Source organism: Mixophyes fleayi, chromosome 11 (assembly GCF_038048845.1).
Source record: "Mixophyes fleayi isolate aMixFle1 chromosome 11, aMixFle1.hap1, whole genome shotgun sequence".
Taxonomy (NCBI): domain Eukaryota; kingdom Metazoa; phylum Chordata; class Amphibia; order Anura; family Limnodynastidae; genus Mixophyes; species Mixophyes fleayi.
In genome coordinates, this window is record NC_134412.1 from 22,898,626 (window position 1) to 22,970,714 (window position 72,089).

A 72,089-nucleotide genomic window follows, 5' to 3' on the forward strand; every position below is an offset into this window, starting at 1 on the left:
GCACTGCTGAGCATAATGTGTATGTGGGCACTGCTGGACAGAGTGTATATGTGTGGTTTTCGGCACAGGGTGTACGGGTGATGCTGGACACAGTGTGTAATGAGTATGTGACCACTGCTGGTTACTGTGGCGAGAGCAGGGTCATTATAAAAATAAAGGTCAAGTCTGCTTGGGATGTACTATCGCCTATGCCGTTATTGCATTGCTGTATTGTATATGGTGTGCCCTGTATTTTCATGTTAGATTACGCAATTATTAAATATCATCTGGTAGGCCCTCTCTGCACCGTGTGGTAGATTAACATGTTATCATGGTTATCAAAGTCCCAGCCAACTGGAGGCAAGCGAGGCGCTGCGCCAACCGCTGGCATAGGACTTTGTAGGCCAGAGCTGGCCGGCTATGTTTCCTTAGAAAGACTGCATAGGGACAGACCAGGGATGTCCAGGGAGTAAATATTACTTATGTTTCCTTTGATGACTGTGAAGGCACTGTGTGCACATCTTCCTGTCCAGCTAGACTGCCTGAAGCCACTTACCGGAGGGTGCCCACCGTTACCTGAGAGCTGGGCAAAGGCTGTGGGTCAGCCCATCTGATAAGCAGGCACTAATCTCATGCCGGAGAGATACCTAAGACTTGTCTCACTGAAGCAACGTCACCATGAAAACTAAGATGGGCATAACAGACAGCATCTCCCCACCAGTGGTGTCTCTTGCTTTGACAGCTCTGAGTTTACAGCTCCTGTTGGATTGGTTGGTGGATCATGCACACTACTGGATCTTGTAAGCACTCTGTGGATGCTATTTCTTTGTGGGCCTGCCAAAAGCAGAATGACATTGGATTGGATCCCTACCATGCTAGCAGAGGAATGAAAGAAGGTGGCTCAGGAGTCAGGAACGCGCCTTTGGTAAGCAGTGATTGTAGTTCCTTCTGGGCAGGGTTGTGTGTTAGATTTGGTGACGTGACCTACTGGCAGTTATTCCTGGAAATTGCTGTGTTGTTTTGTACAACAAAGGTGTCGAAATCAGCTAATTGGATATGATCATCTGAATTAACTTGATTGTCTTTGTCTGAAATTACAGAGTGGAGGAGCGTAATCAACCGCAACACGTTACAAACACTTCTGCACACATTTCCACGAACACACACAACTGTAATTAGCTCATATTAAAAGTAGTTGCAACACATAGTTATTTGTACTGAAATGTAGCAGTTTATGGTTAAATATAATAATGTTATATACACGTTAGTGAGATCTAAGGTTCAGGTCACAGGAAACATATCATGTTTGGTATCATTCTAATCCCCTATTTATTCGCAGGCGTCCAGTTTAATCGCCAAACGGATTGCATGTTGCGTATGCTAATAACGGATTGTAGGGAATAAATGATTAGAATGATATTGTCTGTGTAATGCAAATAGACCAGTTTAAACTAGTTCTTGGCGGGAAGATTAAGTATGCATCTTCTGGAGAGCTGAACCCACCCCTAGATGGCATCCTTTGAACTGGCCAATGACCTGCATTACACTGGACCTTTCGGGAGCCTGAACCTATGGAAGCAAGCCATATCATCTGTATTGTTTTCACTGTATCACTGACTGTATATAAGTGGGAGCTCTGGAACCAGTGTACAGTCTACTTGACCACAGCCTTCAGACCTGAATGACTGTACACTGGATCCAGGGCGCCTGCTAAAAGTAACGGCTGTACTTATTTTATTCTGACTTGTTATTCTGCAACTTTTGGCTATTAAATCACATTGTGCTTTGGAACCACATTACGGCAATTGGACAATCGTTATTGGATAGCAACTAGACGTGCATAACAAAGGGTATTTGCTTTTCACAGTAATTGCATAGGTCTGAACCCAGATAAGAGCTAAAAGGGTGGCCAGGCTGATGCATAAGGCTGCTTTCGGGCAAACAAGTCAGATGGGAGGCACACAATTACCCTTAGTACCTTCACATGTACAATAAGTATGTGAACACTGCTGGGCACAGCCTGCATGCACAGCGGTAAGAGGAGATGTTTTAGGGGGGGATTATACAAATGCTGAAAGTGTCTCTTTAACAAAAAGAGACATGGGGCTAGATTTACTAAACTGCGGGTTTGAAAAAGTGGAGATGTTGCCTATAGCAGCCAATCAGATCCTAGTTACCATTTATTTAGTACATTCAACAATATGACGGTTAGAATCTGGTTGCTATAGGCAACATCTCCACTTTTTAAAACCCACAGTTTAGTAAATTTAGCCCATGGGGTGTTGACATTCTGTTTCAGAGAGCAACAGAAAGATCTTCATAACACGTGTGTGTAGTCAATGATAAGCCGGCAGGTGATTGAGTCATGTGAATGAGTGACAGGCATGATAAGAGGAGCTGTTTCTATGCATTGAGAATTACTTAGAAACATAGACATTTCCTGTGGGTTATTTTCCATTCTACATTGTAAATGATTAGACTGTGTTTGCAGCAAGGAGATTGTAGCCAGAGTCACCTCCCCTGCCCACTTTGCCATTCTCATGTGTCAATCCGCACCTCTACTGCTCTAAAATAGAAACTAGTTTATTTACAGAACATCCATACAACCTTTCCTATACACTCTGTGCCCGAGTCATTACGGTACGTTGCTGAGCGCAGCATGTGTTTGTTTTAAACCGCACGTAACTCGACTCTACATACTGCAGAAGTCAACAAGATACGTATTTCAAGATACTTGCCGCGATGACTACGGGTGTAGGTATACCTATGTGGAATATAAAACCTCAAAGAACGCATGGAAATATATATTCAATTAATGTTACACGTCAATATTATAGTCATGTATGATTACACATGGAAATTTAGCAGTACTGTAACGAGAAGTGACTCACATCAGTCCTTCCCCAATAGAGCTTACAGTCTAAATTCCCTAACATACACACAGACAGACTAAGGTCAAATTAATAGCAGCTAAGTAACCTAATAGTATGTTTTTGGAGTGTGGGAGGAAACCAGAGAACCCGGAGGAAACCCACGCAAACACGGGAAGAACATACATACTTCACACAAATTATGCCATGATTGGGAATCGAACTTATGACCCCAGTGCTATGAGGCAGAAATGCTAACCACCAAGCCACCGTGCTGCCTAAATCTGCCCATTCCCTGCCCCATTCACTCCCCTAAATCGTAGGCTGTAGTAAGTGTCATTTGCACTCAAAGCTGACTTGGTAGTGGCTGCATTCTGTTGCGTGTCATCCGATGCTGAGCATGCGCAGAGTGATTTTGCGGACGATATGCACAAAACCGGCAGATACGTTCCTTAATGATTCTGGCCCTCTGCTGCTACTGTGTGTTGAAGGAATTATATATAACAAAAATTAGAAGAGGTTCTGAAAAATGTAAATTATATGGATAGTAGAAGTCACCTTGGAATTCTCAGAACTCTTAGCTGTCGGAGTGCTTTATATAGGGCACAGAAATCCAAGGTGACGCCTAATATCAGTAATATTATTCCATATTATACACAAGTCTTCATAATAAACGCTAAAGCTATGACATCAGTACTAGTTTATACAGATACTATTTACAAGACATTATACATATGTTAATATAATTTGTGTCATACAAGTACAATTTACCCATTTTACATCTCATCTTAATGGATAGATGTCTCTTGAAATATACATTTTTCATTTCATGCTGTTTAGGACTATGAGAGCCTTCTAAAGATCTTATTTCCAGTTATACTGTAGAGCCAGCTTAAAACTCTTGTGCCTAGGAGTGACTTCCTTTTACTCACTCCATTATACATTCCACTGAGGAATAAAAACAAAAAACAACATTACATTTTTGCGTATCCTAAACTTCCTTCCGTCTATGCCTGAAGAGGATCAAGGTCAGGCAAGGGCAAGTTACTTACAGTACATCACTGGGCAGGGCTGCCATCAGAAAATATGGGGCCCACTATAAATAAAACAGACAAGGGATAAACCCCACCATGATTCATGTCAAAAACAATGATAATTAGCAATGGAGCTCTCAAAAATGTCACTGTAGATTTTGTTGAACAATGCTACCCCCTCTTCTTTCTATTCTATCTAGCTTGCTGCCCAACTGCTCTACAGACTGTGCTACCCCTTCTGCGTCACTCTGTGAAATGGCGCCAGATCGCCGTGGAGGGCGGTACTTATAGAGTTCAAAACTCGCGAGATCCGATGACGTAACAATGATGTTTTGTCTCATTTTCAATTCCGAAAAAGCGCGATAGGCTCGGTACTCTCGGATATGCTAAGTTCGGATGTGTTCGGTTCTCGGGGGACCGAGCCTGAGCATCTCTAATTAGAACTAGATTTGACTGGCCCAAAGGACAAACACTTGTTGCTCATTTTCACTTCTTGTGCGGTTAGTTATGAGGACATATATCTCCTCTTGCGAACAGGAAAGTTTCAACACAGTGATATTTTACGGATGGTATCAGAATGTAGCCCTTGGCACAGGAAACAATGTGTTGCTCAAAATTGCAATTTAAATGCAAACTGCAATATTCTGTGATTCACAAATAACTGCATTAGCCTACACAAGTTGAGAAAAAACATTAATGTTAAAATCATTTTTTTAAAATGAAACATTTTTTTCAACTTTATTTATTTTTTTCCTCCATTCATGGAACGAAAGGCCCACATCTTAACCTTAAATTTCTCTCTACATGTGCAAACTGATTCACATTGGGCAGCATGGTGGCTAAGTGATTAGCACTTCTGCCTCACGGCGCTGGGGTCATGAGTTCAATTCCCAACCATGGCCTTATCTCTGTGGAGTTTGTATGTTCTCCCCGTGTTTGCCTGGGTTTGCTCCAGGAGCTCCAGTTTCCTCCCACATTCCAAAAACATACTGGTAGGTTAATTGGCTGCTATCAAAATTGACCCTAGTCTGTCTCTGTGTGTGTATGTTAGAGAATTTAGACTGTAAACTCCAATGGGGCAGGGACTGATGTGAATGAGTTCTCTGTACAGCGCTGCGGAATCAGTGGTGCTATATAAATAAATGATGATGATGATGATATGCACATCCGCAAAGACTGCAGCAGGCTAGCTATATAACGCTCAGCTGCCCCTGTGATATTTTTCAATAAACATGGTGATAAATCATCGTAGATCTGACAATAAATAGACCTCGAAAAATGGAAGCATTCCATTCGCAGATACTCTCATGTAGAATTAGTTTAAGGTTACCTTTTGTCCTAACAATTAAGACGTAATTTTTTTGTAGATCTTTTATAGCCAGTGGCTACCTTGGGCTGGGTCACAGAGCTATCTGCATTTGTATCCCTTAAAAATATTCCTAATAGACTGCTGAGTCCAGTCTTGCCCCCAGGCTTAAATTTGCCAGCCCTCCCCGCTTTAGAGCAGGCCTGTGACTCTTATTAGCAAACTGTGAAATTCCATTATCTAGGCATTTATTTTGTTTTCCAGTTTCAGAGAAATTCCTCTTTCCCAAAGAAATGCAGAGCATGTCATTCATAAATATTTTAAGTAACAGAACTCCTCCTGCTACAAAAGTCATCATAATGTAGTGCATTACCCCTTATGACCTTATTAAGGAGCAAGCGTGCACGGCTCATTTCCTCCTTAGACGGAACATGTAAAATAGAGCTTTCAGCCAACTTACAGCATAAACACGGAACAAGGTAAGCAAAAAGTCATATGAAATGCTATCATAGTAAAGACTTAATGTACACAGAGTTTGTGGTTAAAGCATAAGATAAGTGAAACCTGGTATCTGAAATTCTGAAACTTTGCTGTTAAGTCAAGTATAAACATGTTAGATACCATCATCACAACTGTGTAGAATTATTTGTATTTAAATGAATGTTTTTAATGCTGTTATCCCTACATTAGCCCACTGCAGTTGCTCTAGCTGTAATGTATTCCTTTTATTTTAATATCTTGTCACTTTGCTGCAGAACAATAGGTAGCTGTAGTAAAACTTTCCAGCTGATGTTGTTTAACAGTAAAACCAAGTGAGAAGATCTTACTTGATGTATTTAATGGTTATCAGTTGATTACAGAACACTTCCCCATGTTTAAGAACAGAAATGCCTTTAAAGAGGATCTGTCATGTTTCAGTTAAAGATAATTTTACCTAGTGTCTTGCACATTATATACACTATATGGACAAAAGTATTCGGACGCTTGACCATTGCACCAACAGGGACTGTAATGGCATTGTACATATACAAATACATATACTTTAATATGGAGCTGGTCCCCCTTTTGCAGCTAACAGCTTCCACTCTTCTTGGAAGTCTTTCCACAGATGTTTGAGTGTTTCTGTGGGAATTTGTGCCCATTCATTCTGTAGAGTATTTATGAGGTCAGGCACTGATATTGGACGAGAAGGCCTGGCTCGCCATCTCCGTTTCAGTTCATCACAAAGGTGTTTTATGGGGTTGATGTCAGGGCTCCGTACGAGCCAGTCAAGTTCTTCCACACCAAACTCATCAAACCATGTCTTTGTAGTCCTTGCTTTGGGGCACAGTCATGTTGGAATACAAAAGGGCCTTCCCCAAACTGTTGCCACAAAGTTGGAAGGATAGTATTTTCCAAAATTACTTGGTATACTGAAGCATTAAGATTGCCCTTCACGGAGAAAAGGGGCCTAGCCCAAACCCTTAAAAACAGCCCCATCCCTCCTCCACCACACTTCATATTTGGCATAATGCAGCCAGGCAGTTAACGTTCTCCCAGAATCTGCAAAACCCAGACTCGCCCATCTGACTGCCAAACAGAGAAGCTTGATTTGTCACTCAACAGAACACGTTTCCACTGCTCCACAGTCCAGTGTCGATGAGCTTTACACCACTCCATACAACGCTTGGCATTGGTCTTGGTGATGAGGCTTGTATGCAACTGCTCGGCCATGGAAACCCATTCCATCAAGCTCCCGATGCACAGGTTTTGCGCTTACATTAATGCCAGTGGAAGTTAGGAACTCTTGAGCTATGGAATCAGGGGAGCATTGTTGACTTTTACGCACCATGCAACTTAGCAGTCGCTGAAGCCCGTTCTGTGATTTTACGTGGTCTTCTGCTTCGTGGCTGAGTTGCTGTTATTCCTAAACTCTTCCGCTTTATAATAATATCACTTATAGCTGTGGAATATCCAGCAGGGATGAAATTTCACGAACCGTCATATTGCAAAGGTGGCATTTTATCACAGTACCACGCTTGAAGTCACTGAGCTCTTCAATATGACCCATTTTGATCACAATTGTTTGCAAATGGAGACTGCACGGCTAGGTGCTTGATTTTATACACCTCTTGCAACAGGTCTTATTGAAACACCTCAATTCAATAATTAACATGTGTGGCCAAATACTTTTGTCTATTAAGTGTATATCCAAAAAATACGTCAATGATGCTATATCTGCTATATCCAAATGAGGTGAGGAACTCAAGCTCATTCTCCAAATGGCTTACTCCTACATCAGAGACACCTGTCTTGCGAGCGTAGAGCGGAAGAGAGTAGTGGGAGGAACCTGACTGGAAGCATTTGAGAACTTCTCCGCAGTCGTCATTCAGCACTTCCAGAAGGATTTGAGAACCTTGCTTATGTATAACTGTTCTAGGTATCAATTACCAACCTGCCCGTACACAGTAGTATCCTGCAGTTGAAGGAATTCTGGAAGGGTAACATTATCTCATGGGGGGGGGTCTTAAACTGAATTATTAAATAAAAGGCCCTGACTCAGCCTCCCATTGACAATACCGTTCTGAAAATGGTGTCGGCACGGATGACCACTCAAGCCCTAATAAAATATCCTCTATAATCCCCTCCAGAAACCAAGTAATAACATATTGTGACTGTAGTCAATTTTTTGTGGTCCTTTATTAAACATCATATAACTTTAAAGCTGTGATGTATTACGCAGTTTAACTTGACATATGATAGTTGTTTTAGGGCTAGGGGTGGCCAGTCACCGCACTTGTTTTAATAAATAGACCCCATAGTATCTACTTTTTGTGCAGGCTGCAAGGTGATCTACCTTATTTCTTAAGAACTTAATAAAACACATGTAAATACGCAGTTAACGCATATTTTCTCAACTACACAGCTAACATATGTTACACCCCTTTTCCCTTTTGTGTGTGGGAAGCAAGGTGTGTACTTTACTTTTACAAAATATCAATCTTCACCTTAATATCTTCTGCTTACTGCCTCCACCTTAATCAGGATTCAGTAGTATTTCTGGTAATAGCACTTTTGGTTATCTCGTCCTAATAAAACAATAGATCTCTTCTGAAGATTCTATGAGCAACATGTCTGTCACATAAGAACAATCCAATATGGATGCAGAAGTACATGTAATAAATGCTGGCTGTCCCCACATTTTAACTATAATGCTGGAACTCACTGTGTCCTCCGGTTTAACCTGTGTCACAATCAGGGGCAAGCTGGGCTTGGGGGCAGGAGGGCATTTGCGCCTTGGTCCGGACCCATAGTGGGCTACCTTGGGCTGGATCACTGAGCCACCTGTATTTTTTTTCTTTAAAATGTTTCTAATAGGCTGCCGAGTCAAGTCTTGCCCCCTGGGCTAAAATTTGACAGCCCTCTCTTGGTCAAAATTCACACTTATAAAGTTCCCACTGGAATTAATTTGCTTTTAGTGATTTTATAACTCTTTCTGTTTAGTGTCTCAGTCCCAAAGTTCGTATCTATCTCTCCCTGCACTACACCCTTTATACTAAAGCATAGTCCTGCAAAAGGGTTTTCACACATAAATCTTCATGTCTCCCCACCAGTTCCCTGTCTAACTTTTTCTCCTCCTCTCTCTGTCTCCTGTCTTCGTGCCCATCTCACACTTGATCCACTCTCTGGTTGCAAGCTCTGACCTTTCTTCTGTTATACCCATGGGACCCAGTCAGGATTTACGCAGACTTTCTCTAGGGTGTGAAGTCTAATGAACCCCCAGATCTTCACCATGCCATGAACCGCCACAAGGTGGTGTGGACTTTGCTACAAGAGATTCGCAACTCGTGGTCTTTAAGGGAGCCCCCTGAAGTGAGAGGAGATAAGGTGGAGAGGTGGAGGAAACAGAGCCAGAGGACGGAGCACAACAGGTAATGCAGCTCAGAGGTAGGATCCAAGCCAATGACAGGATAGCAGGGCTTTGGTACACAATCGGGCTGCACAGTAAAAGGGAAAATGGAGAATGGAAAATGGAGTCTGGAGAGTAGTCTAGGTCAAATGCCAAAATGCACAGAATACACGGTACCGAAGGGAATTCCAAAAACGAATTCAGGAAGCCTGGTCATACACTGGAGGGCTGAAGCACAGGATACACAAGGAGTAGACTGAACGCTGGGACCAGAGAGCTAAGTAAGACACTGACAGGAACCGTTACTCTGACACAGATCCTGTGTCAGTGCTGCGCTAAATAGGGATTTGAATTCCCCTCTTTGCCAGTCATATAATCGCACTGCTGAGAGCCGATACCCGGAAGTCTAGTAGCGCAATTGGCAGCAGAATGGGAGCAGGAACGGGGAACAGGTAAGTCTCTTACATTAACCCATTCCCTAGTGGTGACCACTTGGCACCCTAAATGGTTTACTAGGAAATCTTTTCTGAAAACATTTAAGAAGGACGGACACATGGATATCCTTGGCAGGAATCCAAGAGTGTTCTTCTGGACCATAGTCTTTTCAGTCAACCAGAAATTGAAGAGTACCTCTCGAACACGAGAGTCCAGGATCTCGTTGACTTTATACTGTGTTTGATCTTGTACAGGGAGTGCAGGAGGAATCTTCTTATGGAAGGAAAACTTGTTGCTAACAAGCAGTTTTAACAGAGAAACATGGAAGACATTGGGAATCTTGAAGGTAGGAGGTAACTTTAACCTAAATGCCACAGGGTTAATAACCTCAAAATCTCAAAGGTCCAACAAAGCGTGGTGCAAATTTCCTGGAGGGAACTTGAAGACGAAAATTCTGTGCAGATAACCACACTCTGTCCCCATGGGAAAGTACCGGGGTGGGATGTCTTTTCCTGTCAAAAAAAATTTGTGCTTAGCGTACAAACCCAACCTCTGTTTAACTTGGGCCCAGCACGAAGAACAATCTTGAAGAAGAGAATCTTCGGGAGGAACTCCTAAAGAGTCGGATAAAGGGGGAAGTTTGGGATGGAACAGTTGGAGAGCGAAAAAGGGCGAAGTAGCAGTAGACTCATGAGACTGATTATTATTCCGCCCATGGTAATAAATCCACTCATTTGTCATGCTTGACAGAAAAATAACATCTGAGGAACTTCTACAGTTTTTGGTTAGTTCTCTCCATTAGATCGTTGGTCTGCGGGTAGTAGGAAGACAAAAAATTAAGTTTAATTTTACAGACATGTCAAAAATTACTCCAAAATTTTGATACAATCTGGATACCATGGTTGGAGTCTATCACACTGGGCAAATGTGTAATCAAAATAACTCTTTAATAAAAAAGTGAGCCATGGTGGAAGCTGAAGGTAGATCTTTTAAAGGTATAAAATGGGCTGCCCAGGAGAGACGAGTAACCCTTGGAGGATGTAAATCTATAATAAAATCCATAGAGAGGTGGCTTCATGGACGATCAGGACCAGGAAGAGGATTTAAGGGCCCATAGGGTACTTGCCTAGGGACTTTATTTCTGGCACAAACGGAACAAGAAGAAACAGAACCCTCCACATCAGAGTGTAAGTAGGGCTACCAGTAAGCTCGAGAAATTAATTCTTTGGTCCTCTCTTGATTCCTGCATACCCAGCAAAACGAGAGGCGTGAGCCCATCTGAGGAGTTTGACACTTGGTGAGTAGAAATTAAAGTTTTCCAGTTTGGAATTCTCAAATCGGGTGTGATTTTCGCCACAATACAATTAGTATACAATATGAATCTCTCCTTTAGCAGAGGTTCCTGTTCAGCAGAATCAAGAGAGAATCTGCTTTTTTATCCCTGGAGCCCGGTCTAAAAGTGATGACAAAGCTGGAGAAAAACAAGGGCCATCTAGCCTGTTGCGGATTCAAACAGGAGGCAGATTGTACATATAAGAGATTCTTGTGGTCAGTGTAGATGGTCTCAGTGAATTGAGCCTCCTCTAATAAATGTCTCCATTCCTCCAGAATTAATTTGATGGTGAGAAGCTCTTTGCCCCCGATGCCATAGTTATTTTCTGCTGGAGAAAGCTTCCGAGAGAAAAAAACACAAGGACAAAGTTTACCAGCGGAAGAGCTCAGGGACAGAACAGCACCCCCCTCGCAAAAGATGAAGCGTTCACTTTTAGGAAGAAGGGAAGTATTGGGTTGCCGAAGAATGGGGGCAGAGGTAACTGCCCTTATGAGTTGCTTGAAGGCGCCAAGTGCTTTGGTACGCTAAAGCTTGGGATTATCCGATTTGCTAGTTAAAGCAGAAATGGGAGCCACGAGGGAAGAAAAGCCCCTGATGAATTACTGGTAATAATTGGCAACGCCTAAGAATCGTTGTACCGCTTTAAGTCCAACTAGTTAGGGCCAATCTAATATGGTCTTAAGCTTCCCTGGATTCATCTGGAGCCTGGAACTGGAGATCACATACCCTAGAAAGGGAAGCTGGTTCTTCTCACAAAGGCAGTTTTCCAATTTACAACATAACTGATGCTTGCGAAGCCGATCAAATACTGTAGAGCCATGTTGTTGATGAGAGGACAGGATGTGGGAGAATATAAGGATATCATCCAAATAGATAAATACAAACTGATATAGGATGTAAGGGAAAATGTCATTCGTGAAGTTTTGAAAAATGTCGGGGGCATTAAAAAGCGCATGACTAAATATTCATAGTGCCCATCTCGAGTATTAAAGGCTGTTTTCCATTAATCACCCTTCTTGATTCGGATTAAATTATACGCTCCTCAGAAAAAGTCAAATAATTCTGATATTAAGGGTAGTCTGTTTTTTACCATAATGACATCAAGACCCCGATAGTCTATGCATGGGCGGAGGCCACCATTTTTTATTTTTACAAAAAAGAACCCAGTGCCAACTTTCTAATGAACCTACGTTGTAAATTATTCTCAATATAAGAAGCCATGGCCTAAGTCTTCGGTAGAGATAAAGGGTAGACACATCCCCGATGTGACACCTTACCAAAAAGCAACTGAATGCCCCAGGCTCGATGAAGTGGTAATTTAGAAGCCTGTTGTTCAACCACAGTGACACCGGGTAATCTAGTAGAAATCAGATCATTATGGTGCATATTGGTAAATGATGAATGTTAATGGCCTTGGTGTTCATCCATCTTCCAGCTACATGCCCCAGAAATGCTGGAAGTGATGTAGACACTTGGCCCAAGGGGCCAAAGAGCTTGATTGCTTCACTTTTGGCCACCTAGGCTTGTGACCAAGTTGAACACCTCTCCTCGCTCCAGGATTGGCCCATAGGTAGTCAACGTTACAAAATATTAGAATTGCTTCTTTACTTTATAGAAATTTTGCAAATGATCAAGGCCACTTTTAAGTTCATGTAGGTAGTAGGCTTGACACGACAAAGTTGAGTCCTCTTTGATGTTTATTTACATGAAAGTAGTTCCAAATAATCCAATGACAACCAGAAATTATCTAATGTTTAATTAAGTTAATGATTTTAATAGTGAGTCACTTGACTTCAATCTTCTTTACTTAAATCAGAGATCAACATTTTGTGTTCAGTTGTGACTGTGCTGGTGTTTTAATGGCTAAGGCAGATTATTGTGTTATGTAAGATACAACTGAACTATATAGTTAATTTCACTAGATAAACTTCAACATTTTTAAAAGGAGATTCCACCTTATAAGACAGCTGCAAAAGTCCCCTTCTTCCCAGGCTAGTACATAGATCGTCACGATTCCATCCAAATTTGAGCAATGCAACAACCCCTGGTGCCCACCTACACAGGAAATCTATGCTGGAGAGCTGCAGAAGAGGAGAATACCACCCACTGACTGAAAATGCAGCCAGCTCAGGATTGGACGAGAGCCACATCCATGTAATCAGAAGGTAGATCTCATTCCTACCAATGCATCAGAGCCTTGAACTATCAGACAGCAATGCTCAAGTTTTTCTTTTTTTACCAGGCAACACAGACTTCAGCTGGACAGTCAACCCACTGTATCAAAATGAATGTTGATACCTGATGGGAAAGATGGGTTGGCTATTAAGTCTATTATATCAGTTAGTCAGTGGGAGAGAGTTTGTGTAAACCCCTCCACAGGTGGACATCCCCTTTAAGCCACTGACTAAGCATTTTTGGTTTAGTGTTGCCAGTTCTGGTTGCCCCCTTAACTTTCTATCCTTAGAGTGATCCTGCCCACCCAGACCACGCTGTTGCAGAGCGCAGGACACCAAGAGTGGACCTACTCACCCCGGGGTCATAAGCAGCCGGGGAAAACTCCTTTACCCCAACAAAACTGTTTGGAGTGGGGGGGGGGACATTTATCTATCCAGACATAAATTAAATACATCTGGTGCACTGCTGAACTGCACTTAGTTACTTAGTTTAGGTGCATGCTTCCTGCACACACATACCTGCCAACAGTGCAGATTTCTAGAAGGAGAAGGGCAGGGCTTCAAAAAAAAATGGGTGAGGTTTGATTAGATCAAGATAGGGTTTTGCTAGATCAGGGGCGTGGCTTCATTTGTTCCCATTCTGGAATGTTGGCAGTTAAGCAATATGGGTAATAACTAATTGTACTGCACCAAGCAGCATTTGTATGTGGAAGTTCATATACTGAATTAAAGTACCTCATTACTGTAAAACAATGAGTGATAAAAGTCACAAGACCCAACATTACACATTAAAGTCACCAGCATACTGTATGTATAGCACTGCTAGTTATGTATTACAGAGAACTAAGCACTTCTCTAAGTTTCCATCAGCTGTTACTACTGGAACATATGTCTAATATTTCTTCTTGCAGCCACTCCTACCAAACATTCCCTCTGCTTCTCCTTCAATCATGCCTGGTTTTCCTGTCTCAGTTAAGATCTGAGGCGTTGACTAGATTAATGCAAACATGTTGAACCTGTTTGGTGGAGCTTATCTGAACCCGGCAGTGTTGAAGCTGAGTTAACAGTGAATCTCCTCTCTGCTGTCCTTACTTTCTTTTATTTCTTTGGAAGAATTGTCACTCGCTAAGGTAAGCAGGGAAAGGGGGGAAACGTTGCAGATAAATAGGAACTTTTTGGGGGGCTGTGAAAGATCTTATGAAAGATCTCATAAGATCTGTTTCTTAGATAGCAGATATACAATTGGAAAAGAGACACACAATTTCACAATGCATTTAAATTATTTTGTACTTGCTATCGACACCTTTTAAGGCTTATTCAGACGTTTGTGTCGGGAGTGTGGGTAAAAATGCATGAAAGCTGAGTTGCTCTTTAAACACGTTTGTGCTTTTAATGCATTGCCCGTATGATGCGCTTTTACCAATGCCATCTATTGTACTGGTAGTGCGTATTAACTTATATCTGAAATAGTAAGGCCGTGTTCTAAAATGTTAACGTTTTAGACAGTAAATCAGAGGAATAGCACCATTAACCCTTATTTGACCTATTTTGATGCACGTTTGTTTAAGTGTGAAAAGTGCACACACAAAAAAGATAGGTATGAAAGAGACATTTAGATAATAATGTTGTAACTGTGATTCTATGTTGCCTAACTTATCTAGGGGTATTAGCGGGTAATCTTCAAGTACAGCATATTAGCAGTTATCACAGATCTATGTAGGATATACCACTTTCACCTGTCTAGCTTTATCTAGCTTTATATGCAAGATAATATATCTATTATACAACAGCACTAAATTAATTAAGTATAAAATTAAACATTCATTTAAAAACGTCCAAACATATAATCTTATGCTTGTTGCGTATTCAAAATATAACGTTTGACACAAGAGATATCAGTTGTCTACTGTTAAAACTGATAACAAATTGATTGTACAATGTTTAACTTGTAATTAAATATTGTCATACTATCAGAGCTGTAACTAGGCAGGTGCGGGCGGTGCCGTCGCCCAGGGCGCACACCCAAAGGGGGCGCAGTATGCCTGGCTCTGTGACAGCAGGCTGCTGGGGAACCCATGGTCTCTATAAAGGCTGGACTTTGGATGCTCCACGCATCGGCACTAAGCATGTCAGCCTCTCTCTCTGCTATCCTTTACCTGGGACAGTCTCTCTCCCCTGTGTGTGACAGCTTCGGCATACCTGTCATTCACAGCGTTCGGAGGGGTGGAGCTTTCCGAAAGTGGGCGGAGCTACGGTCAAACATCCATTTTCTGTATTTTCAACAAATCACCGAGTGTGACAGCTTCTGTATCATCCCATTTTCTTCTCTGCTTGTGGGAGCCTCTTTCCCCTTTCTCTCTGTGTGTCAGTCAGCCTCTGTCCCTCCCCTTTGTGCATGAAAGTTTCTGTCCTCCCTCCCTTGTTCACCCCTATGCAAGTGAAAGCCATTGTCTCCCCTGCTCTCCCCCCCCCCCCCCTGCATGTCCCAGTATGGCTGGCATTGTTGCAGTGTTGGGACAGGGCTATTATTGGTGTAGTGTTGGCAGAGGGGGTGACAATAGTGTAGTATGGGTAGGGGGGTGACATTTCTGTAGTGAGGGTAGGGGGGTGGCAATGGTGTAGTGTGGGTAGGGGGTGATATTGGTGTAGTGTGGGTAGGGGGTGATATTGGTGTAGTGTGGGTAGGGAGGTGATATTGGTGTAGTGTGGGTAGGGGGGGTGACATTAGTGCAGTGTGAGTAGGGGGCTGACAGTGTACTGAGGGTAGTGGGGTGGCATTAGTGCAGTGTGGGTAGGGGGGTGACATTAGTGTAGTGAGGGTAGGGGGTGGCATTAGTGCAGTGAGAGTAGGGGGGTGACATTAGTGTAGTGTGGGTGGGGGGGTAACATTGGTGTAGTGTGGGGCCAGTGCTGGCATTGGTGTAGTATGAGGATAGGGCTGGCATTGGTGTAGAGGGGTGGCAGGGGACAAGGCTGGCATTGGGGCATGGTGAAGATATGGGTTGTACTGGTGCAAGGTGAGATTGGTATAGCCAGTTGCTGTAATGTGGAGAGTTGGCGAGGTTTTGTTGATTTCAGTACTGTGGAGCAAAGCCATAACTAGGGCAGTGCTAAGTGGGTGCAGGGGCTGCCTGCCACTTGCCTCTGTGCCCTGGCTCTGTGACTACAGATTACTGGCGCTGGACGCCCGGCAGCCCAGCACTTCCAAAAGGGCGCTCAGCACCCGGCTCCTCCTGGCTTGTGAACTCTGCCCTCTGTCCCCGCAGCATCTGACCTCACAATGCTGCTAGTGGATTAAGAGGAGTCGAGAAGAGCCAGGAGCTATAGCACAGAGTGCGACTGGACCACGGAGGTAGAAAAGGACTGTTTTCAGACAACAGAACACAGAAGAAGGATAATGAAGAAGAATACAGCAGTATAGAAGAGAAGCTGAAAAGGTAAATATGAAGCAATAAAATGTCCACGATCACATATGCAAAATCAAAAAAACAAATGAAAGTCACTTTAATAATACAGTCTGTGCTTTTTCCCCACATGCATCTTTTATATTCCCGGCAAACCAAATCATTTAATATCTTAAACCGTGCTAGCATGTCTCTATAGAAACATAGAATTTGATGGCAGATAAGAACCACTTGACCCATCTAGTCTGCCCATTTTTTAACCTGTGATAACCTCCAAACCTATTTAATCCTCGTTTCTTTTTAAGGATATCCTTATGTCAATCCCAAGCATGTAGAAATTGCTCTTCTGTATTATCCTCTACTACCTCTGATGGGAGGCTATTCCACTTATCCACTACCCTTTCTGTTATGTCAATTTTCCTCACATTTCCTCCGAACCTACTTCCCCAGTGTCAGTACATGTCATTGTGTTCTAGTACTTCTCTTCCTTTAAAGAAGTTTCCCTCCTGTACCTTGTTCAAACCCTTGATATATATGAAAGTTTCTATCATGTCCTCCGTTCCCTTCTCTGCTCCAAACTATACATATTTAAATCTTTGAGTCTTTCCGGGTAAGTTTTGTGCTGTAGGCCATGCACCATTTTAGTTGCCCTTCTTTGTACAGTCTGTAATGTATTTAAATCCTTCTGGAGATATGGCCTCCAGAACTGAACACAGTATTCTAGATGAGGCCGTACCAATGACCTATACAGTGGCATTATTACTTCCTTCTTTTCGCTACTGTTTCCTCTCCCTATACTACCAAGCATCTCTCCGCCTCTGCAATTTATAGATTTCAACATTTAAAAAGAATACAAGGAGTTATTTTATTTATTTCTGTCAGGACATCTTTAAAATCAGAGAGCGCACATCTTCACATGGCCAAGACTCCGGAATGAGAACACGGTCACCTGCTTAAGTGGGGTCTGTTACCCCTTTATCGCATGGAAAAAAAAATCCAATTTCACTGCATATTTTTAATATGCAGAAAAATATATAGCCGATATTGCCATCAAAGCAGTTGCATTGCTCCAAATATACCAACACCTTTCACTCTGACAAGAGTGTTGTTTGTACATTTTGCTTGGGATTGTGAGAGTAATATGCATATGAAAAGGCTACACTGTCTGGGATTGCTATATTATTTTTATTTTTGTTTTTAAGCCAATTTTTATGGAATGCCTCTCTGGAGCGGCTTACCCTTGTGCCCCAGCCCAGGACCAGGTGCAATAACTAGAGATTGAGAAACACGACACTTGACCTGTCTCAGGGCATAGTGGACGGATCAGTCTTTTTATATGCAACACATCACTGAGAGAGGGACTGTAAGTAAAATTCTCATATATATCACATAATTACACCAGGAGAGGGTTTACTAGTTTTTGACTTTTTGTATAAATATATATATAGTTTTTTCACCATTGTTGGTCTGCTTTATATCATTCAAGAATATCAGTTACACACGTAGAAGAAAAAATGCTAGACACACCCCCACAGGTTGGCCACACCCACTCAACAAACGTCACTCCCATTAATATGGGGGGGCGCCGATGCCCTGTCTCGCCCAGGGCACTAAAATGTCGAGTTACGGCACTGCATACTATATAAGAACAGATGTATTTATGTGTATTTGAATGTACATGATTCTCTCTTTTGAGCATATTAGTAGGAATGCCAATGTGACACGTATTCTTCAAGTAATGTTTTTCTAGCATTGATCTTCCATGTACAAGCACTTAAGCGGTTCTTGGTAGCAGTTTATGTTTGAAATATTGTGATTAATTTTTATTTCAGTCGCGTTTGACATGTGCAACCAGCGTTAAGTCTGCCGGTTGGAGGGAGCAATGGGGTACACTATGAGTACCATTGATGGTCCAGACCCCAATAATTTTGCATGCTTTTACTGGCGTGGGCAATCAGGTTAGAAGGCATATATTAGTTGTTATCTGCAATTGAAAGTGAGGTGATGGCTTTATTGCATAAATTTTCTAGACTTTCCCTCTGAATGTGCTAAATCAATCATAATTGTGAGTGAGAACTAGTTACACACTCACACTTGTTATTTTTTATCACATTCATGTAAGTTACTTAGCAACAAGCCCATATGCGAACAGACTATGCGGTCAAACAAGCTGTGAATTCCTGTTTTTCAGGTGGCTATCATGTAAAATGATCATGCCTTTGCTTTTGACGGATTGCTTTTTTTGGTTCACAAATGAGTTAAAGGTATATTACATTGGACTTAACCCCTTAGATTCTCAATTAATAGAGATTGCGAGCCGCTACACGTCATGTGCAGAAATTAAGTTATGGTAAATCACATCAATATGTAATTTTTGCGCAGAGTGCTGGCACTAATTGAAGCGAATTGAGACTGCATTATTATTGTTAGCTTCACCCATGCCATGTGTAGGCAACTGTATACACTTTCCTTATTCGATTCCCACCGTTTCCATGCTCAGCTTTGATTTCACCTTGCTCCGTAATTTCCTAAGTTTTAAAATTTTATCCTAGTTTTGCATTCTTCTTGAGCATCCTCTCCTTTATTCTATATTTTCCTAATTATTTTTTTCCCCAGAGTCACACTAGTCATTAGAGATTCACCAGTGGGCCCCAAGCATAGAATGGCATGGGTGCCATGTTCGGCCCAGAGGGAACATGGCTAAACCAACTTTGTTCTGCCAATTAATGCCGCCTCTCCTCCTCACACATTACCTCCTTGCACTCCCGCCTCCATGACATTACCCAAGCTGCTCTTCTCACCTGGAACTCACTCTCTCTCCCAATCAGGCTCTCTACCTCTCGGCAAGGCCGCAAGCAGGCTCTTAAAACCCACTTCTTCATCAGTCTATCAACTCTCCTCCCAACGCACCCTACTCTCGTCACCCCCATTTGTCTGGCCCTCCCTTTAGATTGCAAGCTCTCACGTGCAGGGCACTCTTTTCATTACCACCAGCATGCGAGTGCCTCCCTCCTTTCCTCAATCAGAAACTCTGATCCGGTTTGCTGCGCCCATTTTACTGGGCACAGGTTCAGCTTGTGCCATGTTATTCCGTTTCATATCACCCTCTCTCTGTGTCTCATGTTTTAGTGAGGTTATTCACCCTTCTAGCTCCTTGGTGCTGGTTACGCTATTTCTTGGAAAAATAATGTGCTGCCTATAGTGTAGTACATTCTCTATATTGTTACTGTATTTTTTTTTTGCTTTGTTGGTCATATTTCGCCACATAATGCTTACTGTATACCCTCTGTACGGTGCTGCGTACCTTATGTGGCACCTTAAAAATACAAACAATAATATTTATTTATAGATATTACCTGGCAGAATGTGATATTTATAAAGAGTATAACAGAATCAAGGGTATGCATATCACAAAACAATTGGGTAGGCAGCATGGAAAGTTGGTCTTCTAGTTCGATGCGGGCGTGTTCTGATGTGGGCATGGCCACACATGAGGGTCATGCTGTCAAGTGCTAGGCTGCCCCATTCTCTTCTCCCTTGCTACGTCTGTTCAACGATAGTCTGCCATGGAAAGCAGTGAACAGAATACCTCCCAACTTTCTGGTCAAAGCTGTCCCGATCGGGATGGTGGACCAGAGCCCTGAAACCGGTACTGTCCCGCCTAAATCGTGATGGGTGGGTGGTATGGCTATGCCTATATTGCAAAATGTTAATTATTTTCTTATTTTTTGCGTCCTAGCTCTCCAAACTTCCTTCATGTTCACTATATCTTTACAATTATCTTATTATCCTCTTTTCTGCCTGTGCCCATACTTTCAGCACCTTCCTTATGTCTCAGCCCCCTCATCTGGCCAGGTCAGATCAGCCATATGAAAACCAACTGCAGCATGCATGTGAGCGAATGTAGCATGTTAGTTCATACATTTGAGCGAATGTAGCATGTTATTTCATGCATGTGATCGAATGAAGCATGTTATTTCATGCATGTGATAGAATGAAGCATGTTGTCATGCATGTGATCGAATGAAGCATGTTATGTCATGCATGTGATCGAATGAAGCATGTTATGTCATGCATGTGATCAAATGAAGCATGTTGTCATGCATGTGATCGAATGAAGCATGTTATGTCATGCATGTGAGCGAATGTAGCATGTTATTTCATGCATGTGATCGAATGAAGCATGTTGCCATGCATGTAAGCGAATGTAGAATGTTATTTCATGCATGTGATCGAATGCAGCATGTTATTTCAGGCATGTGAGCGAATGTAGCATGTTATTTCATGCATGTGATCAAATGAAGCATGTTATGTCATGCATGTGAGCAAATGTAACATGTTATTCCATGCATGTGAGCGGATGTAACGTTATTCCATGCATGTGAGCGAATGTAGCATGTTAGGTCATGCATGTAAGCAAATGTAACGTTATTTCATGCATGAAATGTAGCATGTTAGGTCATGCATGTGAGCAAATGTACCGTTATTTCATGCATGCGAGCAAATGTAGCATATTATTTCATGCATGTGATCGAATGTAGCGTTATTTCATGCTTGTGAGCAACTATAGCATGTTATGACATGCATGTGAGCGAATGTAGTATGTTACTTCATGCATGTGAGCCAATGTAGCATGTATCTCATGCACCCCACTTTTAACCCTTCCTCTCTCTGTGTACAACTTCCCCTGCTGCTGTGACCGCAATGGGCGCAGCGGTCCCCGGTGACGTAGCACCTTCCGCGCGCGCCCTTCCCTGCCCTGGACGTCGTTGGCCGCGGCGAGCGGCGCATGCGCGTTGGATGGGGACGTCATCGGCCGCCCGCTTCCTGCGCGAGACCTCGTGCGCGGTCCCGTATGGTGAGTCCAGAGAGTGATGCCCGTGTTCGGTACCGAGCAGCACCTGGGGGAAAAAAAAAAAAAAAGTAGCCGTAACATTTAATACATCGGGGAGTCTATCTGCCCTTTGCACTCTCTTATCGCGGAGCCGGGTGTGGAGGGCGATGACTCTGATATATATTGCTGTTACCTTGGATGATTGACAGGCTGTGGTGACGTCATAGCCCTTATAGCTGGAGCCTGTTAGTGGCCTGTAATGGCTGAGGAACCCCTGGTTACACCAGTCAGTCAGCAGCACGCCTCCCTGCTGGTCCAAATACAGATTAAAATGGCTCATTAATGATGGATACTGGTGCTGAAGTTCAAAAGGTTTGTGTCACTCCTATAAGCCTCCATTGCACCATTTGCAAAATCATTTTTGTCTATGTGCTTATATGCAATGTATACACACTAACATAAGCTTTATCCTGAAACTACTTATTCATGACACTTAGGTCAGGTCAGAAAATACATCTTTTTACAATGTAAGACACTGTCAGTATACTACAATGAACATTTACACAAATGCAAACATTGCAGGCTGCCTCCTCATTTAAGCTCTATATATATATATATATATATATATATATTACACACACACACACACACTACTTTATTCAGTACTGTGGTAATATATTGCTCTATACACCCTGTTAAGAATACAGGTATGGGATAGTTTATGCTTCTGACATGGGGCCTGATTCATTAAGGATCTTAACTTGAGAAACTTCTTATTTCAGTCTCCTGGACAAAACCATGTTACAATGCAAGGAGTGCAAATTCGTATTCTGTTTTGCACATAAGTTAAATACTGCCTGTTTTGTCATGTAGCACACAGATATCAACTTTTAAATGTCAGTGTACAAATAAGCTATCAAGTATTTGTGCGCTACATGATAAAACAGTTAGTATTTAACTTATGTGCAAAACAGAATATTAATTTGCACCCCTTGCATTGTAACATGGTTTTGTCCAGGAGACTGAAATAAGAAGTTTCTCAAGTTAAGATCCTTAATGAATCAGACCCTTGTTATTTCCAGACAAAGATCTTTTTCTGTAACTTGAAAAATACTTCTTAAATAACATTACATTTCATTTATAATGTACCCCAGTGCTTCACAACATTTCCCCTGACATTTCCACCCCTCATGAAATTTTTTAACAGTGCTCCTTGCTGTGACTGAGATAAGGCACAAGGTGATTGTTTCTGCGTGTATCACGTCATTACAAAACAGCTATCGTTTATTTATTTATTTTTTAACTTTCTGGGTAATGGGTTTCCAGATGAGACAGCCCATATCTGTCATTTCCTGTCAAACTAACTTTTATAAAGCTTTATGACTGTCATTGTAAGGTGAATTTGTGATCTCTGAACTTCCACCTGTGCAGCGCAGCCCCAAATAAAACCTGTGTCTCTTAGATGAGTGCAGTTGTTTGGCCAAAATAAACAACTAACTTAAAATTGAGATCTGTGGCACGTAGAACAGGACAGAACAAATTCCTAGGGGTATATTTACTAAACTGCGGGCTTGAAAAAGTGGAGCCTATAGCAACCAATCAGATTGTAGTTATCATTTAGTAGATTCTACAAAATGACAGCTAGAATCTGATTGGTTGCTATAGGCATCATCTGCACTTTTTCAAACCCGCAGTTTAGTAAAAATAGCTCCTGGAGTTTGATAGCCATGGCGTTTGAATGTTTATGTCTGATGTCAAACTTTGTGTTGATTCCTGTGGATCTTGATATGTCTACCCATTCCTTGGCAGTCTGGCTCATTCTTCTTGTTTATTGCCGCCAATTGCAAAGCGAGAATATTTGTAATTCACATCTATCTGTCCCTGCCCCATTGAAGGTTACACAATCAACTACACACTCGCACATGCACATATACTCTAGGATCCAGTTTACTCTAACAAGGTAGCAATGCTAACGACTGTGACACTAACGCTGTCCCCATTTTGATCATGAATGACAACTCGCATCACAGATATGATCATGAATAGCAAATCCCAGATCTTTGCCTGTAGGTTACCTATAGTTTAAAGAAAAACAACTTTGTCCTCTACATGTATTTACAAAAACAACAGAAATTTGTACAAGGCCAACTTTATCAAGTGCAAAGCTTTGGGTTTATTCCTTCCTTCTGTTCCCGTTGCACGGGGGTGGGAGGGGGTTGCTCCCAATATGCTGTAAATGGACAATTTCTTTCATGGCACGACTACACCAATGATCTTGTAGCGGCTACAAATCTCCCATCTTTGGATTAATTTTCTAGTCAAATACAGCATACAATTGCTTACGGCAATAGGAGCCCCTCATGAAAGCTTCCTTCTCTGAAGGAAGCTGTCATAGTGCAGTTAGGCTGTACAAAGCATTTCTACTCACTACATCATGTGCCATGTGACTGTGGTTGCCATGGTAGTCAAGAATGCATATTTTTCCCATAACATTGCTGCTTTAACCTGCTCACTTTATATTTTAGAAGAGGTTCATAAGCTTTACTTTATATTTTAGTCAATTATTGTGTAGAAGCTAAACTTCAGAAGAACCCTATGACTCTTGTTATCTCTTGGGCTGGTTACACACTACAGGTTTTTCACTCGATTATCATGCCAATCACACAATAAACGACCATTAGATCTAATATTACATTAGTGTGTATGCTCCAACGATCATGTTTTATCATACCAAAGCACATCATATCGTCTGCTTTTATAAATGGTCTAAAAATCTCTATAAACGATGGAATGATGTCTGGTAATTCATGCAGGGTATATGCACTCACGCCCAGCAGTGTGGGCAGATCTTTATAGAGTTTACAGAGTCAGGATCTTTTCAGCCGGTGGTAATAACAGATGAAGAGCACAGATCTGAAGGTAAAACCTGTACAGTGTGTACACATGAATCTGCATGCTGAATGGGACTTTTAGTCGTTGGTAAAATTGTTAAAGATATCTCATCCGGAGAAATGTCCTGTAGTGTGTACCCAGCCTTACTGTCTAATGGAATGTACAAAATGGGTGTGTATAGTTGTGACCTTTGCTCTCAATACTTGCATTGCATCATCGGTCACATGCGGAGTTTACATATTGCGTAATTATGTACATTCACTACTACTGCTTTCTGAAATGGTATCTAATCCTAATTCTCTTCAGATGTATGCAATACATTAAAAAAAACTTTGTATAGTTTATGAAGACATTCCATCCTGTATCAACAAGTTTATAATCTTTTTAAGCCACTGTCTTTGCACTAATACATTACTAACACTGATGATGTTTTGTTTGCGTGGAACAAGTTTTTCTTCTTGGCTGGATTGTGTGTTGAGGTTTAACAACTGAATTTTAAACTTTGTTTTTTGTTTGTATCAACCTATAGAAGGTCCAATGGTTGGTTTTAGGTGTGAGGGTCATATTTTACTAAAAAAAAATCATGGGGTATATAAATAGACAACAGTTTAAAGCATATAGAAGGCTGGGTTGACGAGACTTTATTTCGGAATCCCGTTGTTACTTGATTTGTGTGTTAGTTGAAGGAAGAATCATTCAGTTGAGTACAATCAGAGTCTGACTGTAATAAGAATATGATTTAACAAACAATGTGTAAAGTAAAAAAAGTTTAGTAATAGATGTAGAATAGAATAGATGTAATAGATGTACCCAATGCGCAGATTAAGCTAGAAGGATTGGATTGTAGTTTTAAACCTGCAAACAATGTTTCTAGATGTCATAGTGCATTTGACAGTATTAAAGCTGGGTGCACACTACAGAAAACTTCTCCTGATGCGATATTGTTAACGATTTTACCAATGACTGGAAGTCCCAATAAGCATTCATGTGTACACACTATACACATTTTACAAGATTTACCTTCAGATCTGTGCTCTTCATCTGTCATAACCATCGGCTGAAAAGATGGTGACTCTGCACACTCCATAGAGATATATGGACACTGCCGGTTTTGAGTGCAGACACACTACAGAATTTGCTCGATGTCGTTCCATCATTGATCGTGATTTACACACTAATGAGATATCGGTCCTAACAATCACTTATCGTGTGATTGTCCCGTTAATCTGCTGAAAACCCTGTAGTGTACCCAGTTTAAAAGTCAGTAATGTTAGGTGTAGAGGGATAATGGATCCCACATGTAAGTGTTGAAATATACAGTGTGACAGTCAGGAGTCCATCAGTGACCACTTGTTCCAAGATATTCTAGGGAAGTGCACAGACCTATAGTAAATACTGACATCAGGAATGTTTACACTGGCTGTGATTCAAACTCTTACTTTGGCTGCAATGCTTCAGCAAACATTGCATTTTGGCAGTGACCAGATTATGTGGTAGAGTACACACGGAGCTGCGCAGTGTGTCAACTGTCTGTTGGTGTCTTTGTTGCTCACACTCTATTGGTTAGTTGCTGTGCAATTGTGAATCACTTTCAATATGTCTTTCTTTAGTCCTAGGAACACTTAAGATGTAGAATTATAACATGAATCAAATGTGCAATGGTTCTGAGATCCATAGCAACCAATCAGATATTGTGTGTAGTTTGTATGTTCTCCCTGTGTTTGCGTGGGTTTTCTCCGGATGCTCTGGTTTCCTTCCACACTCCAAAAACATATTAGTAGGTTAATTGGCTGCTATCAAATTGACCCTAGTCTGTGTTTCTGTCTGTCTGACTGTGTGTGTCTGACTGTGTGTGTGTGTCTGTGTGTTAGGGAATTTAGACTGTAAGCCCCAATGGGGCAGGGACTGATGTGAGTGAGTTCTCTGTACAGCGCTGCGGAATTAGTGGCGCTATATAAATAAATGATGACGATGATTTCACTTGTGTAGTGTCTTGTGACACAGCTGGTAGGCTGCCAGTGCTTCATGTGCAGCCTGGGCCATTAGGTCTTCATATGGCAATGAGTTACAGAAAAATGTAAATTCTGGCAACACCCAAGATTTAATCAACCTCAAGCCAGCAGCAGGAATCTGTTTCTACTATGCTGCTATGAGACATACTTGCCTAATGTCCAGAAGGTTACTGAATTCCGGGTAGATATCCTGGAACCCGGGGGGATCAGGCCTTTGTCCCGGATTCCGCCCACTTCCTAGTGCACTTGCCACTTGTTCTCCTCTCTAAGATCTCACGGAGGGGAGATTTTTTTTAAAGTTGACAATTACACCATGGAACATCTTGTGGTCACGTGGATGCAGAAGTTTTCGGGTGGTTCTCTTAATAGGGCACTAGAGGACCTCCTCCGTGCCGCTTGCTTAAACAAGTAGAATTGAGTCGCACAGTCACAATTGTTTACAGGAATAGCAAGTGCACTAAAACAAACAAAAAAAAAATTCATAACGCATATTATTCAAAATGTAATTGTTATTATCAAAATATCATGAGTTGTCATTGCTAAAATGTGACATTATGACAGCAATAACAACCCATGAGGACCTTTTGATAATAACAGCTAAGGTTGACTATTTAGTGTTGCAGTGTGATAAAAAAAAATTGAATTTGAATAATAATTTCAATTATCCTAAATGTATTGTGTGCCCCTTTGGAGTAAATGGAGACGGTATAACAAGGTATTTGAAATCTGACCTGTAGTCCACCAATGGTCTAATGTAAAGTTAGACTAATGAATGAAAAGTAATATTTGTTCCAATAGGTTACAATAAGTTTGTGCTTGAACTGTGGTGTAAATACATCTGCATGTAAAATGGAATAAATAAGTTGATTTAGAATATTAAATTAAAATTTACATTTATTCCCTCTACTACTTTATAATAAATTCATTGTCAATTGAATATGTACTGTTTTAGTGTTTTTCAACATAGTAGGATTTTTCCCCACTTAGGAAGTGAGCAGCAAACCCTATGCTGCTTCTTTATCAGATATTTTTAGAGCATTTAAGAATGCAGCTCTCAAATACCAAAAGTGCATGATATAAGCACCTTTTTAAAGTATTATATAATAAATATATGTTAGATATAGCATAATTATGGAATAAGGTTAAGGGGCATATTCAATTGTTGAATATGCCTGCGGCGTTAAAACTATCACCGTTATTCCGGTAATAGTAAGCCAGATTTCAGCTCGCAGCTCCCTGAGCCGCGAGCTAAAATCCAGCGAGAAAAATACCGTAATAACGGTATTTACGCGCACTATTACCGTAATGACGGTAATAGTGTGCGGGGTGCGTTAATTTTGGCTGTAACGCCAACAATTGAATATGCCCCTAAGTGTACCTGTAGGGGAAAAACATATACTGCTTGTTTCGAAATTTACAGTCATATGTTACATTGGATACCAGCAATACAATCAACATAAGTCTCATCTGTATCCACCATAGGCCTATGGTTTGTTAAGTTATTCTAAATATAAGTGCCTTAGATTGCGGCATTCTTATGAATATTGGCTCTAAATGGTTTCTTCCTATGTGAATAGATGGCTGGTAAATTTCCCCAATTTCTGCTCAAGTTCTTTGGCTGCTGAATTATATCGCTTTGACAACAGAAAATACAAAAGTCAAATACATGATTAAGATACATATCAATAATTAGATACACTGCGACACTAAACCAATTGCCTGATATTGCCTACGGTATCGCAAAGTCTTTGGCCAGAACTAGCTACTAGTTGACGCAAGCTTAGACTGCATCAGACTATGTTAAAAGTCTATGAACCGTTCATTGGATTTGTCTTGTATATTATTGGTATAAGTCAGGGGTCAGTGAACTTTTTTTTACCTTTTACCCCAAAATATATTTAGATACGCCGACGTAACACCCTTGATTTGAAAGGAAGGAAATCATATATTATTAATTATTGGAATTCAAAATTTCTTTGAAAGGTTCAACTTCAGGTTTTGGAAAAATGATGTTGCTTCATTTTTGATACGAGAGCATCAATATTGGGGTATTTTAATGTCTGAGCAATTTGGATACAGTCTTCAGCGGCCAATCGATTTCTCTGCTTCGTTTTTATGTTCGTTAGAGTGGAAAATCCTTGTTCGCAAAGGTAGGTTGTTGCAAAAGGCAGCAACTTTTTGACTGCCTCCTCATGTGCAATTTTGAATCCCTTTGCAGCTGTTGACATCCAAAAATATGACAGATCTGCTTTGTTTTCAAATGCAATACGTGCTTCTTTATTGCATCGAATCTCAAGAAGTGCCTCTGCCAACCCTTGAGGCTCTTCTGGTACAACAGCAATTTTTAAGGGGGTCTACAATCCAACTGACAGCATGTGAATCGGCAGCATTACCCCCAGGAATGTCATTTTTACCCCATTTGGGGTAATTTACCCCTGTTCCCTGACCACTGGTATAAGTGGTTTTTTTTAATGCTTATGTTTTTGAAAACAGAATATTTTAAGGGTTGTAGTTTAGTAGGTAAGTTTAAATCCAATTAAAATACTTGTATACATTTTAAAGCCAACCATTGCAAATCTTACGCTGTTCAGATAGTAGTGTCTTCAAAATCCGATGAGTTTTAAATTTCTCTTTAGTAGTGAGAATGTTCTGCATAGTAAAGCATATTGGATACAGTAAGTTTTGGGTATAGTCAACTGTATCTTTATTAGAATGCATATCTATATAAATGTTATTTTTGTTCTTTAGAGAGAACATGGATTTTTTTGTAATGTTTTAGTGCTCTTTGCTTTTACTTTAAATTATTATTACATCTAAAAAAAATGTTTTGCATGTCAGCTGCTGAAAAGATCCACAAATAAGCAGGATCTTGTCAGATGAGAGTGATGATATTGCTGTGTTTTGCAGGGAATGTTTTCTCTGTACTGTGGACTTTCTGGAAGTCTCCTTAATTTTTGTGATCAGCACATTACTATGTAAACTTAGGGGTTAACAAAAAGACTGCTCCAAAATTTGGTCATTGTTAGCTATTGGCCTGTTAATGTATTATACAGTGTATTGGAAGCATTGCTTATGGCTCAAACACATTTGGATCCATCACCCCACCCCAATGCCTCATAACACAATTACATAAGTGTCCAGGAAAATGAGAATAGTCCATTGTGCGCAGCCTACTCCGTTTCTTTGATTATTGTAAAGCTACTTACACATACTACTTGTAGTTTTTTTTATGCCTTACAGCAAGTATTTTAAGTTAAGTAGCCTGTTTTCCACAAGCATGTCATTAGGAAGGAAGGACCACTTTTAAAATAAATTTTAACACCTCCTAGTGGCTCTCACCAAAACGGTTCCTCACCACTTCCTGAGGGTAAACCGCTGAACCCTGGTTCTCCAGAAAATTCTACTTGTAGAATTTTGAACTGGTTAATGTTTCCTTGGAGCAGATAATATGCAAAAAAAAAAAAAGAAAAGTGAACAATATAATTTTTAAACCAAGAATATGAAAGTCCCGCTCTGTTTTGTTTATTAGTATAGCGTTTGTTTCTTCGTTTGTTACAGCTTGGGATTAAAGTGTTACCAAGATGGCTGAAGCCCACCAGGCCGTGGCATTCCAGTTTACAGTTACACCAGAAGGTATCGACCTTCGCCTGAGCCATGAGGCACTTAAACAGGTCTACCTCTCCGGACTGCGGTCATGGAAGAAGAAAGTAGCCCGACTCAGGGTGAGTAATGGACCATTGTTACAGTCTGATGTGTCCCTTCCTATCAGTCTGCTTGTTTAATTAGGACTTTTGGAAGGAAGTGTGTGATTGTTTGCTAAGCGCTGCTGCCCGGATTATTGAATTAACCTCTTGAAACTTGAAGGCATTGTTCTATGCTTTGTGGTTTTGGCAAATCTGCTGACACAATTTACCATGTAAGTTGTCAGGTTGACAGATCCAGCATGTTGGCCGTAGCCCTGTGTTGGTTTTCTCTTGTTGGCTTGGATTAGCAGGTTAGCCACCACTGTGTATTTATGTTGGTGATGTTCACACTTTATTCTGAGCGAGATCAACTGGTTTAATGGCAGCCATGGGCTCCCAACCTCCATTGAGTGGCGAATCACTGAAACACATCATTCAGCATCCATATGACATTGTAGAAGTGTAGGTAGGATAGGTATAGATCTGATCTCACTGACACCATTCAATTATTGCTTTCTGGATGTAAGCTGCTAGATCCAGGTAGCAATAATACCCTATTCATACTGCACCAAAAACCCGGGTTTTTGCAGAGGGTCTTGGTGCAGTATGAATAGTACAACCACAAAATCCCGGGTCTAAAATCCCAGGACTTAGACCTGGGATTTTGCGAGGGGTAATTCCCGTGTTGGACCCCGCTCGCCTGCAGTATGAATGGTGCAACCCGTGTAATTCCCGGGTCTCACCATTCATACTGTAAAAAAAAATAATTTTTAATAAATAAAAAATACATAAGAAATGTTTACTTAACTTATTTTCAGCCAGCGGTGTCTCCGGTGAGTTTCTTATGTATTTTTTTTTTAATTAAAATCTTTTTTTACACTTTTTTTTTTCTAAAACCCGGGTCAGGCAGGTGCAGTATGAACCCGCCCGACCCGGGAATCTTCTTATCTATACTGCCCTGTGCCCCGGCAATATCCCGGGTTGGCAGTATGAAAGTGGTATTAGTATAAACGTGTTAAGGTGCATTAGATATTTGTTGGACCTTTACCTAACTTTTAGAGGATTTCCTTTAAAAACAAAACAAAAAAAGTTAATGTAAATATTTAAGTGGTAAATATGAAATATTATTTACTTGCAGTGGACTGTAGACTGCCGCGTCCCTAGCGGGGGACTGTAGACTGCCACGTCCCTGGCAGTGGACTGTAGACTGCCACGTCCCTAGCGGGGGACTGTAGACTGCCACGTCCCTGGCAGTGGACTGTAGACTGCCACGTCCCTAGCGGGGGACTGTAGACTGCCACGTCCCTGGCAGTGGACTGTAGACTGCCACGTCCCTAGCGGGGGACTGTAGACTGCCACGTCCCTGGCAGTGGACTGTAGACTGCCACGTCCCTAGCGGGGGACTGTAGACTGCCACGTCCCTGGCAGTGGACTGTAGACTGCCACGTCCCTAGCGGGGGACTGTAGACTGCCACGTCCCTGGCAGTGGACTGTAGACTGCTGCGTCCCTAGCTCAAACAGGCAGAAGAAGATATTGATGTAAATGAACAGAAAAAGCTGTCAATATAGCGTAAAACAAAGTTCTTTCCGGTTCCATAAAACCACCTCACTCATTGCGTGTGGCATTCATATGTTTTACACATAAGTGCAAAAATACGTAAATATAACACAGAATGGAGGTCACCCCAAAACAACCCTTTTATCCTACAATCTCTGGCCCTACTCCACTTAATTCACACTTCTGTGTAGACGTGTAATTACAGCATAGCCCAAAAAATACATGCCCTCTGTACTGGGAGTCTAACTGTATCACTCAGACCTTATATAATGTATGTGTACATGGTATCACAACACTCAAGGTAACTAGCTGATGGGGTAGATATCTGTATTGAGTGTAAGAGAACAGTTGTTTGTTTGTTTTTTGCCTGTTTTCATTTTTATTATGCCCATAAAATTTGATATTTATTCAACTGTGAACCAGAAAGGAAACTGTTTGTCAAACAAATCCATATATAATTCACTTAAAAATATAAAATCTTGCTCCAGTTTGTACTAATTAGCGTAGTCCCTTTTACCAACAGCATTTAAAGTCAGTTGTAGGAGTCGCAAAGAGGGAATGTTACTGTTTTTACTAAAGCTTTCAAGTGCAGGCAGTTTTATAAATGTCCCTAATGGATAGCCAGAGATAACCGTCCATTTGTAGCTTTCTGTTTTATGCTAATTACACCTTACTTATCTTTGTTTGCACCTTACCTTTTTGATATATGTTTACATACATCGGAAACAAAGACTGACACAGACACACACATGTTCTGAGATAGATGCTAAGAATGGTGTTGTGTAATGAAGAAATAAATGAAACTTTTGGTTTGTTCATTCTGCTGAGGTAAAGTTTCAAAATAAAGTTTTTTCAGAATATTAGTTTCAGGTGCATTAACTTTTATTCCACAGTGTATCTCTATTATTGACAAAGTTATTTAGGCAGCAGCCATTTTTCTGTAGACCAAAATGCTGAAGCCTATGTAAATAGTGCACTCTCTATGGCTGCTGCATTGGAGACCAATTTGATTCTAACAATTGATCACCAAGTGGTGAGTTAGACTGACCAGTGGTATAGAGAGAGAGGGAATTAGAATTTTAAGTTTTATTTTATTTATTTTTTTATAGAATACTTTTGTCACTGGAGTTTATCCTGCCAGTCCATCAAGCTGGTTCTTTGTGGTGATTGCAATCTTGGGGACCATGTATGCTCGTGTGGATCCATCTATGGGAATGATTGGCAAGATCAAAGAACATCTGCCAGCAAGGTATATATTAAGTGTCATCCTCTTATCCAAAAAAAACAATCAATATATTTTTGAAGATATTGCCTACTAGTTTTAGGGTTAATACGCAAAGGTTGCAAATCCTCCCTGTGGTACGTTGCCCTGCTCTGTGTTCACTACACATTACCGTAGTGATTAATACATCACTAAAAGTAGCAGGAAAGCTGGATCCCCAAAAACTGTACATGTCTTACAGACAAAATTCAGGAGCAGTTCATAACATACAAAGGTAGCAGTCAGTGCTGCTTAGAATTACTATTTATATGACTATATTAAAATAAGCTATTCAAGAAAGGAGATGGGAAAACATGTTTTAGTTTATTACTTAAATTTATTTGCATCACTTTTTACTGTTGTGTCTAGTAGAGGTCTGGTCTATGATGTCCTGTTATATATATTATAAACGCATGACTTACGCCATCACAGCATTATTTTGCTTGATGATAAGCTAGTTTAGTAGATAATTTGCACTGTATTGATGGTAAATATCTTCCCCTCTTATCTCTGCAGTGGTTACCTATCTCACCAGGGACAGAGTATCCTCAGCGCCTTGCTCTTCTCCACGGGCCTTTGGTTTGCACTTATCATGACTATGCGTTACATCCTGAAACAACTCCTGTCGTACCATGGCTGGATGTACGAGCAGCACGGCAAGATGTCGACGACCACTAAGCTGTGGCTGGTACGGAGCGTTCCTTCTTCACATCTAAAGATTCCTCTAAAGACATGTTGTAATATGTTTTATTAGTATTGCTTCACATCAAAGTTCTCACCCACTGACACACAACTCTTATTGTCATTACACCTTGACTTTTAGCCCAGTTAGTGCTGTGCCTGATTAATGTGCGCAGTTGTAAACGGCTTGAAAAGAGAACCTAGATTTATGTTGTGGAAAAGTAAAGACTAGTGTAATAGTGTAAGTTCTGTGCCTCAAAGGTGAACTCTGACACACACAACGCATCTTGTTTAATTTAAAAGTTAGTTAGGCAGAGGAGAATAGCTTACAGCGCTTACACTTTGAACCTGTTGATGTTGGGTGAATGGCACTGGGTGAGGTGTCTATTGGGAGAAATGAAAATTAAGTCATTCTTAACTTAATGGTTAATGCAAAAAGGCGGAGTCAATCCAAAGGAAAGAAAGACGGGTTGTTAAAGGATCTTATCATGGTAATTCCCAGTAATCAAGCAGAGTTCAGTGACAACAGAAGCTGATAATACAATCTGGAGATTGTACACAACCTTGTCAGTTGTTCAACTAGAACTTCCAGAATTCTATTTCAGACGATTGTTTTATATGTAAATGTTGTTTCATGCATTAGTTCTAAAATGACAAAGTGAGTTTAAAAAAAAAAAGTACATTATATCTAGCCATTAATATATATATATATATATATATATATATATATATATATATTACAAGTTAACCCATGCATGATACTCATGCATTCTAGTCAAATCAAGCTACTTAAGGTGTTAAAAAGGTTCTTGTCATGCATTTGGGCCTAGGCCAGGCCTCCTCAGGGGAAGAGCGTTACTTCCCGACGGAAGCGCCCTTTTTTAACGTGGTTTTGTCCACATGTCACCACCTCATCATTTTTCTCCATCACCTCATCCTTCATCTTCATCGCCACATCCTTCATCAAGCTACTTAAGGTGTTAAAAACTCCCCACTGTCACCCCCGGCAACCACCAACCACTCCCAACTGTCACTTCTCCTTCAAGAAATATATAGGTCAGTGTATAACTCTGCACAGCAGGTGGCGCTGCAGCTTGGTTTTTTTTTGTTTTTCACACACGCCACTAGGCATTTATATAGTAGATAATCTGCGTAGATCAAGAGAGTGAAAGATAAACCCCCAGTGAGACTGCTGCCAATGTAATAATTCCTTACTTTCATAATGATTTAATTTACAAGTTGTAATTGTTGATGTCATTCCTTGGAGAAAGGACATCCAATCCATTTTTAAATCCGTTTTAGTTAATCTGCCTTCGCTTGTATTGTTAGAGAAATCTGCTTTTGTATCTGACTACTCTCGCAATAGAAAAGAGAACATTTTACGTTGATGTGAGACTGACTTTCTGACAGTCCCGGTGGATGCCCCTTTGTCGCCTGAACAATGTGAAGTATAAAAAAAGAATGTTAGACAAATATTTGTTTTGACCATAAATGTCTCTGTAGACACTAATTAGGTCCCCTGTAAGGTGCCCAATACTGTACCACATATTATATTGTATATTGTCTAGTAAAACTGAGACATCAGACACACATGCTTTTTCAATAACATACAGTAAATTTATTGCGTTTTGTGCTAAAGAATTTTAAATTCTCTGTTGTATTTATACATAATTACTGCATTTCTGTTGCTTTATTTCCATCCCAGAGTCATCTTGAAAATGCATAAAACAACGCAAGGGAAAAATAAAAGCATAGTTACACTTTTTTCATCCCTCAATAAAAAAATATGGGGGAAAATGGCAAAGTTACCGGGTCAAATATGTGCGTGCTGTGTTAAATATATCTTCTAGGATTGATTTTAATGAAGTTCCTCAGTACATGTGGTTTTTGTCAAACAAAGAAAAGCGCATTAAAAACCAATTTAGTGTCTGCGCCTATGTTTGCTTCTTGTACATCTACCTCCTTATGTGTCCCAGGATTTATTAGCTCTCGCAACAGCTGCCTGGCACTGAGAACTCCTACTTGGTTTACTAGCTACTAGTGTAACTACAGCATTATACAGTACTGTATTGTTAGGGGAACATAAGGCATATTCATTCAATTTCAATAGAAGAAATGTACCCTAATCCATAGCAACCAACCATCACTAGCTTTTATTGGGCTAATTAGACTGGTCAAAGCTGTTATGTTTGGTTGAAAGATACTTGTGCTGTTTGCATTGTGCCATTAAATAACTCTTTATTTAATTATCGACCTACCAATAAATACTCATATACAAGATATGAAAAAATTGAAGATAATGCAAGAAATGCTTTGTAATCACGGATTAAGCACAGATCAATAAAGTAGTTTATTGTTTCATCATTAATGAATTTTGAATGGTACTTGTATAACTAAAATGTGTGTGTTTTCCGAGGCCTGGGTTACAGAGATAGAAAGTAGAGTCCTATTTTCTTATAGTACTTAATTGTTCTTTTTTTTTTTTCTTTTCTTTTTTTAGACTTTGGTGAAGATTTTCTCAGGCCGTAAACCTATGTTGTACAGTTACCAGGCATCGCTTCCTCGCCTTCCTGTTCCTGGAATTAAAAATACAATGCAACGGGTGAGTCTGTGCTGACCAAACATAATGAACATGTGCAGAGATCACTGGATAGCAGGGACTTAGAGACCGTTCTAAGGAAGTTACTCCTGCTCTTCCCTTACCTAAGACCAGGACACCGTATAGCTCCGCAGCTGACATTGCTGGTGGACTCAATCCATCCTGGCATCTTTAATAGCGCTTCATAGAGCTCTAACGTAGAGACACTGAGCCGCAGAGGCGCTGCAGCTAAATGAACCAATGTGCGGAGCGACTTGGTTGCTGGCTTCCTACAATGGGGGTTACTGTGTAATTGCCACACAAGGGGGTAAAGTTATATAGTGGTAAGTTACCCTTTAGGGGAGAGATCCCAAGGACATTACATCCAGCAATTGCAGTGCACTGGACTTGATACCCAGAAGTGGTAAGAAAATAGTATACCAAAAACCCTGCATCTAAAGTATTACAGGATATGCTGATACACTCACAGTAACAGTGAGTTTTATTGTTTGTAAAGTCTTCTTATTTTATATTCTGCTGTTGATGTTACTGTATGTACACAATTCTGAATGATCAGATGTATTAATAGGCACAGTTCATGTGTGCAGACAATTGGACTTGTATATGTGTCAGATGGAAACCCTCATGGATATGTGTAACTGCTTATAACATGTGATAGGCACAAATAAATTTTATGCCTATGGCAACAGCCCTGCAACCAAATTCAGAAGATGAGGGATGCAAAGAAAATCTGTCTCCTCTGTTCATTACTTTGTAAGTGTTTGTGAGACTGCCTTAGTGTTAGTACTTGAAGATAAATGTCTCATACATTGGGCTAGTTTAATAGTAATAATAGTCGTGTGTGTTTTATTAATAACCTTATATTGTAACACTTTATTGTCCATAGTATTTGGAATCGGTGAAACCTTTAATGAGTGATGAGGAGCTTAAGCGTATGACGGCACTAGCCAAGGATTTTGAAGTGAATCTAGCGCCCAAACTACAGTGGTACCTGAAGCTGAAATCCTGGTGGGCATCTAACTATGTAAGAACACTAAACATTTGCCCTCAAGATAATTTGCATATTCTTCTGGTGTCTTACAGGCTACACCTTTCTAATCCGGCAACAATGGGTCTTTTTTTCATGTTGGATGTGGTTAATTTCTGCAATAATTATTTTATTTAGAATATAGTCAGTAGTGGTGGCTTATGTGCCCTCTGCATTAGGAAGTACAGTATATAATATTTGGCTGTTTGGGCACTTTTCATTAGGGAGCAATCAACTATTGTATGCATTAATGAATGTGATGCACACGTATCCCGTTTCTAAACTTTACACACAGGTTTTTATAAATTGAGTTATAATCCCTTTAAATAAACAAATTAATTCCTGTTAAGTGGATCAGAAGTGTGTGAGTGGTTTATGTGCCTTTTTGATGCTTTTTGGAATTGTAAGCATGAAATCCTTCTAAACACATTGAAAGTGTATTAAATGTACATGTGTTCTTCATGCACTGAGCAGGACTTTATGTAATTGGAGGGAGTCCTACAGCTGCCGCCTTCCTGGAAAATTTTGTTGCGCAATATATAATAGTGTAACACGCCTCCTATACAAAGTTCATGCACACTAAAAGCTTTATTCTGTGAGTGCTGCAATATAGGATTTCAACCTGGATTTAGTGTATTTCTTTTCTTACACCATTCTTGCCAAAAAAACACTTCACCCTGACATTATTATATTGACCAATATGATTTCCCTGTTTGCTAGGTGAGTGATTGGTGGGAAGAATATATTTATCTGCGAGGAAGAAGTCCTATTATGGTAAACAGCAACTATTATGCAATGGTAAGCATGGGGCCCATTACTTCTGCTTAGCTAGGAATCTCACCAAACAGCTAACGTACATTACACAGAGTTTGTCATTCCACTGAATCTTTGTAAAAGAATTTGGTATTCGTCCAAACCCTAAAATATAGGTATGTTATTTGGATAGTGCCAAAGACGTATGCGGCACAGTGCTACCAGAATGTGTGTAATATAGGAAAATGACACTATGAAGTTTAGCTGAATGTATGTGTGGAAATAAGTTTACTGATTAAAGCAAACCTCTATTAAAAGATAATTCACCCTAAGAAAAACTTTGTCCCAAAAGATTACGTATTTAGTTACCTGGGGTCCAGCATTTAGGATGGGGCTGGTCCATTGACATCTTATTTACGTCCATTGCTGCTCTGCTCACTTCTTCTGACCCTGTGTTGTCCACCAAGGTGACACTTACCCTTGCAGGCCAGCCGCCGCCACCTTCTCTGTGCGCTGCTCTGCAGTTCCTGCTCACAGAGGAAGGGAACATTAGGCTTGTGTGCATGGCTCATTAAGCTCCCTGCTGACTGTGGACACTGCTATTGTCCTCTGAGATAGCAAAGGGGAACAGTACCCGAAGCAGTGCGATTAGCTGCTCCACGGACCATGTAGCAGCTGCTACCCCTGTAGTTATGCCCATGCGCGTAGCCTGTGGCTGGGCCCATGCGCATATCTCTTAGATTCAGATACCTAATTTCTGATAACACAGACACTTTTGACACACATTGATTAATATGATTAGGGAGAAGGATTTCTCAAACTGATGTAGTATGGTGATGGGTGTAGGTCAGTGTTGGCTAACCTGTGACACTCCAGGTGTTGTGAAACTACAAGTCCCAGCATACCCTTCCAGCAATAAGCTGCTATATATTGGTAAAGCATGCTGGGACTTGTAGTTTCACAACACCTGGAGTGTCGCAGGTTAGCCAACACTGGTCTAGGTCTATTTACTGAACACATTTTGATTTAGTGTCCTAGTTAAAAACAAAAAAAATAACCTATAATGTATTGAAAGCTTTCTCTTCATAACGTAATCAAGCTTAGAACTTAATCCAGCTTTACAAAATGGGGCTAGTGCATTAGACACTCCGTGAGATCAACTGTTCACAGTGAATTGATAGGCTTCATTCTCATAAACACAGCGTCGTCCCAGAAAATGCCAGCCTCCACTTTCTGTAGGTAAGGAGCTAGATCACGAGGCAATAGTTTTCATTTTGGGAGTTGTTAAACATTTTACAACTTGCATAAAATGTAGATATATATTTATATTTCTTTTATTTTTTTTCCCCTTAACCAGGACTTTCTGTACGTTACACCAACCCCAATTCAGGCAGCACGTGCAGGTAACACCGTCCACGCTCTGCTTTTGTATCGGCGGAAACTCAGTCGTGAGGAGTTGAAACCGGTAAAAAAAACTCCTTGTGTGTTTATATATTTGTTTTATGAAACATTTGCCTGCGTTACTTTGTGTGTGTTTGTGTGCATGATTATATTACTCAAAATACATTAATTAGTTATTTTAGTTATTTTGTGTGACCTCTAAACCTAATATGCACCTAAAGGAGAACAATCACAAAGCTAAAAACAGTATAGACTTTTTCTTCTTCGGCATTATAGGGGGACGAGGAAACGATGGGGGGTTAAGTCCCGACCGCTTGGCGGTGGGCAGTGAAAAATCCCTGTTTACCCTGTGCTGCTGTGTGTACAGGTCCAAGGCTGCCTGCATGGAGATCCATACCTGCTCCTTCACTTTTCCCTTCAGTACACTCGTTCCCACTGCACAGTGCATGGGCGAAGGCAGCCTACTCTATGCTGCATAGTCTCTGGTGGTCATTGGATGCTTCCTTCAGCTGGAAAGTCCTGCAGGTTCTAGTACAACTTAAATGTTCCTCCCTCTCGTGGTCTGAGAACTTTAACACCCCCCAACGTCTTTGTGTCATCCTATGGTGCAGAAGAATAAAGTGATTTTGTACTTCCTTTAAAACCCCTTTGCTCAAAGAATACAGGGTAGCCCTCCCAGGAATGCCTTTCTTTGTTTCTGGGCTCCCATATATCATGTCCTGGCTAGTGGTAGGATGAAGGAGGTTATAGAGAAGATTAGGTTCTTCTGGTTTTATGCCCATCATCCTAATGGTCTATATCTCTGAGTCCCCTATAAAATGGATTTTATAGTATGTACTACATCCCTTTTATTACAACATAATATTTTATTTTTGTTATTATTCAGTGTCATAGATGACAATATAATGTAAATCAGAATGCTATAAACTCCTCAGCTTACACGTCTTGAGAACTTGTACGGTGGCTGATGACAGAATTTTAAATCTGACACCAGCAACTGCACATTAATAATTCTAAGCCCAATTGCACTATGTGTTCACTAACAATAGGTGTTTTTAGCAAAGTCTCTGTTATTTTTTTTCTTTTTGTGGTATTAAATAATGATTAGATTAAAAACATGTATTTTCTCCTTCAGTCATCTGGAGGACTTTGGTAGCATTTTTCATGAACATAAAACTGTCAGTAACCCTCTTGAAATAAACTGTCCGAGCCTAAAATCACTGAACGTAAAGAGCAATGGCTTCCACTAAACTTCATACAGGTAGCATTAGACAACACAGGGTCCAATGAGTCCTGAGAACTTACACAATGTGAATTTAGCATTTTACGTTTTCAAGTACCTAATACTAGGGTTGGTCATTGTGACTATAATGCAACAAGTAATTCTAATATAGTGCACCGAACAGGCCTTTTAAAGGACCGCTAAAATAGATAACGGATAATAACAGATGATAACTTTGTTTCAGTGTAATTGAATCTTAAGACAACCTCTGCAGCAGTAGTGGGCAAGAAGCGGCCCGCCACCTGCGGCCTGCCCCGCCTTCACTTGTGGCCCCCCAGCCGGCTGCTCACGATCTTATTAGAATGGGGGCAGCCGACTTCCACGTCACATGACCTCCTCTGCACAGTACAGGGAGGTCACGCGGTATACTCCCTCCGTACTCTGTGCGGCCCCTTTGAAGGGAGCAGCCCTTAAGCTACTTCATGCTGCCCCGTCACTACACTACATGGTACGAACTGTCCTTCACAGGCTCTAGACTTGGATATTATTAAATGGGAGATCTCACCACACAGTGCGTGCAGAAAGACCTAATATACATCTGAGTTAGATGAGTTTTGTAGAGAAGACGAGAAAGAATAGGACGACTCTTATCTACAAGAGATGTTTGGAAGCTGTGATTTCTGGCAGATGAGATGTAACTAAGCACTGTCTGATGAGCTAAACTTGCTCAATCTGTTAGATTCAGCAAATAAATAGCAATTGTGCAATGAAATGTCATGTGGCAGTTTGTACCCTGCAGAGGTTTTGTTAACTCTTTTTCACATACAGATTCAATGAAACAAGCTGTTTGACCAGGGATACCCTAACTGTTGCCTACAAGTGTAGATAACAGTATTACTTACAATATCAAACATCTTAACTTGGCAAGGTTAGGGAACTTACACATATACAGTGCTCCCTTTTTATAGGAGATACAAACCAAAACTATCATTAAACAAGCGTGTCACTTAATGAGATTGACATAATAGAGTAATCATGTTTACGCTGATAATACACCCTGCGGTAAGTGAAGACGATGTTTATAAAGATGAAGCACTGTATGTCTGTCAGTTTCACATGATGCCGTTTCAGTTAGGATCAGCTTGTACTATTTGTATTGTTGTGCAGACACAAGTAGCATTTCTGACACAATAGTTTATGCATGCTACCAGCAGAAGACAGAAATATTGAGTAACGTGAATAAAAGGCATGTAAGGTTGACACCATAGACCAAATGTGACCTTAAATAGCTATTGTCTGACACATTTTTATGACTGGATCTGGCCTGTTGCACAACATTATTACATGTGCTCTTAAGGCAGGGGTGATTTTCTTGGGGTTTCTGTAAGGTTGATAACCTTGCAGACATTTGCAATGATGTCCAAAGCACCACTCGAATGTCAGGTTTTATAGGTATTTTATAGGTAGGTTATAGGTTTTATATAGTAATTATTTATGAAGGCACCTAATACATTTGTTTCCAGAAATTCATCAATGAGTCCAAGGAAGTCGCTGAGTTAAGATAAAATATAGCGTTTTACTTATCTGACAGGTGCCCTGAAGACTGCAGTGGTCCAGCTATAGTCTGCTGTATGCTACTGGTCTGGCTATAATATAGACAGGCAGCGGTGTTGTCAATACCTAAAAACATGTGACCTTTCTATTCACAGGGGACGGGCATAGGCAACATCACTGCCTGTTTGTAACAGGGAAGCTGTACTAATGTAGAACACAGCACCACTGGCCTATTGGATTCTTCTTTGAAGATGTATTATGGAAACTCATGTATAGGATTTAAATAGATTGTCAGTGTATTTTTCCTTCTAAGTAAAACAAATAATCTGAATAACTTGAATCCTAAAGGATTCCAAGTGTGTTTACTGTCATGATGGGTTGAGTGGGTTGGAACTTCATCTCAACTCTCTCGCATTGTTATTTTCCCTCATGGCATCTCTGCGATGGTTCCCTTGTCTAATAACTGAGTGCAGAGCAGGGTTCCAGGATCCATTATCCCGCTGTGCTCGTCTCAGTGGGAGCGGACCTTTAACACCACCCGCATTCCTGGAGAGGAGACAGGTAAGTGAGCGGGTGACCTAGAATCAACATCATCCTTGCCCTATATGGTAAATGGGATCTAACAAAAAACTAAAGTTTATTTTTTCTCCTCTTCTAAGTAGATTTGTGTCTTTGAAGGTTTCATATTTGGAGCTTTGTGTTACTATGTTTTAAAGGTCATAATTGAATATTTAAAATGTTGTACCATTTGATTTTGAAACATTTTATTTCTAAGCCAACTAAAAAAAAAAAAGAAATGACTAAATAATAAAACAAAAAGTCAAAATAAAAAGCTCCAAATATATTCTTCAAAACCCTAATAACAAATAAACTAGCAGCCTGAGCTCCTCAGAGGGTGAAGGATGGTCTGTCTATGTCTTTGCATGTGTGAGTAAGTGCTGATATTAACATGGATATTTTTTTCTGTTAATAAATAATATTCTTTCTGTGCCGGTGGAAAATGTCTTTATTGATTACTGTACTCTTTGCCTCCTTTTCTTCCCCTTTCTTCTCTTTGTTTGTTTTTTTTTTTTTTGTTTCCTGTTCTTTTTTGTGTTTTTACTTTTCCACCCTGCTATGTATATTAACCAATCCCCCACACAAACCAATTGTACTTTTCCTACTTGTTCTTCATTACAAACCATTAATTTGCATTTTACCCATTTCCCACCATTCTGGTAATTTGTTCTCATTTATTCTTGCACTTTATACTGCATTGTCCTGCTTATCTATCCTCCCGTTCTCTTCGGTGTTTGGCTTTCGTTCCCCCTCTTATGCAGCTGATGATCCAAGATTGTTTGCCAATGTGCTCTGCTCAATACGAGCACATGTTTAATACAGCACGTATACCGGGAATAGAGACAGGTAGGAATAATCTTGTGCATCCGGAGGATCACTGTCTTTATTATATAGAAACACTTAAGGCCTCATACCCACTGGCAATTCATTTTATGCATTTTTAGTAGTATTTTTAAGTACAACAAACATGTAAACAGGGGTGTCAGTAGTACCTATTGCTTGTCATCTGACCTCACCCACTCATGTTTTTAATGTCTGCAGTTTGCTGCATTTTCTGAAGCTATTTTGCCCTATGCCTATGTGCTCCAGACGCTAGTAAAACATGTTAAAACGCTAATTCAGTGCCAGTGTGTGCCTGGCCTAAGGCTTCTAGACGCACGACTTCTAAGCATGTTACTCTTTATTTTTTTGTTTTCTCCCGTTACTTGACCAAATCAACCATACGTTCTTGATTTTATATGGTTACTTTGGGGTTCTTCACATATTCACCATTAAATTTACGTTTTATATAACCTACACTGATCAAGGATTGCCTTGTTGCTCTCAAAAAGGCACTCTATTTATAATTGTAAACAAAGTAACAGCTTATGGTAATTGTTAAAGTTTACTTTAGAGATGTACTTGTATTATAACATTGGTTATACAGTTACCAATAATTCTCTTTCATCCATGGGGGACACGATACACTGGGGGTTTAGTGTTTGGTGACAGGAGTTTGGGCACTTTTAAGTTTACCACTCTACCACAGAAGCCTGCAGCCAGTATTAAGTGCCCAGCAGAGCTGGGTGCTAGATTTTAGGGCTGTATGTGGAAGCCAATATAATTTAAACTTTTATTTATCTTCTTTTAAATTAGTTTAATTGCGATCAGTACCTCCTGCAGCCTGTCTGCTGCCATTGTGGGACTGCCTCCGGGGGGTTCCACCGCAGGTAGTGACCTGGATCCCTGTGCCTTGAGCCACATTATGCCAGAACTGACACCAGCGGAGTAGGTCAGCCCTCCATACCACGACCTGCACGGAAGAAGCGGGTGCCTTGTGCCAAGGGCGGAGGATCACAGTGGGCTCCGTGTCCAGGCAGCCCCACACTAGGCTTAAGATTGTGTTGGGGGAAACCATCTTATTGTCCGGCTTTGGGAGGAGGGTAGGAGAGGGTAATATCTCTATTCACCACCTCCTTGTGGAAAGCCCAATAAAAATAAACATATAAGCCAGTAGCTTATAGGGGGCCATTTTTGACTGGAATTTTTCCAGCAACATTTGCTCTGATCTTTGTGTCTGTTTTGCAGTTCACTTTCACCTGGTCACTGTGCACTGCAGCTGTTCCCTCTATCTCACCTCATCTTTCCTGTCATGTCTAATAAGGTGAGCACATCTAGGGCCATGCCTGGGAAGGGGACATCTCTGCCTATGGCAGATGCTCCCATAGCTTGCCTCTTTGTCCACCACCATTCCATGTTGGCTACCTTTAGGTATAGTATGGATCGTAAGGTAGAGGCCACTCTTAAGTCTATTTATGTGACAAAAGGGGCCATGTTAGCTTTTGATTGGGTCAATTAGACGATCAGAGCAATTGGTGGAGGGTCTGCAGTTTGACTAACCCTGAGCAGATTTGCTCACCTTAGTGCAGCATATCTGGGAGAAGCAAATAATGTGGGGCTTGTATTTCAGCCTTAGGGCTCATAGCACTCCATGCCCTCTGGCATTGGTCTTGGGAAGCGGAGGCAGCGTTCAAAATGACTCTGGTGTCTTTGTTTTTCTCTTGGGAGGTTTTTGTTTGGCCCTGAACTGGGCCTGATTAATTCCCTGGCCAGAGGGGGGAAAATTTCCTTTTCTCTGTTTATGATCCTAGCCTTTTAGTATCTCAGAGAAAAGGAGTCAGACCATTTTTTCCTCCAGAAGACAAACCTCAGCTCCTCATGGAGGTCATCAGAGAGGCTATTGTGCTTGGGTAGCTAAATCTTCAGCTGCCAAGGCTGGAGTTTCAGTCATCATGGCAGACAGCCCACTTACCTGGGATCTTCCATGGTGCAAGCAATCTGCTTTTTTTTTCTGGAGACGCCTGGGCCAGAGGAATAATTTCCCGGAAGAGCAGAAGGAATTTAGTTTTTTTCCTCAGACTTCTTTTTTTGTTCAGAAACCAGGCGGATTGTTTAAACCCATTCTAAATCTGAAATCCATTCCAATCCATCCAACTTCATTTGGACAAGTCCAGGATGGAGTCCATGAAGACTTTAATCTACAGCTGGGAACAGGTCTAGGTTGTCCATGGACATCAAGGGCATGTATTTGCATTTTCCAATCTGGGAGGGACATCAATGTATTCTCATATTTGCTGTACGGTCACAACATTTTTTGTTTGGCCTCTGCTTTTCAGTCTGTTGACAGTGTCGAGGGTGTTCACCAAGATCATGACTGTGACAGTTGCCCTTCTGAGATCCAAGGAGGTGACTGTCGGTGTCTACCTGTACAATCTGCTGATCATGGTGGGCATTCCCTTTTCTTACTACAAGCCCAACTTTAGGAGATGTCCAGGCCAGATTTTCAGCAAATAACCTTTCTGTGACTACTCTTCGATACCCACAAGCTGAGGGTGGTCGGGCTAGAGGCCTTACAGGTGTCTGTTCAATTTTGTTTGAAAAATCCTAGGCACAGATTAGAGGCGATGCAATTTGCATGGTTCCTCTCGCAGGACTTCTACTTTGAGCTTATATACTGGAACAAATTTCACTTCAGCTGTCCAGCCAGTTTACCAGACTAAAAGGGTGCACCAGTTGATCTTATGGTGGCTGAGGAGTGACAACCTTAATATAAAGAGGCACTTCACCATAGCAAAGTGACTGCTGACTACGGATGCCACGTTGAGGGGCTGCCTTCTTTCAGTACTGATTTCAGGTTCTCTGGATTTCAGGGGACTCTTAGTGATTTTCAACACCCTAGTCAGCACACACAAACTCTTGGGAGGAAGGGCCTTTAAGATGCAGTCAGTCTGTGCGACGCGGTGGCATACCTCAATCTTCAGGATGGCACCAACAATTTCTTGGCCAATGAGAGGAATGTTCCTGCCATTGGGGCAGTGTTCACACACTGGTGGAGAACTGACATGCAGGTTTCTCAGCTGGCAATCTTGTTAAACCATAGAATAGAGCACCTCTGCTCCAGGACTGAGGATCCACAGGCGTTGCTCTTAGACGCCATGTTAGTACCCTGGGAATTTTGGCTGATTTTTCTGTTCCCTTTGGTAGCAAAGCTTCCACGGATATGCTAGAAGGTATTGAGTTGAGGGTGCTCAGGTTTCTGGTGGCACTGGGCTGGCCGAGTAAGTTGTGGTTCGCATACTTTTCAGCATGGCAGAGTGCTTGTTGTGGCGTCTTTTCCTCATTCTTTCAAGAAGACAGGGCTGTCCTTAGGACTAAGCCTTCTATCAAACGAAAGTGGTTTCCAGGTTTCATCTAAATTGGGAGATTGTCATTCCGGCCTTAGATCAAGGACGTGGCCAGGGCCTTTAGAGCCTATGTCCATATCATCCGTGTAGTGCGCAGGGCTGATGATGACCACAACAGAGTCTGGCCAGGCTCTAAGCCTATCATTATGGTAATTCGCCAGGCTTACTTTAGGGGCAGGTAAGCATATCCCCAAAAGTGTGGACACATTCCACCAGGTTTCCAGGGTACACAGGGGAAAGAGCTTGAGTTTTAGAAACACATTTAAAGTGCTAAAGCTCCTGTCATTGCACTTTATACCCCATAATATCCAGTGTCCCCCATTGGACTCAGAAATGGATTTAACCTAAGTACAAAAATCCCATTATGTTCTGTATAGCATTTTACCTTGGTTAGAGAAGCACCTCCAACTTGCAAAGAATTGAGTTTCTCTCTTTTTTTGGTAAAATATAGATAAAGTGAAAATGGCCCCTTCTAATCATGGCATGGCTCATGCAATAACATAAGTGTTTGATAATAGGGTAGAATTCAACAGATTTTTATGTGGACTATGCTTCATCAAGATGTGAACAAATGTTGTTCTGTGCACAGATACTATCCAACACTATTCAGACAGTAAGCACGTAGTAGTGTATCACAAGGGGCGATTCTTCAAAGTCTGGGTGTACCATGGAGGACGTATGCTGAATCCCAAGGAACTTGAGCTCCAATTCCAGCATATACTGGATGACCCAAGCCCTCCACAACCAGAGGAAGAGAAACTGGCTGCTTTAACTGCTGGGGAGAGGTGAGAAATCATTTTCCTCTGCAGAAGTTTTTATACATGTCCCCAATCTGTCATAACTCTATTTATTGATAATGTGTACAGAATGTGCTATAAGACGGAACATATTTGCTTATACCCCTGTATATCACCTGTGTCACATGATTGCCTGGATTAGAATGTTTTGACAAATCATTTTTATGTTCTTTGTTGAAGGACGACCTGGGCTAAAGCTCGCAAGGCGTATTTCCGCAATGGGAAGAACTTGCAGTGTTTGGATCTTGTGGAGAAAGCCGCTTTCTTCATCACTTTGGATGATAGTGAGCAGGGACTGCGCACCGACGATCCAGTAAATTCTTTGGATGCCTACGCTAAATCTTTGTTACATGGGAAATGCTACGACAGGTCAGATATCATTCATATCGGTCAGTTTTTAGTTAGGTCAGTTATCACTGGTCCTAGGCTTCGGACTAACATATCATAAGCAGTATAGAACAGATTTGTACAGGTCGAACTTGATTGCTCATATACCAAAGATGGCTATTTGCTTATATGTACCCAAATCTACTAGTCGCTTGTGTGTATTTTGTTTACTTTATGAAACAATCTGACACCTTTTTTGAATTGACTACACTAGTAAATGACTTCACGTGATTTTAATGCAGTCATTGACCATCATTGTCATACAGGTTTTATTGAACCATGTAGGGCCACTGACTGGTTCAATATATTTTACACATGTGTTGATTCACTTGTGCACATTAATCAGCCTGGACCTGGTACATATTTTTAACACTAAGGGGCAAGGGAGGTGTTTTCCACCCTGTCCACAAGCTGTCAAGGTGAGGGGGGCTCAGCCTTCTCTCCACTCTAGCCCCACAATGTCTGAGCTGAGAGATCTAATGTAAAGATTCTGCTCAAACTATATCCAGGACTTGGGTCCCCGAGGTCTGGTTCCCCCTCCAAGACGAATATGGCTGCAGGGGGAAAGGAACTAGACGTCTGAACAGCTTTCCTATAAGAGATCTTGAACTTGGGTGTGCTGCTTTGCTTCCTAGGGCCTCTTGGGGGCTAATCTCTTACCCCAGCTTCATACATTATGTATAAGTGTGCTCCGCCTGGAGTATCGCCATAAGATATAATCCACAGCACATGGTGGAAGGGAGAACCATTTTTTTAAAGAATTTTCTAGACAAAAATAAAGTTTGACATTAATGTCCCAGCAATATAAATAATGCTGTCATGCCAGACCATATACATGGGGGATGGGAAACTGTCACAATCACACTACAGCATTTTTGGATATTTTTTCTTATTGATTCCCTGTAAGTATCTGACACAACCTACTCCTTCAATCTGACTCCATTAGGTGGTTTGATAAATCTATTACTCTGGTGGTATTCGAAAATGGAAAAGTGGGTCTGAACGCTGAGCATTCCTGGGCAGACGCACCCATCGTTGGACATTTGTGGGAGGTAAGAGATTTACAGGGAAAGGAGATAAACAGCATTAACAGACTAGCGTAACATGAAAATTATCCTTCTATATTCTTCAAGGACAGAGAGCAAAGGTAGATATAGAGGTATTTACATTACTGTTGTCTCAAAAGAAACTACATTGTCCTTATTTTTAATTCATTTGAATTGTCATAATATACTAAGAAAAAATGATACGTTAAAAGAACCATCTAAATAGACTGTAGCGGACAGAAGCATGTTAACATACCCTCTATATAACAATGTAAAACACCTTCCTGAAAATAACAAGTCCCCAGCTAGTTGAAAGGCAGAGTTCTGTGTGGTTTACATTTCCAATCTTTCTACAGATAGGCTGCATTCTATGGTAAAGTGCAGCTTGTTCAGGGGATGATTCAGTGCGTCACTGGATTCTGAACTTAAATGCACCTTTCATTGAGCCAAGCTGCAGTCTTGTTTGTATACTAAAGCCAACAGCGCTATCCTCATCGTCACCAATTATATCAATATAGAACAATTATAATAAAACTCTTTTCTTGGCATTACGAGCTCTTTGTATAATATGCTACTCCTTTCAGGTTCCATCCACAATACATGATCCCCCTATTAGGTATAGAGTAGAGAAAGAAAGGGCGCATTAGTCTGGCATCACGCACAGTGGATAAATTTGCTCACACCGTATAGTCAGCTTATGGGGTTCAGTGGTGACAAAAGAAAGCTTCCAAAGGTTAGGCAGATGATCAATATGTAGTATATCTGTGAGCTTCAAGGGGTAGGCAAGCTAAAGTCCCTGGATAGCTCCTAGGAAGAAACCAGAGGCCACCTCATGGGGCAGTATTATATTGTATCTTTAACTCTTTATATACTCTTAAACATCTTTATATAGACTTAACTGGACAATAACAGGAATAAATGGTATGTCCCATGTGTTCTGGCAGTGACCTGGTGTTTTATGTTAGTTTCTAGCATTTTGAAATGTGATTTGTGATGTTTGAAATAAATATTTGAATGGCATTTATGTGTTTGCCAGTGATATTCAATGTAACCATCATGTTTTACTATTTATTTATCACTTATTCCTTTTTTAAATAAATATTTTTTGTTTATTATTGGTTTTTGTTTATTTTCTTTGTATTTGTGTTTTGTGTCTTAACATCTGCTACTAACTCTCTTAGGTCATTAGGTTATGTTTGATTTGAGCAGTAATATACTTTGTATGTATTTAGACTGGAGGTCTAGCTGGAGGTGCCTTCTGTCCCAGACTTCAGAAAGGATGAAATAGCGATGTGGAACGCCACCTGCATACACCCTCACCCTTGATCTCAATGTTTTTAGAACGGAACGTAGGGTGGCTTCCCGCATCGTTGTTTCTTTAATTCAGAAGACCAGGCGGAAGGTGTAAACTTTTATTAGAATAATGTCCCTTCAATTGCCGTCTATAGTCATTAATGAAATCCTTCAGCACAAACAATGGGGGAAAGTTCTCATCTCGTCACTGCATTTCAAGTGCTTTGCTTTCTTTTTGCCCCCTAGTCCATGTTGGCTACAGATTGCTTTCAGCTTGGGTACAATGAAGAAGGACACTGCAAGGGGCACGTGGATACAACAATTCCTAAGCCACAGAGAATGCAGTGGGACATCTCCGATGAGGTTAGTAAACTTCCAAAATTCCAGTATGCCGAATTTAATTCTAGTGATGTAAATTTCATAGTTAGCAAAGTTCAAAACTACTAAAGTCCTTTAAGTTCATCCTACTCCTTTTATGGCTAGTTGTGTGTACATATTGCTTAAAAGAGGCCCATTGTTCCTGAAATAAATCTTGTAATAACCTCAGTGTATAATTTTCATGTATTTATCATTCTTACAATCTCTTCGTCTTCTTTTACAGTGTAGTGAAATCATCCACAGCTCCTTGAAAATCGCCCAGGATTTAGCAGATGATGTCGATTTTCATACTTTCCCCTTTAACGACTTTGGTAAAGGTTTGATTAAGAAATGTAGGACCAGCCCCGATGCTTTCATCCAGATTGCTCTGCAGCTTGCGCACTACAGGGTGAGACTTTGTCATCGTGTTACATATCGTTTATATATAGTCACTGTTGTTTGTTTTCAGCAAGTTTTTACCATTGCCCACAAAGTTTCGTGACAAACCTGCCAAGTGTATCAACACTAAAAAGGGATCAGGAAAAGAAAGGATTTAGAAGCACTCCTATCCACACTGCAGAAGTAACTCAATAATTACCACTAAATAGTTACGGACAAAAGCCTTTATTAATAATAGAAAACATATTCATCTAGATGATGGTATATAACCTCATTGGTAAAAAAGTGAAATATTAAAAAAAAGATATAGAGTATGGTGAAAAGAAAATAGAACAAGTGTATTAAAAATAAGGATAGTGGAGCCAGGTAGTATGATAATACAATAAGACGATTAATTACCAAAACAGTGGTCACCTTAAAGGCCACAAGTAGTTAATATATTATGGGCAGGTGAGAGAACTAATTTTGGTATATGTGATATTAGATTAAATCACATAACTAGGAGCATATATAGCACATACAAATTGGTGGGAATAAATGCAAATATTAATAAGTCAGAGTGCTGTTGTTGAATTAATTTACTAATATAGTGATATTTATTGGTCAAGATCACCAAAACAGCATAGTTTGGATAAGATAATACCCCAGACAATTATGTGCCATAATGTTTCTCTAGATGTCCATATCTGATAATAGGACAGGGTTAATCGTGTGTAATAATCTGGTATAGGCGCCCCAAATGGCTGTGGCGAGTGCCATAGATTACCTGGCTAAATATGTATAAAGCGCTATTACTAAGGACATCCTAAAATGTCAGCCCCATGATTGGTAATAATTATTAATGAAGATTGGCAAAAACAGCATAGGTAAAAAAATGTCCCAGACCAGTATGTGCCATAATGCTTATATTAGAAGTCCATGACTAGTAACAAGCGCTTAGTAGAATCTACTAAGCTCTTGATACATATTTAGCTAGGGAATCAATGACATTCGTTATAGCAGTCTAGTGCGCTTACATTTATGGTACCATACATGTCCATTCCATCATTTCTGTTACTAGTCATGGACTTAAGCATTATGGCACATACTGGTCTGGGACATTTTTTTACCTATGCTGTTTTTGCCAATCTTCATTAATAATTATTACCAATCATGATTTTAGGGGGGGGGGGGGGGGGTGCGCTATTTAGGCCCTGCCCCCTTTCTGATTTCTAAGGCTGCCGGCGGCTGCACAGTATGTGCAGGTCCGCTTGGCAGTGTGCTGCCCCGCTGCTCTGATTGTGTTTAAAACACAATCAGAGCAGCCAGGCAGCATACTGTCACTGCCGAACGGACCTGCACAGTGTGCAGCTGTCGGCAGAAAGCCCCTGCTAGGTCGCCCCCCCTGGATCCGCCACTGTTCCTCAGTCAGACATTAAACTGTTCAAACTAGACACAGTAAAGGCTTGTACCCACCCCCAGCCTCTTCTCTATGTAATGACCTGTAATTAATAGAATCACAAGACAATGGTGTGTGATGATAAGCTGACGGCTTTCCTTTCTCCCAAAAAGAAGACATAAATTAAAATAAATCTAAATTTACCAATATTAAACTTATAATTTTCTAAAACGTTTAATTTGTTTTCATAAAACAACCACTCATATTGTAAGGAATAATCCACCCCTGCTGTGAATAATACTAAAAATCTCCAAGGATATACAGAGACGTAACTTGGTGTCCTCTAATACCGTTATATTTCAGGGAATGCGTTAACACGTATGTATTTCAGAGGGATGATTGCTATGCATACATGTTGACCATGGTAAATTATCACACGTTATATCACACACATTACTTGATGCTGTTTGATACTGGTTCTCTCGGTTAGTACAGTAGTATATTGCTTAGAGGGAGATTTGTGACTTAAGTTGATTTCCTTCATATTTAAGGACAAAGGAAAATTCTGTCTAACATACGAGGCTTCCATGACACGACTTTTCCGAGAAGGGAGAACGGAAACTGTGCGTTCATGTACGGTAGAGTCCTCGAATTTTGTCAAGTCCATGATGGATCCATCAACGCCAGTGAGTGTCAGAGTTTTGTTTATTGCCACTTTGGTGCAATTTAAAAACTAACTGAATCTAAAATATATGTGATGCAGTGTTGTAGAAATGTGTATTTGTTATGTAGGTTTTTTATGTTCTATACTTATGTTATTCACGTTAGTTCCTGGTTAGGGCCTTCATAGCATCAGAAAAAAAGACCACTGCAAAGCTGTTTCTTAGTAAAATCACTCATATTATGATGAACTGTCTTAAAAGTGTATTACTCGAAGACCCACCTATCAAGAGGCATCTCATGGCAGCCACCTGTCATAAAGATTTAGGTCATGGTGGATATTTAATTGATCAGTAACATCTATTGCACTAATATAGATGCAAATTACTGCTCAGTCGGTGACCACGTCATATGTGCAAACGGTGGCCGTTTGAAGCAGAGTTGCAGATGTACAACTAAGAGAGCGAATGGTCAAGACAAAATATTTAATTGATTTAGAATGTCACATGGTATTGTGCACCAAAGACTGCTGGAGTTGTAATTGAAAATGGCCACCCAGTTAAATGGCTTACAGCCATTGGTGGTCCTGTGATTAGAGACTGTCCGAGGCCAAGCTGACTGCAGCAGACATATCAGAAAGCACAGCTCATTGAGGGCCTCATTTATAGTCGGACGCAAAGTCCATTTCAGGCGCATCCTGCACGTTTCCACTGACGGGCATGTGCAGTAAGCAACAGTTTCCTGCAGTTCCCTCTTCTTTTCAGGCGCAGTGTACACTTGCGACAGGGTGGAACACGGAGTTATGTAGGCGTGACCATGAATAATTTAGATACTATGGGCGTCTACCCGCAAAAACTACTCTAGTTGGATCAAGACACAGGCGGAACACACGTCAAAAAAGACAGAAAAAGTGCGTTGGGAATTAGGTGGCGCAAGTAGTTAGGTAGCTGCGGGAACTGGTCGCAGCTTGGTAAGGTATTATGAGTGGGACGCAACTGGGGTTGCATGCCACTCGTAATACCCTACCAAGCTGCGGCACACTCCCACTCCTGCTCTTTCATGTAAGTCTTATACACACATTGCGTCCAACTCTAAATAAGGCCCAGTATGCTCCAATGGATAGGAGGTGTCTTAATTCCCAGATCCCTGAAGCCCATCCAGTGCAGTTGGTTGATGTCCATGCACAATGGTCCATCACACCAGACCAACCAGATTTTCAAGCAGTCTTGTGGAATATCAGCACTTCTGATCAAAGTGTGTTGGTCTTGAAGGGGCATATTCAATTGTTTGAATATCCCGCCGCGTTAAAACTATTACCGTTATTGCGGTAATAGTAAGCTGGATTTCAGCCCGCGGCTCAGGGAGCTGCGAGCTGAAATCCAGCAAGAAAACTACCGTAATAGTTTTTACGCGCACTATTATCGTAACAACGGTAATAGTGGGCGGAGCGCGAGATTTTCGGCGGAAACGCCGACAATTGAATATGCCCCGGAGAATTTAATGCCAATTCTGTCTTAAACAACTACAATGTGTCCAAATTATCTTGTCTAGACTTTATAGTGCATCTATTGTTTGCAAAAAACTTTCACATTTCTGTAGTTCACTGTGTGTCTTTCACACCCACAGGTACAAGAACGATTGACACTTTTCAGACTAGCAGCAGAAAAGCATCAGATGCTCTACAGAAATGCAATGACTGGAGCTGGGATTGATCGACATCTCTTTTGTCTCTATGTTGTATCAAAATACCTGGGACTAGATTCACCTTTCCTGAAAGAGGTATGTAACTGAAACATGGATATTGCTCACTCTCTGTTTAGTTCACCATATTACTTACAGTTCTGTTCATATTCTGTAATGTCAATTTCCTTTCCTAGGTACTATCTGAACCTTGGCGCCTTTCAACCAGTCAGACTCCCATTCAACAAGTGGAACTGTTTGATTTAGTCAATCATCCCGAATACATCTCGTGTGGAGGTGGCTTTGGACCTGTAAGTATATATTCATATTCCACTGTTTGTAATGGAGCAATCCCATCACAGTGCTGGAAATGTTATTTTAAAATATATATTTTTTTTTTTACTCTTTGTTAAAATGTGAATGATCTTTGAGTATATAGCACAGGATAAACAGATAAAGTTGCACGAGGTTGGTTGAGATGTTGAAGGGGGTAAGGGTATTGAGCAGGGATGATGGGGGGGACAGGGGAGGTAGGATGGGAGGGAGGAGTGAATGATGGGGCAGTGTGGGGACATGGAAAGTAGTCGGTGTAATGCTTGTAAAAGTACATTGTAAGAGAGATGAATAGAGTAGATATAATGCACAATCAGGACTGTAGACAGAATGCACTGCTGGATGTGGGGCCAAGGATTGGAGCACCGTTCTGTGGTGGGCCTCAGGATCAGGGCATGGCTGAGTTGGGAGGCTGGGCTGTCGGGATCAGGTTGAGGCACCTTCACTGAATCTGGAATGTGAGAACCGCCAGGCCTTATACATCTACCGCCTTACAGACCTGGGCGGTCCGTTTCAGAGCAGCCAGATATTAAGAGTCGAACAATGTGAGCTTCAGTTGGTGGAGGCTCAGCAGGCAGCCAGGGTCTGTGTCATGTGAGTCTGATGCTCAGACCCATACAAAGCACTTTAACAATGTTTTCCATTACTGACAGTAGCAACATTTCAAATGCCCTTAACTGCTCTGAAGGGGAAAATTGCCTCCACGTCTTCATTTACTAGCAGAAGAGATTTTCCTGCTGCTAGATGACCATTGAACAATTATACAGGGAGGCATTGGAGGCAGCTATTTTGTGGACTCAACCAACATTTATTAGAAAGTGGCCTATTAAAGCTGCATTACACCTCCCCTGTGACCCCCTTAGCTAACTGTTAACTAAAAGTGCCTCTAACCTCTTTCCCTCTTGAACTTTTCCCTCCCTTCCCTGGTACTAACTAAATGGGCCGCAGGAAGTGATGTTTCAGTGTCTCTGAATCTGTTTCCTGTTTTTTCAGGTTGCTGATGATGGATATGGGGTCTCCTACATTATTGTTGGTGAAAATCTTATCAATTTCCACGTGTCCTGCAAATTCTCCAGCCACGAGACGGTGAGTTCCTTCACTGTTTGCCAGAGACATCCCCCTTCCTGAATCTGTCACATACTCAGTTTGTGAGCTATGGTTATAACATCTGTGAGAGCAGTACTGAGGGAATAAACAGTATATTACCATATGTTATCTGCACTACCCATAAGAAAGGATTTAACAATAACCAGTATTTATTTTATTTCCTTTTTGTTGTGACTGGTTCTGTCACTTTCTACAAATGTCCCATCCAGAAATCGAATGATTTGCATGTTGGTTAATGAGAGATAACTAAGAGATACGGAGTAAAGCATTCTAGCCTTTTTATACTCTGTAATAAAATAATTGATCGAATTATAATTATTATCCTCTATAAAGCGCCATCATATTATGTAGCGCTGTACATGGTCCTGATACAATAATGGGGAATATAAAGGCTAATTCTATCCGTGTATGGGGCTTTACAATTCTATTATTTTTTTTTTAATTTTCTATTATCCATTATTATTATTTTTTTATGTACGTAAATTCTGTCCGTTCGTCATCCTCATCATCGGCTATTTATATAGCGCTACTAATTCTGCAGCGCTGTACAGAGAACTCACTCACATCAGTCTCTGCCCCATTGGAGCTTACAGTCTAAATTTCCTAACATACACACACACAGACACAGACCGAGAGAGACTAAGGGTAATTTAATAGCAGCCAATTAACCTACCAGTATGTTTTTGGAGTGTGGGAGGAAACGGGAGCACCCTGAGGAAACCCACGCAAAAACGGGGAGAACATACAAGCTCCACACTGATAAGGCCATGGTCGGGAATCAAACTCATCACCCCAGCGCTGTGAGGCCGAAGTGCTAACCACTGAGCCGCCGTGCTGCCCAGTCTGTTAATGTTATATATTTGTATAATACAATAATCTATACCATAACCCATGGTACAGTGTCTATCTTTATATTGCCACTACACTTACAGAAGAATGTTACATTTTCTGCTGTTAAAGGAATACAATAATGAAAAGTAAATGTTCATGTTCTGTGCTTTAATCAATGCTATAATAATCAAGTTAATGTCTGTGTGTTATTGATGCTGTGTGATTCTCTACAAGAGCCGTGCACAGCACTAAGGTCTCACTTGGTGATATCTCTTGCTGCAGTCATGTTCCAAGCTATCCACCTTCTGTAGCGCTATGTATAAGTCGGTCACTATTGATGGCCGCGTCTCTGATCTAAAACAAAGATGTCTAATAAAATTCAGATGTTTACACTAATCATTTCCTTATAGAGTGTTGTTTTAGGGCTTGAACACATTTTAGTGTCTCTAGCATAGACTTATTGTATGTACAGTACACAGACCTGGCTGCAAGCTTGTGTGTTCTGCACTGATTTGAAATTGGCCTTGTGATTAATCAATGCACTCTTCCTCTCTGCAGGATGCTCACCGCTTTGGCAAACACATTCGAGAGTCTTTACTCGATATCCTGAGCCTGTTCAAGCTGGATAAGATGTAAAAAATGTCCTTCTCTGATGCCAGTCTTTCAAACATCTGCGAGTTACCTTTAAGGAGCAAGAAAAAAATGCAAATAAACTGCTGCAGAATACAGGGACCATCGTATTATTTCTCAGCCGCAAAGACGTACAATAGCTCACTGGACTGCATGAACGCCACGTGACACTGCCTGTGACATCATACATGTGTTTGAATAGCAGTACAGTCGCGACAGGAAAACAGTCTGTCCGATGCAGAGAATATCTCATTTTCAGCGTAAGCGTCAATTTTCCTATGACGAGGAATGGTAATCTAAGGGAAAGCACATGTATAAAAGACTTCAGACAGAGTGGAGTTCCTTACACAATCTTATGACTGATGATAAATGTATGACGTGCAATGTGAATCCGCATCTTGCGTAGGGTGCTTGAGATCGGACGAGTTCCGTGTGAGCTTGGTGCCTTATCTGTTCCGTGTCAGTTCTTATAGTGCTTATAGTGAAGTGCGTCGTAAAGCAATGACAATTTTCCAAGCTTTTTGATACCTGTCAAATGCGAACAAGCCGCTATTAGACCACATTTCTACCTTTCAGTTTCACAATACCTCTGTTTCTTATTTTTTAAAATGTTTAAGTTTTTGCTGGCTTCAGTGCTACTGAATATAACACGAGTATTTGATTAGCTGTAGTAGTTGTTTTAGGCTATATTTTACATATTAGTGTTGAGGTTTGTTTTTTTTGCTGTTGTACTGTTTTGTTTGTTTTTTCTTTATACCACATTCATTGCCATTCCTTAGTCATGATCATAAGTTCTTTTATTGGACAAAGGGGCCTGGTAGCCAACGCACCTAGATTAAGACTGCTGCCGCCTATCTTTGCACATCTTCCCTGGCTCCTAGACTTGAATTCTTTGTTCTTTTATCCACACTGGTTCTGGTTAAACGATAAATTTTCGGTTTCATTTAACCCTTCCAGTGCTACTGCTTCCAAAGCAACAGTTACAAAAATCACAGGTGTAATGCAAATGTTTCAGAAAAGTATAAGAAATGAAGCTGTATGGGCTTAAACTGTGGTTATAAGTGCATTTTTTTACTTTGTACACTAAACCTCCTGTCTGTATCCTTCGTAATGTCCACTGTGGGATGGCTTTTACAGCCTAATATGACAAAAAAAGAGGGTAGAAAACAATTGCAGACATTCAGCTATCTAGAAATTATATCTAAATTGTGAAATATATGCATTTCTTTCATAATATGAAGAATTGTGTGTTTAAATATTTATATTTGTGAATGTTAAGGTAACTTTCCATGTTTGCTTAACTTGTATTTTAGATATAGCAGCCATTTAAAATCACTTGCTAATCCATCGAAAACACTTGCCCAGCACGGGTAGTTGACATTAAAACCTTTACAAACCATGGATAACCATCTCCAAAAGAAGCACGTGGAATACTATGTGTAGTGCTGGACACACACAAGGCCCTATTTTGAAGCATAACTGAAAATCCAGGGTTTGTGATTGACAGATTGTCACACACTCAGGTTGGCAGTTATCATCTGCCAATCGGATTTTCAGACTTGCCTCAACATTATCGAATCAAATTCGGGGAGGCATTATGACACTGCGTATGGCCAGAATAGCACTTATTAAAAGAAGACATTTAAGTTGTAATCTAAACTAAAAGAAGCACAAGGGGTAGAACCGTTAAGTATTATGTGTCCCCCATAACGTGTTCATTTGTATGTAGTATTAGAAGAATGATGTCCAAGAATGGGACTAATATTTTAAAAACACTTGTTATCACAAACTTTTTTTTCTTTTCGCACGTGCAAATCTATTGCTAAATAATTTATGGGGCATACTTGAGGCAGTGCCAAAACGGGTACAAAACGACCTTTTCCGTCTCGCACTAATCTGAGGGACAGAGCCATACAAATAAAATGCCTATTGGTCTAATACGTGTTCACTGTTTCCACTTCAAATGTTTACTATTACGGAGTTGAGGTTTTATTGTGTTCTCATTATACTGGCTCCTAAATTTGACATGTTTAGCCAGTGTTCATGCGACTGCAGCTGAAAGTGCAACTGTCATTTCACTTGGAACCTGTGACATCACTAGGAGTGCAGCCTGTCAATTCACTTGGAGCCTGTGACATCACTAGGAGTGCAGCCTGTCATTTCACTTGGAACCTGTGACATCACTAGGAGTGCAACTGTCATTTCACTTGGAACCTGTGACATCACTAGGAGTGCAGCCTTTCATTTCACTTGGAACCTGTGACATCACTAGGAGTGCAGCCTTTCATTTCACTTGGAACCCGTGACATCACTAGGACTGCATTCTTGTTAGTATTGGTTGACACCACTAAATGGTATGATGAGTACATGTTAAAAATTGCAAAATGTTATTACTAATTACCATAATTTATTCCTGCCTGCTTCCAGCAAAAAAACAAACAAACATATGTATTGATGTCAAAATGTCTCCTGCCCATGTGCTCCAGATTCAAAAGCTAGAAGGAACCATAGAAAATGTGCTAAATCTTATTGTGAAAAAGGTGATAGTTATTCAAAGGCCATTGAATATTGCCCAGTTGATAGGGCAATCCAACGGGCCTTCAGGAAGGGCTAAATTGTATGGGATTTTGCAAACCGCAGTGAATAACACCATAAATTATGCCCATTGATATATTAAATCTAACTTTTGATATAAATAACATGTTGTGACTCAGTTCATCTTATTACTGGTGATCCACCTTTTATTTACTATAGTTTTTGTTTTGTTTTATAGAGGACAACTTTAAGGTGCAGATATTTAAAGTAATGGTTATAAATCTGATAGCACTCCTTTGAGCAAACTATGAAAAGGGTTCTCGCATGAGTCAGACAGCGCTTTCTTTATATATTATTATACAAATTAGCTTTTTTATATTCTATACAACTTGCTTTTTGATGTTACTCGCATTTATTGTGTTTGTTAGAAAAAAAAATTGTATATTTTTGTTGTTGCCATTATCAATGCAATTTCAAATTGGGAAGTACTTGAGACAATAAAAACGTAAGTTAAAACTTAAAGCAACATTCCCTTTTGTTTAATTTGTGGTGATTTGTATGTTGAAACTTGTAATGGGAGATGTATGCTTTCAGTTAAATATTATGTATATCCATGGTTCATGTACCCAACCTGCCCCCCAGGCCACAGAAGAAAAAAATGTAATTAAATTAACAAAACTATTCTGCTGCCACCTTGTGCTGGACTAAGCCTATTACGTGTATGTAGCCCTGCTTATGTTACCCCACCACTACTCCACTCCCCTCTAATTAACACTTGTGACATTTTCAACCTGTGGCTGGATAATAAAATCTCGCACATCTTGCAATTCCCTTTTTTTTTTTCTCTCTCTCCTTCGCCTTTTATTAGCTTGTGATTTATCACCGAATCCTGCCCCCCTCCCCCCCCCCCCCCACATCTCCCATAGATGTAAATTTGATTAAGAACACTATAGAAACCCAACAAACGTCAAGCACATCACCTGTCTCCCATCACTTTCAAAATCCTTTAAATGTGTGCTCTGTAACAAACCTGTATCCATGACCTCCCCTTCTCCAAGAACCTCATCCTTTTTGCAATAACAGAAGCAGGACTTACACAATCAGACACTACCTCACCTGCAGCGATTTCACATGGTGGCCTTTACTTCATCTCTACCTACACTTCCAGGCCGAAAAGCAAACAAGGTGGTGTTGGACTACTTGCCTTGCCCTACATTTCACATTCGGTTCTACCAAGTGTCACATTACTAATGTAGACAGCTTTTGAAGTGTTGTTGCAATATATCATCCCCCTCGACCACCTCAACAAAGTCTTGAACATTTCTCTGCCTGGCTCCCTGATTTCCTCAAGCTTGAGGTTCAAGAGGGGGAGAATATACCTTTCTCTACTTATTGCGGTGTTCATAGACAAGAAAAAGATTGCAGATGAAATAATGCTACCCTTGAAGGAGTTGAATCAGTTTGAGTTTTTGTATCTGTTATCCTTGAAGAAGATAAAGCCCTTTATCAAGTGGCTCTGGCTACTCTTCATACTCAACATTGACCTCAACTTCAGCTATGACATACTAAAATAACACAATGCCTTCAAAAAACAGCGTTTTGCAGCGGAGAACGACATTGACGTAAGTCTCATACTTCTAAAGCCTTCCTCACATATACAGCTATCACTCCTAGCAAAATGCTCTGGACACTGCCAAACAAACATACTTCCAATCTTTAAATCTCTTCAGTTAAATCTCTTCTCAACCCTCCCACACCAACCCCTCCGACTACGTTCAGTGCTTAAGAACTTGCTTCCTACTTCAAGGACCAGCAAAGCTCAATGTTTGGTAGGGATGTTCTCATCCATCATAGTATAAATAAAAAATCAACTTGCAACCTCATTTCCCTGGCAGTATCCACCAGATGATAGCCCAGGTGGTGGCTGAGCCCAAAGTTAAGAACATAAGGAATGTCACCCCTGGAGCCAGAGGAGGGAAGAATCTCAAAATCTTCTTAGACATCAGAACAGTGGTAGTCTTTATAAATCTGCAAGGAGGCATCAGAAGTCAGGCCTTGATGGTGGAAGTAGCAAATATGTCAAAGGCAGGAAAGAATCTAGATCTCCGTTGCCCGGATTTAAATTGTCAGTTTATTAAGTTATCAATGAGGTGGATGTAACTCAACATTTTACAAATAATTAGCAGTTCAGTTGTCATTCAAATCCATCCAGTGGAAGGCCCAGAACAGACTGCTTGTGTCAATTTTCTGCCCAGTGTACACCAACGGGAGGTCCTACCAGGACCCCAACCACTCCATTAGGCACCCCAGGCCAATTGCCACCCATCTGTGAAGTTTTCATCCAAATCTATTCAGTGGATGGCCCAGAAGAAGCTCCCCAGGTCAAACTTCTGCCCAGTGAACTTCAACGAGAGGTCCGGACAGGACCTCAATCCCCTAGTATGTCTTCTGGGATCCAATGTTACCACTCTGAAGATTCTTGTCCAAATCCATCCCGTGGAAGGCACATAACAGGCTGCCCGGGTGAAAGTTCTGCCCAAAAAATGAAGATTTCAATATTTGTTGCATTGTCGCTATTTGGTCTAATAGCTTCTTTTTTCCATACTAAATAACTATGTAAGATTTGGCAGTTTTACCTTGAGAGTTGTGGAATTTACCAACAAAAAAATAAAATAAACTTTTTCTTTTATATATCTATAGCAGATAGTGCTGTAGCTCTAGATTAAACCCAGTAGCAGCCATCGTTCCAGATATAGATATATATAGCGGGAGACCAGAACTTCGTTTCAGACTACCTCAGCCGAAAGCATATTTGCCCTGGAGAGTAGTCCCTCCATCCGGAAGTATTCTAGTTACTCTAGTGAGAAGGTAGGGACATCATGATGACAAGAAGACGTCTATGTTCCCTAGTTTTGCACTCAATATAGTTGTCCGGGTGGACGTCCTTCCACCTGCGATTATAAAGTGTTTAGTATGCTGTGTGTATGGAAAAGATCACATGCTACAGTACCTCCATGATAGACCAGTGGCTAGATTTACTAAGCTGCGGGTTTGAAAAAGTAGGGATGTTGCCTATAGCAACCAATCAGATTCTAGCTGTCATTTTGTAGAAGGTACTAAATAAATGAAAGCTAGAATCTGATTGGTTGCTATAGGCAACATCCCCACTTTTTCAAACCTGCAGCTTAGTAAATCTAGCCCCAGATCTTTTTACGAAAGTATGGTGGCCTCCTTGGCTTCTTAGGGAACATAGGAATGACCCTCTCACACCTAGCACCTCCACTTGAGCTGACCCATTTCACCCTTTTTATCCAAGTTGGCCAGATTCATTGATTTAGAAAACAGGTCTCAGGTTAAGTCACCATTCCTCTGTCACTTGTAACAATAAACTAGCTGAGATCCTTTTTTTACCCCCCACACTTTCCCATCCCTCACCCTTATAAGAACAGGTAATCAGTACTTTATTACAGACAAGGAAGAAGAAATCTTCAGTTATCTATCGCAAGGTTTGGAAGAAATGGATCGCTGGTGTAGCTCTAGATCAGGCCTGTCCAACCTGCGGCCCTCCAGGTGTTGTGAAACTACAAGTCCCAGCATGCCCTTCCAGCTATCAACAGGTTGTCTACTGGCAAAGCATACTGGGGCTTGTAGTTTCACAACACCTGGAGGGCCGCAGGTTGGACAGGCCTGCTCTAGATTGAACCCAGTAGCAGCTGTCGTTCAAGAGATCCTTGACATTCTCTAAGATGGTTTCAGAAAAGGCCTTCCAGCATCTACTTTTAAGGTACAAGTGTCAGAATTGAATATATACTTAGACACCAAGTTAGCCTCCCAAGATTTGTTTATCCGGTTATTCAAGGCAGGGAAGAAAATTCATCCATCCCGCCAGCCATCCTTTCGTGGCTACATTGGATTTTAATTTTGTCCTGAATGCATTGAAATTTGACCATTTAGAACCTCTGCAGAAAGTATAATTAAGATGGGTGACACTGAAAATGGTTTTCTTGATAGCAATTACATCTGCTTTTCTCAATATCTACTTTGATAAAGAAATTCAAGGAGCCAATCAGAATTTCTACCTAAGGTGGTGTCTACATCCCACAGTAAAGAAGAAGTAGTACTGCCGTTCTTTTACCCACAGCCTAAAGATGAAAGGAAACTGCATCTACCGAGAGCAATCTCCATATATCTGTCTAGAACAGAAGAGCTCAGGAAGACAGAACAGTTCCTCGTGCTATAGCAACCAATCAGGTTATAGTTATCATTCATTTAGTACATGCTACAAAATCACAGCTAGAATCTGATTGGTTGCTATAGGCATCATCTCCACTTTTTCAAACCTGCAGTTTAGTAAATATACCCCACAGGCTTTCATGAACTGCAACTACTAGTGTCATATGTTGTACGCATACGAATTAATGAAATAGAATCTAAAAGAAACCTTTGGTGCTTGATCAAGATCCCACATCTGTTCGAAAGTATTTTTTCAATAACTCTTACCCCCTGTTTGCATTCCACTGAATGGAATGTATAGCGATCTTCCCAGCATATGTTTTGCAATAAATTTAACAAGCGAGTGGAATCACATATGTGGGATCTTAGAGAAACCACCAAAGGCTGCAAATAAAAATCAACATAACTCAAAAGATTTGCTGTGACTGAACCCAACCCTGAAATAATAGTTCTCCCTGGGGGTGAAAGGAGGTGCTTGTGGATCTTGGGTAAATGATAATAAATGGGCGTGACTGGGTGCAAAACAAACAAAAATCTAATTTCATCCCTGGATATCCCCCCGTCAGCCATGGCCAACTCCAAAATGTCCTTTAAATCAAGCTTAAATCGTTCTCCCGCGTTACTTTCTAGTCTTTAATAAAACACCTTATTGTTCAGTTGCCTATAGGCTTCCACTTATAATCTGACAAATCATGAACCACGACCCCCCCACCTTTATCTGCATTTTTTATAATTATAGTAGGGTCCATTTGTAACTCTTTTAAGGCTATTCGTTCACCATGGGAGAGATTACCATACCTCCTATTACTTGGCGAGGAACAAAGTTGTCTAAATTGCTCTAAGTCAATATTTCCCAACCCTAGTCCTCAAGTACCCCTAACAGTACATGTTTTTCATATTTCTTTGCTGGAGCACAGGTGTAATCATTACTGACTGACACACTTTGAAAGATCCACAGGTGGTATAATTATATCACTGGTCACTTGGAAAACCTGCACTGTTAGGAGTACTTGAGGACTAGGGTTGGGAAACACTGCTCCAAGGTGTTAGGAGCCGCGGCGGCTGCGGGCACCGCTGCGACACATTTTCTCCAGTCCCTGGCGTCCCAGCCGTCTTCATGACGAACAGAACGTCACTTCCGGTTCTTGGCCCAACCGTGCTAAGGAAACAGCCTGACACTGATTTCTCAGAGATGCACGCCCCGGCAACACAGTGCGCTGGGCTCGTGCGCAGGGACTCCTATAGTCTGCAAGCTAATTAATCTTCCAGTTAATTAATTAAACTGTGCCTGAGGATAATTTTCAGGGCAAATCCCTGATTGGCTCTCAGTACTATTTAAGGCAGTGAGGACTGAGCCTCACTGCCGACTATAACGTTCTGATACCCAGTTTGCTTACCTGTTCCTGTGCTGTGTTGATGAATACTGTTGGATTGCTTTCTGTGTATGACCTCTGCCTGCTCCCTGGACTGTGAACCATCGCTAATTGCCCTGACCTTCTGCCTGTACCTGGACTCTGAACCATTGCTAGCTGCCCTGACCTTCTGCCTGTACCCGGATTTGAATCATTGCCTGTGGCCCTGATCCTGCTTGTACCTTACGTCTCCGCCTGTCCTCTGTTAGGCCAGTCAGACATTATCTTCTCTGTTCCAGTCCGTAGACCTCTGACTTGTCCCTACTCCGTGTATTACCTCCCACTCCTGAGTACTGCTGTGTGACTTGTACTACACAGAGTGTAACCAGTCTCTAAGGAAAAGGCGGCTGCTATAGGTGAAGACGTCTTCCGCTAGTTCTACAAGTTTATGATGCACTGGTGGCCATAACATAAGGTAACTCGATAAAAAGTATCCATTTGGGGGCTTTTCATCTGCATAGGAAAGAACTCAGATTTGATTTTAAACTTGTATCATTGCCCTCAACATGATGGTTAATATTAAAAATAGGCTCAGGGGTGATACCGTTCCCCTTATTCTCATCCCAGAGATCCTCCAATATCTATAAAGCTTTTTGATCATCTTCCCCAGATAAAGTAATTAATTGTACTTCTTGCTCAATTTTATTATTTTTCAATAATTTATTTGCAAATATTTCTTCCTGCAAAGCAATCTCATAAATCTATTAAGTTCTGTAAATAATTCAAAAAGATTGGGTTCCGGCGAAGGGGCAAAGTTTAATCCTTTACTAAATAGCTCTACTTGGACTTTTGATAACTTTTTCTTAGATAAATTAAATACACTTCTATTTCTCTGTACCTGTTTAGAACTCTTTTAGCTATATTTTTCTTTCTACCAATTATTCGTAAATATTCACGGTCACATGTATATGAATTTTTCTTTTGCTTTACCTTGTTAGGCTTTTTCTTATTTTTCTACCCTTTAGGCTGTATTTTATCCCCACCTTTTGGCACTTGAGCTTGACTCTTTCTCTCTCTCCCCTGATACTTGTCTTAATCTTTTCAGAGGGCCTGTCGCTAATAGTGGGTATCGATTCTGGTGTACCCAGTCCCTTTGCCAAGAGTATGAGAATACTACTGTTGATTATGTATAAGACAACTAGTGGACTGGAGTGCCTTCTGTCTATATACTTAGACCTCACTTTGGTCTTTTTGTTCATATGGTTAAATCTATATTGGAAGAGCACATCCTCAATGATATAGTTAGCATAATATTGGTGTCACATACCAGGCTCTCAGGTTCTGTCACTTACCTCTTCGCTGCCTTTCCAAGTTGTCCCTGCGGTCCTCGGGCTCTGCTGGTTTTAGATCTCTCTGTAAGATGCTGTCCAGTCTGTCTCTATTCCTGAGATACCTTCAGAATCAGAGTATGGGCGTGGCCATCTTGAATTCGGTCAAAGGATTCCTCTCAGCCAATCAGGTGATAACAGCCTCCATGTCAGATCCCCTCCAAACCCAGTCCATGGGAGCTGCCATCTTGGATATAGTCACCTGATCCATCTCAGCAACTCAGAGTGCTGCTTCTGCCCAGCTGATAGCAGTTTCCAATCAGGAATCAACAACAACTGTAAAAGGACTTCTTGGAGCCCTTACCTGTTGCCAGTGCAACGGTGCATTTCAGACACCAACTTGGTTCCCAGCAGTTTGCTTTCTTGCTATTAATCCAGCTCTGATAGTGCAGTCTGTGTTCTGGCTCCAGTCTGATTCCAGAACTCTGGTTGCAGTCCGGTTACAGCAATCCAGTTCCTGTTTGCTCTCCTCTGCTAGTGTAACCACCATCTGCACCAGTCCATTCACTACATACAGAGGAACATTATCAGGCCACCCAGCTTTGTCCATGTAGTCACCAGTCCAGCTCCAGAGACTGATCCTCAGGCGTGACTATTGGGATCTATTGTTGAGTGAGGTCAGTCTTATTCTTTGTGCGATAACCACACTTTTCCTTCTGTACAAACGTCTTGGGGAAGCAAGGCTCAGGTTTCAGTAGCACAGCTTGGCAAAGCAGCTGGATGGTCATCTAGTCATACTTTCACTAGTCTATTATCTGGATATCCTATCCATCTCAGATGCTTAGTTTTGAAGAGATGTTCTTAGTTCAGCTAGGCTACATTTCTGTTCTTTATCTCTGTGGATCCTGAATTTAGTTCTGAATGTTGAAGGCTTGAAGACTAGAGGAAAGTCTTACTGTGCGAGGGAGGGAATTCCACAAAGTGGGTGCAGCCCGAAAAAAGTCCTGTAACCGAGAATGGGAGGATGTGATGAGGGTGAAAGAGAGACGCAGATCTTGTGCAGATGGTTTGGCGATATGCTCTAATATTAATGTACATAGAGCTCCAGTGCTCTCTTTCAGAGCAAAAATGCACCAAATGTCATATTTTGTTATTACATTCAAAACAACTTTGCTCAAAAACAAGAACTGATCTGACCACTGTCACATTAGGGGGCATTATTATTATTATCGTTTATTTGTAAAGCGCCACAAGGTTTCCGCAGCGCCGTACATGGTACAAACAGTAGACTATACAGGGTAAGACAGTACAGAACAATAAACACAAAGTACCAGTACTTCAGAAACTCCAGGCAGGCAGATACAGTAGAGACGGAGTGGAAGAACAGGTATGGAGACAGGAGGGAAGATGGGCCCTGCTCATACGAGCTTACATCCTAAGGGAGGGTAAAGAGAATCAGGTACATAAGGGAGCCAGTGAAGCAACGGGGAGAGCGAAAGGGGGCAGGGGAGAACCAGAAGAGGTGAGAGGTTAAGTGGATGGTTGGTAGGCCTTAAGGAACAGGTGAGTTTTAAGAGCCCGCTTGAAGGAGCACAGATTGGGTGAGAGACGAATGGAGCGAGGGAGGTCGTTCCAGTGAAGGGGGGCAGCACGGGAGAAGTCTTGGATTCTAGAGTGGGAAGAGGTGATCAGAGTGGAGGAGAGGCGGCGATCATTGGCTGAGCGCAGGGAGTGGGCGGGAGTGTGAATGGAGAGGAGGTTAGAGATGTAAGGGGCAGTAGACTGAGAGAGAGCCTTGTAAGTGGTGGTGAGGAGTTTGAAAAGGATTCTGTAGGGGAAGGGGAGCCAGTGTAAGGAAAGACAGAGAGGGGAGGCAGAGAAGGAGCGGCGTGAGAGGAAGATGAGTCTCGCAGCCGCATTGAGTATAGAGTGGAGGGGGGCAAGGCGGGAGCAGGGGAGGCAAGTAAGGAGGAGGTTGCAGTAGTCGAGACGGGAGATGATGAGAGCATGGATGATAGTTTTGGTGGTATCTTGAGAGAGGAAGGGACGGATGCGGGCAATGTTATGGAGTTGGAAGCGACAGGCTTGGGCAAGGGATTGAATGTGGGGGGCAAAAGAGAGAGAGGAGTCGAGAATGACACGTAGGCAGCAGAGTTGGGTGACAGAGGAGATAGTGGAGTTGTTAACAACGATAGAGAGGTCATGGTGGGAAGGGAGCCTGGGTGGGGGAAAGACAATGAGTTCGGTTTTGGAGATGTTAATTTTAAGAAAGCGAGAGGACATCCAGGATGAGTTGGCTGAGAGGCAGTCAGTTACACGAGAAAGGAGGGAGGAGGAAAGATCAGGAGAAGAGATGTAGAGTTGAATATCATCAGCATATAGGTGATACTGAAGACCGAAAGAGGAGATGAGAGCCCCAAGGGAGGAAGTATAGAGCGAAAAGAGTAAAGGGCCAAGAACAGAGCCCTGAGGGACTCCAACAGGGAGAGGGGAGGGGGCGGAGGAAGTACCAGACGTGGATACGGAGAAGGAGCTATTAGCAAGGTATGAGGTGAACCAGGCATGGACAGAGCCAGAGAGGCCGAGTGAGAGAAGAGTTTGCAGTAGGAGGGGGTGGTCCACGGTGTCGAAGGCCGCGGAGAGGTCAAGGAGGATGAGTATGGAGTAGTGACCCTTGGATTTGGCTGATAGGAGATCATCGGTAACTTTAGCCAGGGCTGTTTCAGTGGAGTGGAGGGGGCAGTAGCCGGATTGGAGAGGGTCAAGGAGGGAGTTGTCAGAGAGGTGTCTGGTGAGGCGGCTGCAGACAATCCGCTCAAGTAATTTGGAGGCATATGGGAGAAGAGAGATAGGGCAGTAGTTAGCAAGAGAGGTGGGGTCGAGATTGGGTTTCTTAAGGATAGGGGAGATAAGAGCGTGTTTGAATGAGGATGGGACAACACCAGAGGAGAGTGATAGGTTGAAGAGGTGTGCGAGGTAGGAGCAGGCAGTAGGAGAGAGAGCGAAGGAGGTGGGAGGGGATGGGGTCAAGAGGACAGGTAGAGGGTGGAGAGGAAAGAATAAGGGAGCGAACTTCTTCACCTGATGTGGGGATGAAGGAGGACCACAGCTTGTTGATGGCGGGAGGTGAAGCGGTGGGAGTGGGGGGAGAGGGGTGGGAGGAGGAGATGTTGTGTCTAATGGCTTCAATTTTGGAGGAGAAAAAGGAGGGGAAGGCGGGACAGTGGGAGGGGGGGGAGAGGAGGGAGTTGAATGTGGCAAAGAGGCGGCGGTGGTTGGAGGACTGAGAAGAGATGAGCGACTTGAAGAAGGATTGTTTAGCGAGGGACAGGGCAGAGCAGAAAGAGGAGAGGATGAATTTGAAGTGAAGGAAGTCAGCCAGGGAACGAGATTTCCTCCAGAGGCGTTCAGCTGTGCGAGAGCACTTTTGGAGGGAGCGGGTGAGTTTGGAGTGCCAGGGTTGGGGAGTAAGGCGACGACGGCGGATAGAAGAGGCCAGGGCGATGGTGTCCAGGGCAGTAGTGAGGGATTGGTTGTAGAGAGAGGATGCCTGATCAGGGCAGGCCAGAGAGGGAAGGGGTGATAGGAGAGTTTCAAGAGAGGCGGAGAAGGAGATGGGGTCAATGGCGTCAAAGTTGCGCCTGGTGAGGGTGGCTTTAGGCGAGGTGGGAGAAGGGGAGGAGGACAGAGAGAAGGAGAGGAGATGGTGGTTGGAGAGTGGGAAGGGAGAGTTGGAGAAGTCAGAGAGATCACAGAGGTGAGAGAAGACAAGGTCGAGGGAGTGACCAAGACAGTGAGTAGGGGAGGAGGTCCACTGAGTGAGGCCAAGGGAGGAGGAAAGAGTGAGAAGTTTGATGGTGGCAGGGTCAGAACAGTTATCAACAGGGATGTTAAAGTCGCCCAGTATAATGGAGGGCAGGTCAGAGGAAAGATAGTGGGGGAGCCAGGCGGCGAAGTTGTCGAGAAAAAGAGGTAGGGCCAGGGGGACGGTAGATGACGGAGACACGGAGGTGGATGGGGGAGAAGAGCCGAATGGAGTGGACTTCAAAGGAGGAGAAGGAGAGGGAAGGTAGAGTGGGTATGACCCGAAAAGTGCAGTTAGGGGATAGGAGGAGGCCCACTCCCCCACCTGGACGCTCGTCTGGTCTGGTGGAGTGGGTGAAAGAGAGGCCCCCATAGGAGAGAGCAGCAGGGGAGGCAGTATCAGAAGAAGTAAGCCAGGTTTCAGTTATGGCAAGAAGATTAAGACAGTTAGAGATGAAGAGGTCGTGAATGGAGGACAGTTTGTTACGGACAGACCTGGAGTTCCAGAGGGCACACAAAAAAGGGAGGGATGAAGAAGAGGAGATATGGATGAGATTGTCAGGGTTGATGGAGCGAGGGGGGGGGGAGAGATAGGATAGAGAGATATGGGCCCTTGGCGGGGGCTGGGGGAGAGGATGGGTATGGGAAAGGAGCGAGGCGGCATGATGAGAGACAGGGGAATAAGAGAACGACCGGAGGAAGCGGGGAGGTGAGGGGGAGAAGTACAGAGAGGAGGGCAGCAGAAGGGAGTCCGAAGTGGAACAGATCAAATTAGAAGCGGAGACAAAGCAGTGAAACCAATGAAAGCAATGTGGACAATGTAAAAGGAGAAGAGCAGTGGCAGAGCAATAACAATGTGAAGTGGAGGAGAATGAAATCACGAGCAAGCGGTGTAGACAGTGTACAGTGCATAGGATTTTGGCACACAGAGGAGGGGAAAGAGCTGTGCACATGCCACATGGTAATGATTAATCTCTTTAACACGAGTGCACACTCTCTCTGCACAAACTTTTCCACCAGGCATGCATAATGACGACAGAGAAGAAGCAAATATGGAGGAAAGGGCTCTTGACTCCATATTTGTCTTAGTACACAGACCCCTAAATGATTTGGTCCATGACCGATACAGTAAGCGCCTCTGGTTTAGATGCACACTACATTCCAGTGTAGTAATATTGCATAAGTAGCTGGAATTAAGCAGCTGATCAGACAACCTCCCAGAAGGAATGAGTCAAGCTGGAAGATGTTAAACTACGT

At 41.5% G+C, this 72,089-nt stretch overlaps 1 protein-coding gene across 6 annotated transcripts; it reads left to right on the plus strand.

Moving 5' to 3' along the window:
- The first annotated feature begins 5,586 nt into the window (after nt 1–5,586).
- LOC142106981 (carnitine O-palmitoyltransferase 1, liver isoform-like) lies at nt 5,587–60,637 on the plus strand. 6 transcript variants are annotated; one of them, XM_075190075.1, is made up of 19 exons: nt 5,587–5,668; nt 29,721–29,884; nt 32,513–32,652; nt 33,181–33,352; nt 35,846–35,947; nt 36,831–36,968; nt 37,692–37,769; nt 39,082–39,189; nt 42,375–42,462; nt 47,272–47,467; nt 47,660–47,848; nt 48,813–48,918; nt 50,452–50,568; nt 50,807–50,971; nt 52,891–53,025; nt 54,626–54,778; nt 54,877–54,990; nt 56,006–56,098; nt 57,509–60,637. In XM_075190075.1, the coding sequence occupies exons 2-19, from the start codon at nt 29,744–29,746 to the stop codon at nt 57,584–57,586; spliced, it is 2,313 nt and encodes a 770-aa protein (XP_075046176.1). In that variant the 5' UTR covers nt 5,587–5,668; nt 29,721–29,743; the 3' UTR covers nt 57,587–60,637. The 6 variants fall into 6 exon arrangements, with proteins under 6 accessions (XP_075046176.1, XP_075046172.1, XP_075046173.1 ...); XM_075190071.1 differs by lacking the exon at nt 5,587–5,668 and adding an exon at nt 14,049–14,150; XM_075190072.1 differs by lacking the exon at nt 5,587–5,668 and adding an exon at nt 16,309–16,457.
- Nucleotides 60,638–72,089: the final 11,452 nt, after the last annotated feature.

Coding starts and splice junctions, on each gene's coding strand:
- LOC142106981 (XM_075190075.1), top strand. CDS start 29,744: ATGGCTGAAGCCCACCAGGCCGTGGCATTCCAGTTTACAGTTACACCA. Junction 47,468..47,659: donor GCTTTAACTGCTGGGGAGAG/GTGAGAAATCAT, acceptor TCTTTGTTGAAG/GACGACCTGGGCTAAAGCTC. Junction 47,849..48,812: donor CATGGGAAATGCTACGACAG/GTCAGATATCAT, acceptor TGACTCCATTAG/GTGGTTTGATAAATCTATTA.